Source organism: Oncorhynchus masou, chromosome 5 (assembly GCF_036934945.1).
Source record: "Oncorhynchus masou masou isolate Uvic2021 chromosome 5, UVic_Omas_1.1, whole genome shotgun sequence".
Lineage (NCBI taxonomy): Eukaryota > Metazoa > Chordata > Actinopteri > Salmoniformes > Salmonidae > Oncorhynchus > Oncorhynchus masou.
Genome location: NC_088216.1, coordinates 61588612 through 61660700, shown reverse-complemented (window position 1 = coordinate 61660700; position 72089 = coordinate 61588612). Strand labels below are relative to the sequence as shown.

At 45.4% G+C, this 72089-nt stretch overlaps 1 protein-coding gene across 1 annotated transcript; it reads right to left on the bottom strand.

Moving 5' to 3' along the window:
- Positions 1-18235: 18235 nt before the first annotated feature.
- Positions 18236-44149, bottom strand: LOC135540048 (kelch domain-containing protein 8A-like). The gene is made up of 8 exons (XM_064966361.1): positions 43863-44149; positions 33309-33722; positions 32918-33128; positions 32593-32757; positions 32110-32328; positions 21303-21404; positions 21048-21196; positions 18236-19061 (listed from the first exon to the last, which is right to left on the bottom strand). Exons 2-8 carry the CDS (start codon positions 33471-33473, stop codon positions 19008-19010), a joined length of 1065 nt encoding a protein of 354 aa, XP_064822433.1. The 5' UTR covers positions 33474-33722; positions 43863-44149; the 3' UTR covers positions 18236-19007.
- Positions 44150-72089: the final 27940 nt, after the last annotated feature.

Here is a 72089-nt window from a genome sequence, read left to right as displayed (position 1 = left end):
TCACCTCCACCCTACCTGACACCCTAGACCCACTCCAATTTGCTTACCGCCCCAATAGGTCCACAGACGACGCAATCGCAACCACATTGCACACTGCCCTAACCCATCTGGACAAGAGGAATACCTATGTGAGAATGCTGTTCATCGACTACAGCTCAGCATTTAACACCATAGTATCCTCCAAACTCGTCATCAAGCTCGAGACCCTGGGTCTTGACAACCGCCCTGTGCAACTGGGTACTGGACTTCCTGACGGGCCGCCCCCAGGTGGTGACGGTAGGTAACAACATCTCCACCCCACTGATCCTCAACACTGGGGCCCCACAAGGGTGCGTTCTGAGCCCTCTCCTGTACTCCCTGTTCACCCACGACTGCGTGGCCATGCACGCCTCCAACTCAATCATCAAGTTTGTGGACGACACTACAGTGGTAGGCTTGATTACCAACAACGACCGGACGGCCTACAGGGAGGAGGTGAGGGCCCTTGGAGTGTGGTGTCAGGAAAATAACCTCACACTCAACGTCAACAAAACTAAGGAGATGATTGTGGACTTCAGGAAACAGCAGAGGGAGCACCCCCCTATCCACAACGACGGGACAGTAGTGGAGAGGGTAGTTTTTGTTGTTGAAATAATGTGGAAACAATGTTGATTCAACCAGTGTGTGCCCAGTGGGGTGTCTCTCATACAGAAATTAAACTTCAACGTGTGGGTCAATCAATGGTGTGGGTGTATCCGGGGTGAATGTGTGTCTGTAGACTTCATTCAGTCAAGTAGATTTCCATTTGGAATGTATTCAGACATATGGGGGCATGATAGACCTACTTGACACACATTTGAGTCCTTGCAGGATTTCAGAGAATATGGAAACTCACAGGGTTTCATTTGAAAGGATTCCGCTTTGGATTTAGAGCATGACATTTCTTTCATACTACAATTATGGTCACATTCTCCCACTTCTGAGCTTTCATCAGACACCTTTCTTGAAATTCTGAGTGTTAAAGGAATTGGGAGGTTGGGTGTAGGGTAAAGTAGAGTAGATCTGACTGTATTGGCAAATATAGGCCATTATAGGCCACTGAAATATACATGAAACATCATGTTAACAAATGAGACATTTGTCTCTGTCTGGAGTTCCAGCATGTGAAGTCGTGGGCCGCTAATATAAGATAATTACTGTTCTATTAATTACTATCTCGTGATTCAATTTCTATGGGTCTCCTGTAATTGCATCGCTGTTGCTCCCTGGCCTATCAGTCACAGGCCCGGTGGATTGAGGACATATCTTGACACCACAGGGTCATGGTTAGAGAGTGTAAGCTCTCCGAACAGACACAGAGAGTATGGAAAGATCTGGCCCGGGTCAGTCTGTTAACCAGTCAATACAACTACTGGAGGTATGCAGGAGTTTTTCCTTTCTTGAAAGCCTCCATTACTCAAAAACCTGCGCCATCCCTCTGTCTGCCCGGTTACACTGGTGTATGAATGTTTGTTTTAGTACAGCTAAAAATAATGACATTTGCTGCCGGAGGACAGAAATAGGTAACCAAAGTGGGTGGTGAGACTGTAGAGATGGTGTTGGCACTGCTGGGGGGTTCTGGTTGGACAGTAGGGGCACTCAGAGGGTTAATGATTCTCTTCCCTCTTTTGTCTCCTCCATATTCTCCAACAGGAAGTGAGGTGGCAAAGGGACAAAAAACAGCATTCACCCTGGCAAAGCTTCAGGAAAGCGCTTCTCCGTAGCAACCGGGGGGCAGTCTGTGCCAGTTCTGTCCCTGTGTTTCTTTGAGCCCAGAAGAATGTCAGGGGAGTTTTGGAACCTTCCCTTGGGCCTTGGTGAATAGCTGTCTGCTGACCTGCCCCCCCTTCCCTTCACTACCTCCTTTAAAAGTTGAGAGGCCCAAATAAGCAACTTCAACCATCAGGTTTGTGGATCTTTTTTGTCTCACACTGCACAATCTGGCTGAACATACTTGCTTGTGCTCTTTCAAAGTTAAGATGTACTTTCAATTTTTTTGAACCTTTATTTAACTAGGCAAGCCAGTTAGGAACAAATTATTATTTTCAATGACAGCCTAGGAACAGTGGGTTAACTGCCTTGTTCAGGGGCAGAATGACAGATTTTTACCTTGTCAGCTCGGGGATTCGATCTTGCAACTTTCGGAGGCCCCATAGAAATTGAATCACTAGATAGTAACCTTTCGGTTGCTAGTCCAACACTCTAACCGCCCAACGCTCTAACCGTCTAACACTCTAACCACTAGGCTACCTGCCGCTTCACTGTAGCTTTGTTAAAAGGAATCACTTACAGTTTTTTCCAACTGCTTACACACAAGATCTTTTTATGTCACACGTTTTTTTAAACCTCTCACTCAAAGTGCTAAACTACACACCAAATATCCAAAACCATAAGCTATTTCTCAGCCTTTGACTCAGTTGTCTATTGCATAAAACACTTTTTTCAAAACACTACACACAATTCTCTACCTAAAACACAAACATCTAACAGGAAGTGACTTGCTTTCCTTTTCCAAACACAACCAATCAAAATGCTACACTTATTCACCAGGTCACACACACACTCCTCACATGTGCAAACACTAATAGCTTAACTGATCACTAACCAATCACTGCTTTACTGTAGTATAGGCCTATAAATAGGTCAAAGGTCAGATTACCTGTTTTGAACAACTGGATGCCAACAATGGACAGAGAGCAAGAGAAGTAGGAGGGAGAGTAAAATACGTATGGCTGCATAGTATTGGATAAACATTTGTAACTCTAAGCCATCCATTTACTGCACTGCATTGAATGAATGAGGTTGGTTTTCATGCTGTACTACATGTTTTTGTACATTGTTTACAGTTCCTATGCTGAACACATACTGTGTTTGATTTCTGTCCAAAGTGGAAAGGCAAAGACATCATGGAGGACGAGGACGCTTGTTTACAGATGTACAAGAGACTGCAATTCTAAATATGGTTTTGGCCAACATTGCAATTAGGAATCGGGAGATAAGAGAGCATATCTTGAATAATGACACCATATTTAACAACATCAATGCTGTAAGCCTGTCCATCCTCCAACGGCACCGAGTGACGATGAAACAACTTTACAAGGTGCCATTTGAGAGAAACTCTGACAGAGTCAAGAATATGCGACATGACTTTGTAGAGGTATGTATGCAACACTACTTCCAGTACTTCAGACATACCATATTTAATCATCTGTATATCCTTTTGTCTGTTGCAGAGAGTATTGGAGCTGGATGCCCATGTAATTCGCCATGAATTTATTTATGTGGATGAGGTTGGCTTCAACCTCACCAAAACCAGGCACCGTGGAAGAAATGTAATAGGACCATTACCGATGGCCATTACCGATGTTCCTGGACAGCGTGGTGGTAATATAACCATATGTGCTGCCATCACTCAAAACGGGGTCCTCGATCACAATGCCACACTGGGTCTGTACAACACCGGCCATATGCTCACTTTTCTGGATGCAATTTACACAATGCTTGTCCCTGATCCAGATTAGGAGCCTGCCAGATTTGTGGTTTTATGGAACAATGTTAGTTTTCACCAGGCTTTTCTGGTCCAAAACTGGTTTGCCACCCATCCACAATTTGTAGTTTTGTACCTACCCCCATATTCACCTTTTCTAAATCCCAAAGAGGAATTAGTCTCAGCCTGGCGCTGGAAAGTGTATGATCGCCAACCCTGTGCCCGCATGCCGCTTCTCCAGGCAATGGAGGACGCATGCGGGGACATAGAGGTTGCCTCTGTCCAAGGTTGGATACGCCAGGCTAGGAGATACTTCCCTCGATGATTGGCAAGAGAAAACGTATCTTGTGATGTGGACGAAGTATTGTGGACAGACCCAGGCCGGAGCAGAGATGAAGCGTAGCTTCCCACTGGTGACTGCCCCCCCCCCCCCTATATTCTAAAGAATATACTTTTCGTTTACATATGTTTATGGTTTTGTTGTATGCTACTGTAATATTATTTAATATTATTTAATATGTAATAAATATTTTCTGTTTCTACATTGCATTGTTGTTTACAGTGTACTTGTTACCCCTCTCAACAGATTACTTTCACTGTAGAACATTGTATTGAAATGTAGAGACAAGCCTATGAAAGACCAAAGAGCTTTAGATTTAGAACAACAGTGTTTACATGGTATATCCAAAAATGTGCTATTATGAAAGCAGTGTTTGCCATTTGATGCAAATGCTTCACTCTGACATGTGTTTATGGCATTTTGAATGCAGTGTTACATTTTGAATGAGATGTGGAGCATTTTGCATTTTGTGTGTGCAGTTTTGGGAATTGTGTGTAGAGTTTTGAAAAAAAGGAGAGTTTTGAAAACTTGTGTAAGCAGTTGGAAAAAACTGTAATACGATAGATTTATTTTATTTTCCTGGTAAAAATGTACAGTCATTCAAATCTGAACACGACTTAACTAGCTAGCATAAAACATCACAATTTCAAGCAACCCAGGCCACTTCATCACCAACCATATACAGAGCACAGTACCGTAACTGATGGATCTACAGTACAAATCAGTCAGCCAGTCAGTTAGTCAAGATGGAAACTTGGAAAGTGGTTATGTTTATAATGTACTTTTGAGTTAGGTCAGCGATAAACATTTACAGTGGACAACATCACTCATTCACACCCAACTCACTGACAAGAAATTATGCAGTTTGTCAACCTGCATCATGTTAGAGATTAACAAGGAACCTCACCCATTAACCACCACACACCTCTCTGTGTGTGTGTGTGTGTGTGTGAGTGAATAACTTAATTTATGCATCTCATAACCATTCATCTTCTTACCATCAAGGAAGCAGAACCATAGATGACCGTTAGGGGGTTGGTCCTAGGGGGTGGAGGGGTGTGATCCTTAACCTTAGTGGATGAGGACACACTCTGCCCTCACTCAAGCATGAATGTCCTCTTCTGTATAACCTCAGGGAATATATAGAACACGTTTTGTTGCATAAGTATAGGATGAGTATTGACTGGCCCGTATTTCTGTATCTGACCCATGTTTCAGGGTGTTGTGATTAAATAGTTATGCATATTCAGTATATAAACTCAGCAAAAAAGAAACGTCCCTTTTTCAGGACCCTGTCTTTCAAAGATGATTAGTAAAAATCCAAATAACTTCACAGATCTTCATTGTAAAGGGTTTAAACACTGTTTCCCATGCTTGTTCAATGACCCATAAACAATTAATGAACATGCACCTGTGGAACGGTTGTTAAGACACTAACAGCTATCAGACGGTAGGCAATTAAGGTCACAGTTATGAAAACTTAGGACACTAAAGAGACCTTTCTACTCACTCTGAAAAACACCTTGTGCCTATGGGCACAAACCCACCGTCGCTGGACCAGACAGGACTGGCAAAAAGTGCTCTTCACTGACGAGTCACGGTTTTGTCTCACCAGGGGTGATGGTCGGATTCGCTTTTATCGTCGAAGGAATGAGCGTTACACCGAGGCCTGTACTCTGGAGCGGGATCAATTTGGAGGTGGAGGGTCACAGCATCATAGGACTGAGCTTGTTGTCATTGCAGGCAATCTCAACACTGCACGTTACAGGGAAGACATCCTACTCCCTCATGTGGTACCCTTACTGCAGGCTCATCCTGACATGACCCTCTAGCATGACAATGACACCAGCCATTCTGCTCGTTTTGTGCGTGATTTCCTGCAAGACAGGAATGTTAGTTTTCTGCCATGGCCAGCGAAGAGCCCGGATCTCAATCCCATTGAGCAAGTCTGGGACCTGTTGGATCGGAGGTTGAGGGTTAGGTTCATTCCCCCCAGAAATGTCCGGGAACTTGCAGGTGCCTTGGTGGAAGAGTGGGGTAACATCTCACAGCAAGAACTGGCAAATCTGGTGCAGTCCATGAGGAGGAGATGCACTGCAGTACTTAATGCAGTTGGTGGCCACACCAGATACTGACGGTTCATTTTGATTTTGACCCCCCCCCCCCTTTGTTCAGTTATTCAATTGTTGTTCGTCACATGCCTGTGGAACTTCTTCCTTTTGTCTCAGTTGTTGAATCTTGTTATGTTCATACAAATATTTACACATGTTAAGTTTGCTGAAAATAAATGCAGTTGACAGTGAGAGGACGTTTCTTTTTTTTTGCTGAGTTTATGATAGTATGTTTGTGAAGGGGATTGTTTGTCTCTGAGGTCTATAGACAGTAGTCTGTACTTTACCCAGATGCTTAGATCACACCGACAGCATCATTGCATGTTGGTACACCAGAATTACATTCATTTCCAATGAAACGCTGGGTTTGCCGTGCAGCATTGCGTTGCAGAGGCAGTTGTAGTGAGTTCGGTGAGGTGCATATGTTGGATTTATCGAATGTATGCAGTCAAACTGTGTGCGTAGACGGCTTGACAGTAACGGTAGCAAAAGCTGATTGTTGAACTTTTGCTGCATACATATCCAGATGATGCTGCGACTATTGTGTGCAATGACGCTGTCGGTGTGTTGGAAGTGAGACAAAAACACACAGCTCCCTCTGTCTCAAAATTCTATCAGGAAATGCCCCAGAGATGGGTTTATAATTTCACTTTTAAAATAATGATGCAACATGTCTATTTGACATTCTGGTCAATTCTGATCTTTTCAAAGAGCCAGGAGCAAACTGACTACTAAAAATGTTCAATCACTCCCGGAGGACAATGGGAATTCAATACAAGTGCAATGTACTGTAGACAGCACTACTAAATACAGTATTACTAAAGACCAATGCATTTCAGTCAGAAATCCTTTGTCAGGCAGAAGACAAAGTTAAGATGAAAGTTTAAAGACCCAGGAACAGACGAGACCAACATATTCAGATATCCACAGACAGCACAGAAAGTAAACATTTCACGGAAATGTCTACACCTGTTGTATTCGGCGCATGTGACAAATAAAATTTGATTGAATGAAAAACAACAAACAGTTGAAACAAAGTCATTCTTTTCACTTCACTGAAGATCTGGGATGGGCACCAACACAATCCCGGTCCTGGTCTATATGCCGCCCGAGGTGAGACAAAAACAATGCTTCCCTCCTCCTATTCCTGCAAAGTAGAATAGCAGCCAAGGCTATACAGTGTCGGCCGCAATCCATTTTTATGAATGCCTATCCATGTGGTTTGTAAAACAGTCAGTTGCATTGGCTTTAGACTTAAGACTAATCATGTTGGCTATTCAAACTCTGAATATCAGCTGCCTACCATATGCAGTGTGTCCTAAAGTAAATTGAAATATATTTGGCAATATTATATAATTTCTCCTGTCTTTACAGAAAAAAATGAAATCATTAAAATACTTCCCCAGAGAGCATGACTTAGCCCCACAGGATCATTACCAATACTTCCTCAGAGAGCATGACTTAACCCCAGAGGATCATTAAAATACTTCCCCAGAGAGCATGACTTAGCCCCAGAGGATCATTAAAATACTTCCCCAGGGAGCATGACTTAGCCCCAGAGGATCATTAAAATACTCCCCCAGGGAGCATGACTTAGCCCCAGAGGATCATTACAATACTCCCCCAGGGATCATGACTTAGCCCCAGAGGATCATTAAAATACTTCACCAGGGAGCATGAATTAACCCCAGGGGATCATTAAAATACTCCCCCATGGAGCATGACTTAGTCCCAGAGGATCATTAAAATACTTCCCCAGGGAGCATGACTTAGCCCCAGAGGATCATTAAAATACTTCCTCAGGGTGCATGACTTAACCCCAGAGGATCATTAAAATACTTCCTCAGGGAGCATGACTTAGCCCCAGAGGATCATTAAAATACTTCCCCAGAGAGCATGACTTAGCCCCAGAGGATCATTAAAATACTTCCCCAGAGAGCATGACTTAGCCCCAGAGGATCATTAAAATACTTCCCCAGAGAGCATGACTTAGCCCCAGAGGATCATTAAAATACTTCCCCAGAGAGCATGACTTAGCCCCAGAGGATCATTAAAATACTTCCCCAGAGAGCATGTCTTAGCCCCAGAGGATCATTAGCTTCTTAAAAAAATGCATGTACTTCTGTAAATGAATGTATTAATCACAGTCATATATCATTCTCTTTCTCAGAGTGGAAACGTTGTTTGCAGAGCGCATTTTGGTTTATTTTATAGCATTATTTTGGCCCTATTGGTTTTGTGTCTGGTTTGATTCTCTGTCCTGTTAATGTCAACAGTGTGCATGCCTGAGCAAGCCTGCCTGAGCAAGCATAAAGTAGGCTACCTGGCCTGCTGTGCACAAATGTTAGAAAGAGCCCATTTTGGGTTGTCTGATATCTGACCACCACTAATAATAAGCTGAGCTTGTCAGTCATTGTTTTCTTCACCTCACACAGTAAGTCAACAATTTCCTCTCTCTTTTTTTTTACATCCACTGTGAATGATAAGCTAATAGTTCCTCACAGTATTTGAAAAATCTTTCCAACACATTCCCCCTCAATAATCACCAAGCCTCAGTGTGAAAGAGCAAAATGTCATATACCCAGTTAAAACATCATAAAATGCTTGAACACTATTCCCTTGTGTAAACACAGCTCTGTCCTGAGCTCACTGGTGTGGAAACTCTGAGGGTCCAGAATAGTTGATACAATGTTGCTACAATGATACAAGGTTGCTAGCCAGTTGATTGATTTGATACAATGTTGCACTTCACTAGCAATAGCTCAAGTCAAGACCAATAGAAAGGGAGGCAGACAGGCGGAGTAGACAGATGAATGTGATTGACAGAACCTGAATTTTCATCAGGATATTTTATCCTTTCTTTTTATTTGTCAGTTTTATGTATTTTTACTTAGTTTGACAATGGAAGTTTTCGGCCTACTGCTGAATTGGCCAATTTCGCCAATAGGCTATCTCTGAGTCCCGTGCCCTCATTTCCAATAGCTCATGGTTTAGACCTATCAATGTGTCCATAAGGCAGAGGCAGGTTCTCTCGCATTAGTTGAATTTGAACTTTTAGATTTTTTATCATTTTCATTCAGATTTGTTTTATTAATCACGTAACAGCGACTTTGAGAAAGAAAAACCTTATGTTTGAAATGAAACTTCCACAAAAATGCAAATATTACTGATACACAGATGTCACACAGATGTCACACAGATGGTAGAAATGGTAGAATAAATTCTTAGCTTCCCCAAACATGGAACTCACGTGTCACGCCACCTACTGTATGTCAGCTATACCCAAGTTTATCAGGCATCACTTTGTCTGGAGACACTTCTTGTTTCTAGCTGATAGGAGTGGAACCCGGTGATGTCGTGCCCACTGGAGACACTTCTTGTTTCTAGCTGATAGGAGTGGAACCCGGTGATGTCGTGCCCACTGGAGACACTTCTTGTTTCTAGCTGATAGGAGTGGAACATGATGTCGTTGCTTCTTGTTTCTAGCTGATAGGAGTGGAACCCGGTGACTTTGCCCACTGGAGACACTTCTTGTTTCTAGCTGATAGGAGTGGAACCCGGTGAACTCCTGGTGACACTTCTTGCTTCAGCTGATAGGAGTGGAACCTGGTGGGTTCTGGTGAACTGGAGACACTTCTTGTTTCTAGCTGATAGGAGTGGCTGATGTGGAGACACTTCTGAGGGTCCTTTGATACACCTATGTGCCCACTGCACTTCTTGTATCTAGCTGATAGGAGTGGAACCTGGTGGGGTCGTGCCACTGGAGACATTCTTGTTTCTAGCTGATAGGAGTGGAATCTGGTGATGTCGTGCCCACTGGAGACACTTCTTGTTTCTAGCTGATAGGAGTGGAACCCGGTGATGTCGTGCCCACTGGAGACACTTCTTGTTTCTAGCTGAACCGGTGATGTCGTGCCCACTGGAGACACTTCTTGTTTCTAGCATAGGAGTGGAACCCGGTGATGTCGTGCCCACTGGAGACACTTCTTGTTTCTAGCTGATAGGAGTGGAACCTGGTGATGTCGTGCCCACTGGAGACACTTCTTGTTTCTAGCTGATGTGGAACCCGGTTGGTCGTGCCCACTGGAGACACTTCTTGTTTCTAGGTGACGTGCCCCAAGAGTGTTTCTAGCTGATGATGGAACCTGGTGGGGTCGTGCCCACTGGAGACACTTCTTGTTTCTAGCTGATAGTTTCTAGTGGAACCTGGTGATGTCGTGCCCACTGGAGACACTTCTTGTTTCTAGCTGATAGTGGAAGTGGAACTGGAGACACTTTTTGGTGATGTGGAACCTGGTGCCCACTGGAGACACTTCTTGTTTCTAGCTGATAGGAGTGGAACCCGGTGATGTCGTGCCCACTGGAGACACTTCTTGTTTCTAGCTGATAGGAGTGGAACCCGGTGATGTCGTGCCCACTGGAGACACTTCTTGTTTCTAGCTGATAGGAGTGGAACCTGGTGATGTCGTGCCCACTGGAGACACTTCTTGTTTCTAGCTGATAGGAGTGGAACCTGGTGTGGTCGTGCCCACTGGAGACACTTCTTGTTTCTAGCTGATAGGAGTGGAACCTGGTGACGTTCTTGTTTCTAGCTGATAGGAGTGGAACCTGGTGATGTCGTGCCCACTGGAGACACTTCTTGTTTCTAGCTGATAGGAGTGGAACCTGGTGATGTCGTGCCCACTGGAGACACTTCTTGTTTCTAGCTGATAGGAGTGGAACCTGGTGATGTCGTGCCCACTGGAGACACTTCTTGTTTCTAGCTGATAGGAGTGGAACCTGGTGATGTCGTGCCCACTGGAGACACTGATAGGAGTGGAACCTTGTTTGCCCACTGGAGACACTTCTTGTTTCTAGCTGATAGGAGTGGAACCTGGTGATGTCGTGCCCACTGGAGACACTTGTTTCTAGCTTAGGAGTGGAACCCGGTGATGTCGTGCCCACTGGAGACACTTCTTGTTTCTAGCTGATAGGAGTGGAACCCGGTGATGTCGTGCCCACTGGAGACACTTCTTGTTTCTAGCTGATAGGAGTGGAACCCGGTGATGTCGTGCCCACTGGAGACACTTCTTGTTTCTAGCTGATAGCTGATAGGCCCAGTGGAACCCGGTGAATGTCGTGCCCACTGGAGACACTTCTTGTTTCTAGCTGATAGGAGTGGAACCTGGTGATGTCGTGCCCACTGGAGACACTTCTTGTTTCTAGCTGATAGGAGTGGAACCTGGTGGGGTCGTGCCCACTGGAGACACTTCTTGTTTCTAGCTGATAGGAGTGGAACCTGGTGATGTCGTGCCCACTGGAGACACTTCTTGTTTCTAGCTGATAGGAGTGGAACCTGGTGGGGTCGTGCCCACTGGAGACACTTCTTGTTTCTAGCTGATAGGAGTGGAACCCGGTGATGTCGTGCCCACTGGAGACACTTCTTGTTTCTAGCTGATAGGAGTGGAACCTGGTGATGTCGTGCCCACTGGAGACACTTCTTGTTTCTAGCTGATAGGAGTGGAACCTGGTGATGTCGTGCCCACTGGAGACACTTCTTGTTTCTAGCTGATAGGAGTGGAACCTGGTGTTTGCCCACTAGCTGATAGGAGTGGAACCTGGTGGGTCGTGCCCACTGGAGACACTTCTTGTTTCTAGCTGATAGGAGTGGAACCTGGTGATGTCGTGCCCACTGGAGACACTTCTTGTTTCTAGCTGATAGGAGTGGAACCCGGTGATGTCGTGCCCACTGGAGACACTTCTTGTTTCTAGCTGATAGGAGTGGAACCTGGTGATGTCGTGCCCACTGGAGACACTTCTTGTTTCTAGCTGATAGGAGTGGAACCCGGTGTGGTCGTGCCCACTGGAGACACTTCTTGTTTCTAGCTGATAGGAGTGGAACCTGGTGATGTCGTGCCCACTGGAGACACTTCTTGTTTCTAGCTGATAGGAGTGGAACCTGGTGGGGTCGTGCCCACTGGAGACATTCTTGTTTCTAGCTGATAGGAGTGGAACCTGGTGATGTCGTGCCCACTGGAGACACTTCTTGTTTCTAGCTGATAGGAGTGGAACCTGGTGGGGTTGTGCCCACTGGAGACACTTCTTGTTTCTAGATGATAGGAGTGGAACCTGGTGTGGTCGTGCCCACTGGAGACACTTCTTGTTTCTAGCTGATAGGAGTGGAACCTGGTGGGGTCGTGCCCACTGGAGACACTTCTTGTTTCTAGCTGATAGGAGTGGAACCCGGTGATGTCGTGCCCACTGGAGACACTTCTTGCTTCTAGCTGATAGGAGTGGAACCTGGTGATGTCGTGCCCACTGGAGACATTCTTGTTTCTAGCTGATAGGAGTGGAACCTGGTGATGTCGTGCCCACTGGAGACACTTCTTGTTTCTAGCTGATAGGAGTGGAACCTGGTGGGGTTGTGCCCACTGGAGACACTTCTTGTTTCTAGCTGATAGGAGTGGAACCCGGTGTGGTCGTGCCCACTGGAGACACTTCTTGTTTCTAGCTGATAGGAGTGGAACCTGGTGGGGTCGTGCCCACTGGAGACACTTCTTGTTTCTAGCTGATAGGAGTGGAACCTGGTGATGTCGTGCCCACTGGAGACACTTCTTGTTTCTAGCTGATAGGAGTGGAACCTGGTGGGGTTGTGCCTACTGGAGACACTTCTTGTTTCTAGCTGATAGGAGTGGAACCCGGTGATGTCGTGCCCACTGGAGACACTTCTTGTTTCTAGCTGATAGGAGTGGAACCCGGTGATGTCGTGCCCACTGGAGACACTTCTTGTTTCTAGCTGATAGGAGTGGAACCCGGTGATGTCGTGCCCACTGGAGACACTACTTGTTTCTAGCTGATAGGAGTGGAACCCGGTGATGTCGTGCCCACTGGAGACACTTCTTGTTTCTAGCTGATAGGAGTGGAACCCGGTGTGGTCGTCTGCCGCAATAGTCCATCCGTGACAAAGATCTATGAGTTGTGCGTTCCGAAATGCCGTTCTGCACACCACTGTTGTACTGCGCCGTTATTTGTCTGTTAGGTTGCACAATTCTTGCCATTCACCTTCGACCTCTCTCATCAATGAGCTGTTTTCACTCACAGGATTCCCACTGACTGGATGCATTTTGGTTGTTGCACCATTCTGGGGAAACCCGAGAGACTGTTGTGCGTGAAAAGCCCAGGAGGGCAGCGGTTTCTGAGATAGTCGCTTAGGTCACCCGTTTTGCCCATTCTAACGTTCAATCGAACAGTAACTGAATGCTTCGATGCCTGTCTGCTTGATTTACAGTATATAACAAGCCACGGCCACTTGACTCACTGTCTGTAGGAACGATCCATTTTCGTGAACGGGTGGTACCTAATAAACTGGCCAGTCAGTGTATGTTAGATGACTTTGATGGAGTGTTGGTTGAGCGCAGCAATGCTCTGGGTTGTGGTCTACTCCTGCCTAGTGGGCGGGCCGGCCCTGGGCACCATTGTTAGTAACGTTACATTGAATTCCTCATGGCAGGATGGCTGTGATGCTCTGACCATTTTGTTACTTCCTGCCTTGGTCACATGCTCTCAACCAATCATATTCTGACACAGACGAGCTGAAGGTGAAGCCATGACTTCCTTCCTTCCCCACTTTTCTCCCCATATCCTCAGTAGCCACATTGTCTTTCGACAGGTGGAATCACTCCTATGAGATACTAGTCCTTTGACTGAGAATTTGACAATCTGACATAAGACAATGTCATAGCCATTTAGGGGCCTAGGGCTGACTGAATATGACTGTGATCCATTGAAAGGATACAACAGTTATGGATCCTACCCATATCATGGCCTGTTGGCAGCAGTCACGAATGAACAGTTAAACATGCGACTAGTCTGAACTGAAGCTGTCCCACTGTCCATCATAATGTCTCCTTCTCTCTCTCTGCTGCAGGGCAGGGCCATAGAGGCAGGCCATTTACCCCGAGTTAATAATGTGGAAAAAGCACAGGGGAGAATACAGTGGTCACAGAAAACAGTCAAGCCTGGGACACGCAAACTCTCTCCTCTGAAAGCAAACAATCCATTAGGCAGTGGTGACTCAGTGTGTGTGTGTGTAGGGACAAAGAGGGGTCAGGGGGTGAATTTAAACCCAAAATGGACACCAGCAGTCATCACAAACAGGAAGTCTAAGTTACAGCATTAGAATTAAAAGGATGGAGGTTTCCATTCACAACAAATCTCCTCTGTGGTGGATGAACAGGAGGAATACTATTTTGAGGAATGTTAATGTTGGTTTCTCAAATGATTGCCTCGCCTGGTTGACCAGCTACTTCTCTGATAGAGTTCAGTGTGTCAAATCGGAGGGTCTGCTGTCCGGACCTCTGGCAGTCTCTATGGGGGTGCCACAGGGTTCAATTCCTGGACCGACTCTCTTCTCTGTATACATCAATGAGGTCGCTCTTGCTGCTGGTGAGTCTCTGATCAAACTCTACGCAGACGACACTATTCTGTATACTTCTGGCCCTTCTTTGGACACTGTGATAACAACCCTCCAGGCAAGCCTCAATGCCATACAACTCTCCTTCCGTGGCCTCCAATTGCTCTTAAATACAAGTAAAACTAAATGCATGCTCTTCAACCGATCGCTACCTGCACCTGCCCGCCTGTCCAACATCACTACTCTGGACGGCTCTGACTTAGAATACGTGGACAACTACAAATACTTAGGTGTCTGGTTAGACTGTAAACTCTCCTTCCAGACCCATATCAAACTTCTCCAATCCAAAGTTAAATCTAGAATTGGCTTCCTATTTCGCAACAAAGCATCCTTCACTCATGCTGCCAAACATACCCTTGTAAAACTGACCATCCTACCAATCCTCAACTTCGGCGATGTCATTTACAAAATAGCCTCCAATACCCTACTCAACAAATTGGATGCAGTCTATCACAGTGCAATCCGTTTTGTCACCAAAGCCCCATATACTACCCAACATTGCGACCTGTACGCTCTCGTTGGCTGGCCCTCGCTTCATACTCGTCGCCAAACCCACTGGCTCCATGTCATCTACAAGACCCTGCTAGGTAAAGTCCCCCCTTATCTTAGCTCGCTGGTCACCATAGCATCTCCCACCTGTAGCACACGCTCCAGTAGGTATATCTCTCTAGTCACCCCCAAAACCAATTCTTTCTTTGGCCGCCTCTCCTTCCAGTTCTCTGCTGCCAATGACTGGAACGAACTACAAAAATCTCTGAAACTGGAAACACTTATCTCCCTCACTAGCTTTAAGCACCAACTGTCAGAGCAGCTCACAGATTACTGCACCTGTACATAGCCCACCTATAATTTAGCCCAAACAACTACCTCTTTCCCTACTGTATTTATTTTGCTCCTTTGCACCCCATTATTTTTATTTCTACTTTGCACATTCTTCCACTGCAAATCCACCATTCCAGTGTTTTACTTGCTATATTGTATTTACTTTGCCACCATGGCCTTTTTTTGCCTTTACCTCCCTTATCTCACCTCATTTGCTCACATCGTATATAGACTTGTTTATACTGTATTATTGGCTGTATGTTTGTTTTACTCCATGTGTAACTCTGTGTTGTTGTATGTGTCGAACTGCTTTGCTTTATCTTGGCCAGGTCACAATTGTAAATGAGAACTTGTTCTCAACTTGCCTACCTGGTTAAATAAAGGTTAAATAAAAAAATAAAAAATGTAATTGATGCTTATAACATGTTTATTTCAACTGTTCACAATACATCCTAAAACTCAATTTCACTCCAACATTCTACAATGGTTCATTCCAACATTCTAGAACTCCTGCTTTTGAATCGATGTTGTGTCAAACAGGGCTTGTAAATCAGTGGCTTAAAAATGTAAGAGTAATGCTTATGTTTCACCTATTTTTACCAGGTTAGCATTTTTCATCATGAATCTTGTTCAGGAGGCAGCTCTGCAGAAAGTTTACTAGCTGGCACAGCCACAAAGTCAGAAAATCTGATTTTAAACCTAACCATAACCTTAACCATAGCCTTAAATTAAGAAAAAAAAAGCACATTTTAGTTTTTTTGAATTTTTACAATATAGCCAATTTTGACGTTCCAGCTGGCCTATCTAGCTGGAATTGCTCAGGACAAGACTCATCCCAGTAAATGTCAACCTGCCTATTTTTCTCACCTTGGTGAGGAATTAGTATTTTCTAAAGACAAGTGTTTCAGGGCGCAGTTATAAATTCACTGGGTCATTGAGTTTGAGGGAGAAGGTACAAAACTGAGCGTGTGTTTGCATAGTTAGTGTGAACTTGGATCATTTGTTTTATCATGCTTTGACCTATTGCCAGGGGCCCCAGGCAAAGGCCAGCCTGAGCCCAGACCCCCCCCCCCTTAATGTGCCATGAACACAATCATGAGGTTTTCATCTGATTGTCAAACAAATCACTTCAAAAGTAGGCTACCTTCTCACATTCATCCACAATAATTCCAGTATCCAAAAATCCGAGTGAGCAAAACAGCACCCCCTGTCTTACTATGTGTAGCCCATGTATTGGATGCTGTCTGGCCAAATGACATGCCATACTCTTTATGACCTGACCGCATCAGATACGTGGGCTGCACATACAGCTCATGTTCTATCAGCAGCAGCTGTCTTTTTACTAATGAAATGCATTAACTTAGGTCATTATTCTGTTAAAATGAAAATGACATTTTTATTTTCTTGGCCCGCTCTGAAAACACCTCATTGTTGCGTGTTAATTTCAATGAAAGTCCCATTTGCAATCATATCATGTGAAACAATGCACGAGAACTCTGTCGGGGGAAGGGGGGGCAGCAGTTGGTGGGCCTTGAGACGGAGCATGGCAGGGCCTCAAGCGGAGAAAAAACAAACATTGCTAGTATAGTTTCACGAGACCCCTTGATGATGTGAGGCCTGAGGCAATTGCCTCTTCTGCCTAATGGTAAATCCGCCACTGTCTATTGATACTGTCAAACCACAACGACTGTTGAACAAAAGGATACGTACACCATAAATGGTGGCTATGTATTTGGTGCCAACACTGTGAGGATTGTAAGCCTGTTTAGTATGTTTTAAATCTCCCACAATTGATAGTTTATATGTTGTTTAATTGCCATCTAGTGGTGAATAGTGAGATTGCAAGGCCATTTTCAAAACCAACCAGATGCAGAGAATTGATAACAATTAAACAAAAATGATATAGATATAAGCACACTAGATACAGGTAGGAACTGGATGCACTCTATGGATTGGTTTTTTAAACTTCTGTTTTATTTTCTAAACAAGTTAGAAGAATATCTCATTGAACCCATACTGACTGTAGAAGTATCCATCTACTAGTTTGTGCTTATTAAATCACATCCTGAGAATGAAGCTATTCATGAATGATATTTCACATCAATCAATTGCCAATACACAGTGCACTAATGACAAACCCTAACATATGAACCAACGATTATTATTGCAGCTATGAGTATAACATATTTTCTAATATTGGGATGTTAAAGAGCTCTTTCTCCCAAACAAAACTTAAATAAGATTGAATAACACAACTGAATATACACCATTTGATATATACACTATATACTCATTGACTAATATATGAAAGTATGATATCACACCAATAGAATTCATATTGCCATAGCCAATACAAAGGCTACACTATCAAATGTGTGGAACAGTCAACTTTGGATAATTGCACTCCGTTTCCGTACAGTGTAGTTTTTCAGATACATGATTTGAATCGGCTCAGGATATCTGCATAATGCTCCAGTTAAGTGGAGCTGGAAACAGTGCTTGTATTCATGCCAGTCCAAGCAACTGCATACTGTACGTCAGGAGTTGACTGTACTTTAGGCCCTAGAAATGGGTGGACACTGACATGAGGTCATTTGCATCTACAGTATGAACAGCAAACTGTTGACAAACTGCACACATTTCCTATACAACATATATATATATACATACCTCTTAAGTAACAAAACAAACTGTTTTACCTTACTTTAGCCTTTACTTACTGTTAAGATATCATCTATATTTCCTGTCGAAAACATTTAATGCAAGGCAATCAGTAAGTCTACAACAATATATGTAAAAGTTAAAAATATTGAAGACCTTTCTAAGCTTTCTAAGATAATTCTATAGCAGGGTTCTCCAACCCTGTTCCTGGAGAGCTACCGTCCTGTAGGTTCACACCAACCCTGTTCCTGGAGAGCTACCGTCCTGTAGGTTCACACCAACCCTGTTCCTGGAGAGCTACCGTCCTGTAGGTTGTGAACCTATAGGATGGTAGATCTCCAGGATCAGGGTTGGAGTGAACCTATAGGATGGTAGATCTCCAGGAACAGGGTTGGAGAGCCTTGCCCTAAAGGGATATCACACACACAGTGCAGAGGAATCTTCTCATTACTAAAACTCGTATATATAACTTATTTACAGAGAAAGCCAGCTCCTCGTCTGTGTAGAGTATATTTGGATGCTGTGAGTCAGTATGATTATTATTGGGATCTAATCTGTGTTTGTATGAGTGTATATAGACAACCCAGCAGAGAGCAATGTTCTGTGTTTGTTTGAGTGTATATAGACAACCCAGCAGAGAGCAATGTTCTGTGTTTGTTTGAGTGTATATAGACAACCCAGCAGAGAGCAATGTTCTGTGTTTGTTTGAGTGTATATAGACAACCCAGCAGAGAGCAATGTTCTGTGTTTGTTTGAGTGTATATAGACAACCCAGCAGAGAGCAATGTTCTGTGTTTGTTTGAGTGTATATAGACAACCCAGCAGAGAGCAATGTTCTGTGTTTGTTTGAGTGTATATAGACAACCCAGCAGAGAGCAATGTTCTGTGTTTGTTTGAGTGTATATAGACAACCCAGCAGAGAGCAATGTTCTGTGTTTGTGGCATGACTTCCCCTTCCTTACTATTCTGCTATAGATCTTTGGAAAATATTGCACTTGTCCAAGACCAACAGCCGTTCTGAAAGCACTGGAGCCGCTGATCTTGAATAGAATGTTCCAGGAATCTTCTTGCTGTCATCCTGCTGTCAATCATCATGTAAGGGGCATGTCCTTGAGCCTACAGACACTCCTCCTCTTTTACGTACAGGATCTCATGGGCTGAACTAGGGACCTTATAGACAGACAGAGACAGACAGTCAAAAAAACAAGTATGTGTAACGGTGACTAACCCCATTCCGTACAAATCTGCGGAGGAAAAAACGGACCCCTCCGACGCTGTACGTTAAATTGTGACATGTCATGACGTGAAGCACAGCACGCACAATGCAACTCATTCTGTGTCGTACAGCCTCTCTCCACCAGGGGTAGCACTTCTCTTGCAGATTAAAAACAAGAAAAGGGACAGGGACAAGGTAAGGGCGGATATCTAGTCATTTTTTGCTTCATCACTTGCAAGCCATCATGACTCTCAAAAGCCACGGTTTACTTCTGAAGATAACTTTAGCGGCGCCCTAAAAAACAGATTACAATTCGACACAAACCTTCAAATAGTTATGTAATGACACGTTATATAAACTCTTTATTGTGTTTTATTTACATTTTAGAGGCGATAAATTGGACAGATCGGGTGAAATAAGCCGTTTCCCCACACTACACATCTGTCCTTTTCACTATCACTGAAGAGGTTTTGCTTCCCCACACTACACATCTGTCCTTTTCACTATCACTGAAGAGGTTTTGCTTCCCCACACTACACATCTGTCCTTTTCACTATCACTGAAGAGGTTTCGCTTCCCCACACTACACATCTGTCCTTTTCACTATCACTGAAGAGGTTTTGCTTCCCCACACTACACATCTGTCCTTTTCACTATCACTGAAGAGGTTTCGCTTCCCCACACTACACATCTGTCCTTTTCACTATCACTGAAGAGGTTTCGCTTCCCCACACTACACATCTGTCCTTTTCACTATCACTGAAGAGGTTTTGCTTCCCCACACTACACATCTGTCCTTTTCACTATCACTGAAGAGGTTTCGCTTCCCCACACTACACATCTGTCCTTTTCACTATCACTGAAGAGGTTTTGCTTCCCACACTACACATCTGTCCTTTTCACTATCACTGAAGAGGTTTCGCTTCCCACACTACACATCTGTCCTTTTCACTATCACTGAAGAGGTTTCGCTTCCCCCACACTACACATCTGTCCTTTTCACTATCACTGAAGAGGTTTTGCTTCCCCACACTACACATCTGTCCTTTTCACTATCACTGAAGAGGTTTCGCTTCCCCACACTACACATCTGTCCTTTTCACTATCACTGAAGAGGTTTCGCTTCCCCACACTACACATCTGTCCTTTTCACTATCACTGAAGAGGTTTCGCTTCCCCACACTACACATCTGTCCTTTTCACTATCACTGAAGAGGTTTCGCTTCCCCACACTACACATCTGTCCTTTTCACTATCACTGAAGAGGTTTCGCTTCCCCACACTACACATCTGTCCTTTTCACTATCACTGAAGAGGTTTCGCTTCCCCACACTACACATCTGTCCTTTTCACTATCACTGAAGAGGTTTCGCTTCCCCACACTACACATCTGTCCTTTTCACTATCACTGAAGAGGTTTCGCTTCCCCACACTACACATCTGTCCTTTTCACTATCACTGAAGAGGTTTCGCTTCCCCACACTACACATCTGTCCTTTTCACTATCACTGAAGAGGTTTCGCTTCCCCACACTACACATCTGTCCTTTTCACTATCACTGAAGAGGTTTTGCTTCCCCACACTACACATCTGTCCTTTTCACTATCACTGAAGAGGTTTTGCTTCCCCACACTACACATCTGTCCTTTTCACTATCACTGAAGAGGTTTCGCTTCCCCACCCGCCATTTTTAAAAAGACCCGACGGAGCTCATTGCCATATGGGATCATGCGGAGATGGGCATCATGAAGGTCTCGTCATTGATTTTGTTGGAAAGGGGAGAAATTTTGCTTTACAATGGTATTGATATTACAGTTGAGCTGGAAGTATTACATTTTTTGGGCGCTAAAATAAGGTCAATTGTACAGACCAGCGCGATGTACAAAAGTGAGTTAGTTAATGTTACGTGTGTGACAACATGCAGAGCAATATTCCAGCACCTGGTTAACTCCTCCAACCACCAGCAGGCGGTCCCTGATGACGATGGAGGAGGCGGAGCATCGTGGCATTGCCATAGGAACCAGTCTCTCCCACTTCCTCTTCTGAGGGTGGAAGGCTTCCACCGTGTCGAGAACTGAGGGTTGGTGACCTGGGGACCACACCCGGCGATCACACGTTGTCAAGACCAACTATGTGTCAACAAAAACACACATATACAGGCACATATACACGCACATTCACACTCCCTCCCTCACCAAGTCCTCCTGCTACAACCATCCTGCCCCTGAGGAAAGCTGAGGCGAAGTCAGCCCTCTTAGTCTTCATGGCCACCGTGTCCTCTGACTTCAGCCATGACCCTGGGGGGACAGGAGAGGATGATGTTAACACTTTTTAGTGGAGGCATTGAAGTGTTGTAAAGTCCACGTTGACCACTGCATGAAACATGTTTCTTTGTCCTGCCAATTCTGCAAGCTACAATTTGGTGTTCTTGAATGCCGGTGGCATCACAACTCAGTAATACTGTGCACACCATGAATACAAATGCACTCGCACTCACACCTAGGCACAATGCACGCACACACACCAAACTATCAGGTCAGGGCCCAAGATATTGGAAATAAGAAGAAAGAGACAATTTCACTATGAAACCAACAAGTCGGTACATTTTAATCGCTTCAAAAAGGAGAAAAACAAGATTATTCCCTCCTGCAGTCTGGCAGGAGGTGACCTCTGGAGTAAAATTGCATATTATTTACACTTCTACTTAGGCAAACACTTGTGTGGCTAAAGACGGTGAAACTATTTCAGGGAAACAGCAAACAGGGAGGATAAACAGTGCGTTTTTCAAGTCCTCATTTTAAGCTTTTATGTTGTGCCTCATCTGTCTGTAGGACGTTAAGTATTTCTGGCATCACAATCAGCTCCACAGCTCCACAGAGAGAGACAGAGGGAGAGAGAGAAACTGAACCAGCAGATAAAAGCACTGTGTTAACAAAAAGTTTTGATGCCAGCCCAGACTTGAACTTGAAAGGGAATAAGGCAGAGCACAGCTGGCGACAGGCACACTTCTCTGCCAAGGCCTCTGTTGTTGATGTGGTGGCTGGCTGGCACTCTCAGGGGCTTCCTCTAAATAACTTGTTTTAAACATATCACATTCAGCAGTAAGGAAGTTCCCTTCAGATTCAGAGTGAGGGGAACACACTAACACACTAGCAGGAAGACAGATCAGAGAGTTTAGTTGCTCTACTACAGATAGCTAAACTAGCAGGGACTGGAGATATTATAGTAAGTGGTGCAGTTAATGTACAGCACCAGTCAAACGTTTGGACACACCTACTAATTCAAGGGTTTTTCTTTATTTGTTACTATTTCTGTCACGCCTTGGTCATTGTATTTGTGTTTTCGTTATATATTTGGTTAGACCAGGGTGTGACTTGGGTAATTATGTATTGTTTTTTCGTATTGGGGTTTGTAGTGTTTGGGATTGTAGTTGATTAGGGGTGTGTGTGTGTTAATTAGGTTGGCTGCCTGAGGCGGTTCTCAATCAGAGTCAGGTGCTTCTCGTTGTCGCTGATTGGGAACCGTATTTAGGTAGCCTGATTTCGCTTTGCATTTCGTGGGTGATTGTTCCTGTCTCTGTGTAGGTTGCACCAGTCAGGCTGTATTAGGTTTCGTTCTGTTTGTTGTTTTTGTATTTATAGTTATTCGTGTATAGTTCGTTCGTTTTGTCTTCATCTAAATAAACATGAGTAACATACACGCTGCATTTCGGTCCGACTCTCCTTCAACAACAAAAGAACGCCGTTACAGAATCACCCACCAAACACGGACCGAGCAGCGTGTCAACAGGCAGGAGCAGCGCAAAGAAGAGCCGCGCAAAGAGGAGCCTCGTTTTAAGGATTTCTGGACATGGGAGGAAATCCTGGACGGAAGAGGACCCTGGGCTAAACCAGAAGAGTGTAGCCGCCCTAAAGCGCAGCAGGCGAAGAGTAAACAGGAGCAGCGTGTCTACAGGCAGGAGCAGCGCAAACAGGAGCTACACGAGAAACAACAGAAGCAGCTTCAGTGGGAGAGGCTACACCATTTGGAGAATTGGACATGGGAGGAGGAACTGGACGGAGAAGGACCCTGGGCTCAGCCTGGTGATTATCGCCTCCCCAAGGAAGAATTAGAAGCGGCTAAAGCGGAGAGGCGCAAATATGAGGAGGCAGCACGGCAATGTGGATGGAAGCCCGAAAAGCAGCCCCAAATTTTTTTTGGGGGGGGGCTATCAGGGGGAGTGGCTGAGTCAGGAGACAGACCTGAGTCAACTCTCCCTGTTTATTGTGAAGAGCCAAGGAGGAGGTCAGAACCAGTGTTGGAGGTGAGCGAAGCAGAGACTGTGAAGGAGTTAATGGGAAAATTGGAGGAGAGTTTAATGAGGGAGTTGCTAGTTTGGTGCTTTAGATATAATATTCGGCCGACGGAGCGTGTCGGGGATTTGATGGCACCTGGGTCAGCACTCCATACTAGTCCTGAGGTGCGTGTTAGTCGGCTGGTGGAAAGTGTGCCAGCCTCACGCACTAGGCCTCCTGTGTACCTACCTAGCCTTGCACGTCCTGTTCCAGTCCTGCTCTCAGGCTCTCCAGTACACCTTCACGGTCCAGTCCATCCTGTGCCACCTTCACACACCAGTCCTCCGGTAATAGCTCCTCACACCAGGCTTCCTGTGCCTGTCCTTTATCTAGAACCACCTCCACACCCCAGCCCTCCAGTAGCAGCTCCCCGCACTAGGCTTCCTGTGCGTGTCCTCGGCCCAATACCACCAGTGCCAGCACCACGCATCAGGCCTACAGTGCGCCTCGCCTGTTCAGCACAGCCAGCGCTTTCTCCCTCTCCTGCGCTGTCAGAGTCTCCCGTCTGTTCAGCGGTTTTAGAGCCTTCCTCCTCTACAGCGCTGCCGGAGCCTCCTGTTTGTATAGAGCAGCCTGAGCTGCCAGTCTACATTGAGCAGCCAGAGCTGTCAGTTTGTATAGAGCAGCCTGAGCTGTCAGTCTACATTGAGCAGCCAGAGCTGTCAGTTTGCATAGAGCAGCCTGAGCTGCCAGTCTACCTTGAGCAGCCAGAGCTGTCAGTTTGCATAGATCAGCCTGAGCTGCTAGTCTGTATGGAGCAGCTAGTCTGCATGGGGCAGCCAGAGCTGCCAGTCTGCAAAGAGCTGCCAGTCTGCATGGAGTTGCCAGTCTGCATAGAGCTGCCAGTCTCCATGAAGCCGCCAGAGCTGTCAGTCAGTATGGAGCAGCCAGAGCCTCCAGTCAGCATGGAGCAGCCAGAGCCGTCAGTCAGCATGAAGCAGCCAGATCTGCCAGTCAACCAGACTCTTCCAGATCTGCCTGTCAGCCAGACTCTTCCAGATCTGCCAGTCGACCAGACTCTTCCAGATCTGCCAGTCGACCAGACTCTTCCAGTCAGCCAGACTCTTCCAGATCTGCCAGTCAGCCAGACTCTTCCAGTCAGCCAGACTCTTCCAGTCAGCCAGACTCTTCCAGTCAGCCAGACTCTTCCAGATCTGCCAGTCGACCAGACTCTTCCAGATCTGCCAGTCGACCAGACTCTTCCAGATCTGCCAGTCGACCAGACTCTTCCAGATCTGCCAGTCGACCAGACTCTTCCAGATCTGCCAGTCGGCCAGACTCTTCCAGATCTGCCAGTCAGCCAGACTCTTCCAGATCTGCCAGACTCTTCCAGATCTGCCAGTCAACCAGACTCTTCCAGATCTGCCAGTCAACCAGACCCTTCCAGATCTGCCAGTCAACCAGACCCTTCCAGATCTGCCAGTCAGCCAGACTCTTCCAGATCTGCCAGACTCTTCCAGATCTGCCAGTCAACCAGACTCTTCCAGATCTGCCAGTCAACCAGACCCTTCCAGATCTGCCAGTCAACCAGACCCTTCCAGATCTGCCAGTCAGCCAGACTCTTCCAGATCTGCCAGTCAGCCAGACTCTTCCAGATCTGCCAGTCAGCCAGACTCTTCCAGATCTGCCAGTCAGCCAGACTCTTCCAGATCTGCCAGTCAGCCAGACTCTTCCAGATCTGCCAGTCAACCAGACCCTTCCAGATCTGCCAGTCAACCAGACCCTTCCAGATCTGCCAGTCAACCAGACTCTTCCAGATGTGCCAGTCAACCAGACCCTTCCAGATCTGCCAGTCAACCAGACTCTTCCAGATCTGCTAGTCAGCCAGGATCCGCCAGTCAGCCAGGATCCGCCAGTCAGCCAGGATCTGCCAGATCTGCCTGTCAGCCAGGATCCTCCAGTCAGCCAGGATCTGCCAGATCTGCCTGTCAGCCAGGATCCGCCAGTCAGCCAGGATCTGCCAGATCCGCCAGTCGGCCAGGATCCGCCAGTCGGCCAGGATCCGCCAGTCGGCCAGGATCCGCCAGTCGGCCTGGATCTGCCGGATTCAACTTCCTGGCTGGGCTTCATCTCAGTACTGGGTTTTTTCTCAGTACTGGGCTGCCTCTCAGTCCTGAGCTGCCCCTCTGTCCCGAGCTGCCCCTCTGTCCCGAGCTGCCCCTCTGTCCCGAGCTGTCCCTCAGTCCCGAGCTGTCCCTCAGTCCCGAGCTGTCCCTCAGTCCCGAGCTGTCCCTCAGTCCCGAGCTGCCTCAGTCCCGAGCTGCCCCTCAGTCACGAGCTGCTCTTCTATTATGTAGGGTTCTGGGTGAGGACTATTCGGCCATGGTCGGTGGTTAGGGTGGATTATCCATGGACGCGAAGGGGAGGAACAATGACAATTATGAAGTGGGGTCCACGTCCGGAGCCGGAACCGCCACCATGGACAGACGCCCACCCGGACCCTCCCTATGGTTTTGAGGTGCGTTCGGGAGTCCGCACCTTAGGGGGGGGTTCTGTCACGCCTTGGTCATTGTATTTGTGTTTTCGTTATATATTTGGTTAGACCAGGGTGTGACATGGGTTATTATGTATTGTTTTTTCGTATTGGGGTTTGTAGTGTTTGGGATTGTAGTTGATTAGGGGTGTGTGTGTGTGTGTGTTAATTAGGTTGGCTGCCTGAGGCGGTTCTCAATCAGAGTCAGGTGCTTCTCGTTGTCGCTGATTGGGAACCGTATTTAGGTAGCCTGATTTCGCTTTGCATTTCGTGGGTGATTGTTCCTGTCTCTGTGTAGGTTGCACCAGTCAGGCTGTATTAGGTTTCGTTCTGTTTGTTGTTTTTGTATTTATAGCTATTCGTGTATAGTTCGTTCGTTTTGTCTTCATCTAAATAAACATGAGTAACATACACGCTGCATTTCGGTCCGACTCTCCTTCAACAACAAAAGAACGCCGTTACAATTTCCTACATTGTAGAATAATAGTGAATACATCAAAACTATGAAATAACACATATGGAATCATGTAGTAACCAAAAAAGTGTTAAACAAGATTCTTCAAGGTCGCCAGCCTTTGCCTTGATGACAAATTTGCACACTCATTCTCTCAACCAGCTTCATGAGGTAGTCACCTAGAATGCATTTCAATAACAGGTTTTTCTTGTTAAAAGTTAAATAGTGGAATTTCTTCCCTTCTTAATGCTTTTGAGCCAGTCAGTTGTGTTGTGACAAGGTAGGGTTGGTACACAGAACATAGCCCTATTTGGTAAAAGACCAAGTCCATATTATGGCAAGAACAGCTCAAATAAGCAAAGAGAAACAACAGTCCATCATTACTTTAAGACACGAAGGTCCGTCAATCTGGAAAATGCCATGAACTTTGAAAGTTTCTTCAAGTGCAGTTGCAAAAACCATCAAGCGCTATGATGAAACTGGCTCATGAGGACCACCACAGGAAAGGAAGACCCAGAGTTACCTCTGCTGCAAAGGATAAGTTCATTAGAGTTTACTGCATTTCAGATTGCAGCCCAAATAAATGCTTCACAGAGTTCAAGTAACAGACACACCTCAACATCAACTGTTCAGAGGAGACTGCATGAATCAGGCCTTCATGGTCGAATTGCTGTAAAGAAACCACTACTTAAGGACACCAATAATAAGAAGAGACTTGCTTGGGCCAAGAAACACAAGCAATGGACATTAGACCGGTGGGAATCTGTCCTTTGGTCTGATGCTTCCAAATTGGAGATTTTTGATTACAACCGCCGTGTCTTTGTGAGACGTGGTGTGGGTGAACGGATGATCTCCGCATGTGTGGTTCCCACCGTAAAGCTTGGAGGAGGAGGTGTTATGGTGTGGAGGTGCTTTACTGTTGACACTGTCTGCGATTTATTTAGAATTCAAGGCACACTTAACCAGTATGGCCACCACAGCATTCTGGAACAATATACCATCCCATCTGGTATGCCCTTAGTGGGACTATTATTTGTTTTTCAACAGGACAATGACCCAATACCTCCAGGCAGTGTAAGGGCTATTTGACCAAGAAGGAGAGTGATGGAGTGCTGCATCAGATGACCTGGCCTCCATAATCACCCGACCTCAACCCAATTGAAATGTTTGTGATGAGATGGACCACAGGGTGAAGGAAAATCAGCTAAAAGGTGCTCAGTATATGTGGGAAAAGCATTCCAGGTGAAGCTGGTTGAGAGAATGCCAAAAGTGTGAAAAGCTGTCATCAAGGCAAAGTGTGGCTACTTTGAAGAATCTCAAATTTAAAATATATTTTGAATTGTTTAACCCTTTTTTTGCCCCCTTTGTTACCCCACCTTCCACAGTATTCACAGGGTTCAAGGAGAATATCTCCCCAGGGTGAGTGACAAGATGGGACACTGTCCACAAGGGGGCGTTGCTGATTCCTGTCTGTAGCTCACTAGTCCCTATGAGGTGTCTAGTGATACAGGTTATTGGCTCTGTAGGCGTTTAGTTGTTGGTAGCTGAGTCGCGGGAACGAGGAGGGTTGGACACGACCATGCTATTATCCCTCACACAGTCTCTGGTGCTCATATGAGCCCCCAAATGAGCAATCTGTTAAAATAGAAAGGGTCACTGTTTCAGAGCTGTCTGTCCCTTTCCCAGCTAGGTTATAAGGTGCTTTGTCGCCAATACCTATGACTGGTCGGTAGGGTAACCTCCACGATAATGTTTTTTTTCTGGGTCTATTTTTAATGCACACGGTCCAGCGCCTAAACCGCCTAAACCAATGAGGGTATGTCACTGGTCACCGGACCCAGAATGGGACGATCGGTAGGCAAACCTTGGCACATAAACACTCTGTTCTTTCAACAGAGTTCCACAGTTTTCACCATTGTTAAAAGTGTTTCCTCCTGTATGTGAGTTAGATGAAAAGTCTTCCTTCTCCAAGTTCAGTCACACGGTCGTCAAGAGTGGTGCGAATGGAAGAAGAACCAATCTCTCCCAGCCATTTCAGATGACACTACACAGGATTCTCACTGTCAGCTCCATCCAATGGCTGGCATGCGCAGTGTCGCCCTGGATCATGTGAACAGTGATGTCAGGGTACAGGCTACAATTGGTTGTGCGTCCCCCACACTTCTGCAGCGTCGTCATGTCGACTGTTCCCGAGGCCTCGGTGCCCGTTTTGAGTGAGGAAATATCCTCCATCTCCAGAAGCAGGCAATCTGAGTGGTTCCTGTGTCGAAGATCTGGGACTGCTGGTTCAGCCGGTACTCCTGGTTACGAAAAGGGGACTTTGTGTCTCATTCCAGAGAATGTGCCCTCAACAAGCATCTCCAGAATCTACAAACAGAATGAGCTGCCGGCTATTACAGCGATTGACTGGTGGGAGCTACTGTCCCATATTCAGTCTCTAGGCTTCATAAGAAAGTAGAAAAGGAGCTGTCTGACTCTGCGCATTCTGTTTCTGGGTCTCGAGCTAAACTCACGGACGGCGTACGGGTTCCGGCTCTGCTTAGACAAATTTTGTCTGGGTCACAGGGCGTTTTCACCAGTGCCTATGCCTGCTGGGGATGATGGCTTCTGTGATGGAAGTTGTTCCCTTGAGGCTTTTGTTGATAAGGCCCGTCCAGCGCTGAGTGCTATCCACTCACTTGGCCGCATCTCACAGCCTAAGCCGGTCGCTTCAGGTGTCCCTGTCAGGGTGTTGTGCGCTGTACGAAGACAACTCGAGTAGGGGGGTATGGTCACTGGTGCAGAGTGCACCGCATGTCAGTTATCCGGAGTATCTGGCGCCGGCGAGAACCAGTAATATGTCAGTGGTGGCGTGCATCAACAGATGGAGAGAGACTCCTAAACTCTCCCGCTGGGGAGCGGTGCAAACATACGGTGTCCTCAACTCGGGTGCCGACCGTTTATCCAGGTGTGACCCTCTCTCTCAGTAGTGGAGACTCTCCAAGGTATGGAACATTTATGTCACGGCCGACATAGATCTTTACATATTGAAAGAAAACCCGCAGTGTCGTCTGTTTGTTCTTGATGAGGGCACGAGTGCCCCGTTGGGAACCGACGCTCTGGCACACCAGTGGGCCCAGACCCTCCTTTATTTGTTTCCTTAGTGGGTCCCCCGGAAGGGTTTACCATTGATTGTTGTGGCTCTCCATTGGCCCAGGCAGCCTTGGTTCACGGAGACATTCGCCTTTTAGGTGGGGACCCATGGAAACTCCTGTTGCGCAGGGACCTATTGTCCCTGTTTGTCAAACGAGACTTGAGATTTGGTTCCTATGGGCCTAATCTGATGGCTCGAGGTTTACCTCTGAATGTTATTCCTACCGTTCAGTCTGCAAGGGCGCCCTCCACGAGAGGACTGTATGCGTATCAGTGACAAGCGTTTGAGCTCTGGTGCCAAGATAAAAGACTTTTCACTGCTCTGTGAGGGGCATACTTATGTTCTTACAGGGGGCATCTTACAAGCATTCTCCACTTTAAAAGTGTACATGTCCGCTGTATCGGCGTGTCATGTGGGAATTGATGGAACCTCACTGGGGGCTCACCCCCTGGTGGTGCGGTTCCTGAAAGGTGTACGTCGTCTCGGTTTTGTGTGTAGATTGATGGGGGGGGAAAATCTAATGAATCCATTTTAAAATAAGGCTGTAACGTGTAATGTGGAAAATGTGGCTGTAATGTGGAAAAAGTCTAGGGGTCTGAAGAGCAATGCCCTGTGTTCGGTGCGAGCTTTACGCAGGTACATTGAACAGACCCAGGATATCCGGTTATGTGATCAAGGTTTTGTCTGTTTTGCTAATCCAGCTCGCGGCAGGGCGCTCTCTAAACAGCGCCTCTCCCACTGGATTATGGATATCTTTTGTGAGGTTTTATCTCTTGGATGTCACTTCTCCCAGTGTAGCTGTTCTTACGGCTGGGACAGGGGAAAGTCACTAGGCAGCTCGCTATGTGCTCAACACCCAGACTGATGCATCTGGCGGGGTCAGTTCTGGGTGGTCAGTTCAGTTCGGCCATGTGCTCAACACCCAGACGGATGCATCTGGCGGGGTCAGTTCTGGGTGGTCAGTTCAGTTCGGCCATGTGCTCAACACCCAGACTGATGCATCTGGCGGGGTCAGTTCTGGGTGGTCAGTTCAGTTCGGCCATGTGCTCAACACCCAGACTGATGCATCTGGCGGGGTCAGTTCTGGGTGGTCAGTTCAGTTCGGCCATGTGCCGTTTAATTGAATTTCCTTTGGGGTCAGCTTGGTACGTGATTATATTTCCCCATAGTACAGCGATTCCCAAACTTAGACCTGGGCACCCCAGGGGATGCTGATTGTTTTTACTATTTTGCACACTGGTTTTCAGTCAACATTCTCTAAGGACATTAAAGAATGGATAAGTATAGCCATGATTGCGATACAGGGTATAATATCCCAGATTCCCTGTGTGTGAGTTGTAGACTCTGTGGGGAAAGAAAGAAAATAAAGCAATCTGTTTCTGAATCCTGTGATTGAAACATCTCCCTCCGACCTATAGCTGGTCTCCCATCTCATCTCCACTTAGATTAGATTGGGAGGGGTGTGAATGGGTCTTATTGTTGTTTACCGTGTGTGTGTGTGTGTGTGTGTGTGTGTGTGTGTGTGTATGTGTGTGCCTGAGGAGGGTAGAGTAAATGAATGTATAATATATCTGGAGTAAAACACAGACAGACAGACAGGCCGCACTGACATTCTCACTGAGGTGTTAGATTAGTATTCAGACTTCTACTGCTCCTTTCATTTGGCTTTGTTTGGGAAAATTCAAAAATACAAATGCGTGACAAAATACCCTACTGTCTGAAATTACTTATCGATTTTTTTCTCCCTGGTCTCTTCTCAATTTGATATTTTGTTATTCAGAGATTTCTTTCTGTGAGATGAAAAATAAGTCATTTTTTCCAGGAATATGAGATGTGTGTGTGCAGCATGCAGCCAGCGGGGACAAGCTTCTTACATTTAGAGAATTCATTTTCTTTGGGGAGAAATTCAATAGGATGACTGTCTGACAGACACCTTTAAAATTAATAGGAGACACTATCAGACACTATTAATAGGAGACACTATCACTACCCCACACACACACACACACACACACACACACACACACACACACACACACACACACACACACACACACACACACACACACACACACACACACACACACACACACACACACACACACACACACACACACACACACACACACACACACACACACACACACACACACACACACACACACACACACACACACACACACACACACACACACACACACACACACACACACACACACACACACACGGTGGCCTGGTGGTTAGAGCGTTGGACTAGTAACCGGAAGGTTGCAAGTTCAAACCCCCGAGCTGACAAGGTACAAATCTGTCATTCTGCCCCTGAACAGGCAGTTAACCCACTGTTCCTAGGCCATCATTGAAAATAAGAATTTGTTCTTAACTGACTTGCCTAAATAAAGGTTAAAAAAAAAACAAAGAAACACAGACACACTGTTTGTGTATGTCTTTGTACGTGAATTCTACATGTAGAGAGTGGTCTTTCTCCTAACTCTCTCTCAGATTTGCAGTGTGGCTTTTACAATATAATAGGACTTTATTGTCTTCCTGGAGAAGGGAATCAGTGCACTTACATGTATGTTTGTGTGTGTGTGTTCTTGGTGGTCTATACCCTGGTTAGTATCAAAGATGTTGACGTTCTTGGTGAATTTGGAGCTCTGGTGGCCTCCTCCCTTCCTCAGCCCCCCCAGCAGACACAGCCTCCCCGAACTGTCCCAGAACATGCCCCCGTACGAACGTTTACAAGGCATGTTGGGTAGTGTAGTCCAGGAGCGTGTCTCTGAGTCGTATACCTCGAAGACTTTCAACGTGCGTTTACACTGACGCCCACCTAGGGAGAACACACACACTTAGTATACTCTGCTGATGATGTGGATGTCCATTAAGGCAGTCCACCGCACCTCTCTGATTCAGAGGGGTTGGGTTAAATGCGGAAGACACATTTCGGTTGAATGCATTCAATTGTGCAACTGACTAGGTATCCCCTTTCCTCCTTCCCATTACACATGCAAACATGCACACACACACACACACACACGCACACACGCACATGCACACGCACATGCACACGCACATGCACACACCCTTTCCTTACCTGCCACGTAGATCTTGTTGCCCAGCAGGTGTGCGGTAGCGTCATACCGCGGTGTGGGCATAGGGGGCAGTAGTGCCCACACATCCTTCCTCATGTCATACTGCTGCAGTATACTACGGGGGAGCAGGTCTGCACCCATACCCCCTACAGCCAACGCACGTCCATCTACAGAGAGGTGAGAGAGAGAAAGAGACAAAGACAGCGAGAGGGGGGTAGAGAGAGAGGAGGGAGGGGAGGAGGTCAAAACTGAGCCAAAAACATGTTTCTGGTCATGTATAGAATGTGCAACTAACTATGAACAGTGAGTAACCCCCACCCTACACACCTTTCACAATGATGGCCACCCCCATCAGTGCTTCTCTGAGGGCGCTCCTCTTCCTCCACCTCCCTTCCTCTGTGTTGTACACCTCTACCACCTTCAGAGGGCGCTGGTCATCCCCTACACCGCCCACCACCAGGATCTGCTTGCCCAGCACCGCCACGGCCGTACCTGCCCGAGGGGTGGGCATGGGGGGAAGGCTCAGCCACCGGTCCCCCTGATAACAACAAACAATGAAGTGTAATTATATGGTTGTTTAGTCCTGTTATATTTGAACTGTGTGTATTCTTTGTTTAATCCTGTGTGTGTGTGTGTGTGTGTGTGTGTGTGTGTGTGTGTGTGTGTGTGTGTGTGTGTGTGTGTGTGTGTGTGTGTGTGTGTGTGTGCACCAACCTACCTCTGGAGAGTAGAGTTCTAAGGCTGGGGAGGGCCTCCCTGCAGCATCACAGCCCCCCAGCATGTACATCTGCCCCCCCACCTCCGCCAGGGAGTGGTAGACACGCCCGCTGGGCAGCCGTGCCAGGCTCTGCCAGTGAAACTCATGGGCCGAGGGCACAGACATCTCTATCTCAGCCCAGGGAAGGGAAGGGTTGCTGGGGGAGAGGTGAGGGTGATGTGGGTCCAGGGAACCAGAGGGAGATGGACAGGGTTAGCACCCCGGGGTATACAGCCGTGTCTTGGGGAAGAGCTACGAAAGTGGTGTTGTCAGGAGAGCCAGTGACCCAGGTGGAAATATACGGGGTAAAGCAAGGTCCGCAAAGCCCAGGCAGAGGCTCTTCCACTGGAGTTTACTACTGGCTCAGACTGGGTCCTGCAGGAAATGAGAGAGAAGGATGGTTAGTATGGAACAGGAAGGACATAAAGAGGCCTCATATAATTTCCCAATGACTCATTATATGGTCATTGAGCAGATGCTTCTAATCAAAGCAACCTTCAGCCAGTGGCGACCCGTCATTCACTTGTTTTCTGGCTTGCCTGTTTTGCATGTTATTTTGGCATTAATACGAGTCACATATCAGTTTGCAAACAATGTAAAAAAAAATATATATATATAATTGAGTTAATAAAGCCGCATACAAACATGGTCTCTTTGTTGTTTTCTTGAGTAAGGCAGCTCCAAAATGCAGGTGTTTCAGACTAGTTCAGTGCTTTCTATGGTGGTGGGGCAAGCCAGCAGAAAATATGGAGCGTTGCTCCGTGATAGGCTCAGTGTTCTGTCACTCATGGGGACACTACGTCACCGCCAACTCTAAGGGTAGAGCTATAAAGTTCTAGCCCCTTGGGTGCTGCCATAGTTACATTAGAAGTGCCCATCCATGAAGGCTCAAGGTCATTGGCCAAATCACGTTATATGTACAGTAGCTTTGATTGGACTGATCATGTCAACATCATACTTTCAGTCATCATCACGAATCAAGTCGACAATCTACAGGCAAATCCTTTCTAATCCTTGTCATATGAAGAGAAATTATAGATAAAACGTATCGGTGCTCATCGGCGATTGGACATAAACATTAAACAAGTTGGAAATCGCAAATTCAACAATGCGTGGTTTGGAAGGAATCAGTGACAGTGGCTTACTGCAAGCATTGCATAGCAATCACTAGCCTGCTATTCAGTGGAGTGGCTGTGATCACAAATCTGGGATTAAGGGGCTCTTTTCCAAGTTTAAAATGATAAACATTCAACATTACCCATCCTGTCAATGAAGCATGATTTGTGCCGCGCTCAAAACAACTGTTACCTCTGAACTGCGAAAACTTGACAGTGAGTTCAAGACAACTGGGAAGTCGAGAATAAACAAGCTCCGACTGGGAAAATACGTTTTGAATGGTCATCCAAATCCAAATCTAAATCCGGCCTCTTTCTAGAGCTACGACCTGAAGATCAATGACGTCATCATGATTCACCTTGTTTTTTTCCAGAGTTCCCAATTGTTTTGAAAGCACCATAAATCCAAAGAATGCCAGACTCTAATGACAAAATTTGCCCACAAAGGACCCCTGCGCCACCTTCCTGTTCAAGTGAGCACAGCAAAACAAGTTTAGTCCAAAAATGTATTGAATGCTGCTGCATAAATGTAGCTAAGAAAGTAATACTACGTGTATGTTGTGTAGTAACATGTTAGTAGCCCATGTGCCTCACCCTAATAATTTGGTCTATTTACCCCTCTTAATTTCACCTAATTTTCTGACTTGGTGGTGCACATGTAGCCTACAACCTGTTTTAGAGAAATGGAATCATTGAATATTGTAAGAGCTTTCATTGTCTGCTTATATGTCCCCTTTATTTATCCTATGGTTCTGACTTGGTGTACAGGGAGAACACTGTAAGAACAGCCCATGTTCTGAATTCTGTCGCTGTACATTTCAAAAGTGCTAAACAAATAGTTATATTGACTACGTCCGTCCTAGCTTGCTCACTAATGTCTTAATCGAATTTACGGATTGCCTTGTATCCTCTTGTCGTCCCCTTATGCCATAGTTTGTACATCTCAGTTGTCATTAGAAACCACATTTGTTTAAGCAAGTCAGCCATAACAGCTATGTTTTTTTAAAGGTAGTAAAAGAGGCTGAATGAATTGTTTCGCTGCCAGACAAGGCTGATGTTGGGACAGCTTTATGTAGGTCCTAACAGTTTGTGGGCACCGTTTGCCAACGTTATAGTGCAATTAATGTATTGTTTAGTGTTGTGGCTTTGCTGGTATGCATCCCACTTGTTATTTTTTTGGCCCCACCAACATTTCCATGCTAAAATTGCCACTGCCTACAGCAATTTACTTTTGAACAGATTGGATGTTCACTTAAACATAATTGGTCACTCAAACATAATTGGCTTACTTCAGTACAAATTTGTGTGGGTTTGGCACATTCAACAAAGGAAGTTTAGTTCATCTCTCCATCCATTTTCACTGTTTGACCACAATGCACTATATTCCCTAAAGAGTTCACACTACTGTCAAAGTGTGTATATGCAGTAGACAGATTCTTTGTCTCTCTGTCTCTCCCTTATCCCTCCTTCTGTCTTTGTCTGCACTCTCTCTCTTTTCTCTCTCTCTCTCTCTCTTTCTCTCTCTCTCTCGCTCTCTCTCTCTCTCTCTCTTTCTCTCTCTCTCTCTCTCTCTCTCTCTCTCTCTCTCTCTCTCTCTCTCTCTCTCTCTCTCTCTCTCTCTCTCGCTCTCTCTCGTCAGGCTGTCATACCTTTCTTCCAATCGCAAACAGACAAATAAAAGGAAGAGAGAGATTGAAGAGAGAGACACTTCTTTAGAATATATTTTATTCTCTTTGGAACATTTGAGTGCAGGGATGGGTTACCATAGAAACAGTGACATGTGTTGTTGTGAGGGTACAGAGTTCCACCCAGTCAGTATATTGTTTGGTTTGGTTTTAATAATGGATTAAAGAAAAGCATAACAGCAAATAAAAGCTGCGGTGTTGTTCTCCACTCTGACCCCGGCAGGCAGAGTCTTGTTAGCGAGGTAGGATTGCTTTCTCCTGTTGTGCCTTGCAGAGCATGTTAATTGCAATCTGTAACCGATTTTGCTTCACCACATCTTTCTTTAATTAACTGCTTGAACATTTTGAGATCAACAGAAGTTCCACCAGCACCCACGTAAGTCGTTCACAATCAGCATGCATCTCTTTCCAAACTTTTAATTAGTTAGTCTCCCACGGCTCGTTCCCTTTATATCCACAAATTGTCCCCTCGTACAGCAGTTCCAACAACAGTGTTCATGCTGGGTTGGGTTTAAATAAACGGACACCCAGGAGAGCCAATCAATGCTAGGGCCATAAAACTGCTGCTCTAACGTCGTCATCAAATCCAATTCAATGCAGCACAAACACAATCCAACACGGCTTCATTCCACTCATACAAGGCTGTCCACACTAAGGTGGATGACTCACTGACTTCCAACACAGTACAATAACGGTGCTGGCCCCATGAGACCCAGACAGAGACGAGATCCAGATATATACAAACCTACCCTAGAACTGTTCATGTAGTAGCTTTTAATACACTACTCCTGACTGCAGTTCTACACTGGTGTTTTACCAGCCTGGGGACTTGTTATACAGCAGTATACTGTTTATGCTATTCTTTGTTTAAAGAGTTACAGCACAGTACAGTGCAAGAAGGTAGTCTATCACAGTGTCACACCACCCTGCAGGCTACCGTTACTGCTTAGAACTATTTGAAGAGCAAGAGAAACATTCTCTCGACAGGGCCAAATATAGGAATTAGAAAATCTCATCCTCATGTTTCATCACTACAAAAGTTGTATCAAGGAATTTCCGTGTTCGTCTATTCCCTCTCATTCGGTTCTGCCTGCATTCATTAGTATCCGCAATGCTGTCCTGCTTCCTGATGATAGAAAATATGTTTTCAATGAAAACGATGACAAGAACAACCTAGACGTTTGGTTTAAATGTCTCCACTGTTAGCTTGAGGCAATAACTTTATTTCAATACTTGTTGTTGTACAGTATGTATGTTCACACACAGAAACACACTGACTTTCAGCTATATCTTCCCATTTATATCAGCAACTGACACACAAACAGCAAATCAATAACAATGAGAAATGCATCTCTTGGAGCTACTGTACTCAGTGAAGGGCAGTGGTCACCAACCCTGTTCCTGGACACCTACAGGGTGTGCAGACATTTGTTACAGCCCATCACTAACACACAGAAATTCAGCTAATCAAGGCCCTGCAGTTGATTAGTAGAATCAGGCGTGTTAGTGGTGCTAGATTAAAGGACCAAGGTTGGACCAGCTGATGTAAGGCTGTTGGCTGAGGCCAGGCCACTAAGTGATTATCCATATGACTAATTATATCTAACAGCTCATTGTCTCTCTCTCACTCAGGGGGTTTGACCTGATGAGCCTTGGGTCAATACACAATGGCAACGATGAGAGGAGGCCAAGTCAGCTCTCTCTCTGCTGTTTATACAGTAACTTACTGACAGCCAGCTACCTGTAAATTACTGTAAAAAATGTATGGTAACTTAATATACCCTTTTCTTACAGTTACTTACAGGTAACTGGCTGCTAGTGAACACAACAGGATATTTGTTTTTACAATGTAGAATCAGGCGCTGTCTGTCTCGCCCTCCTGGCATCGCACGTGTGTTTGTGTATGTGTGTGTGTCTGTGTGCTGTCTGTGTGTGAGTGAATGTGCTCTCTCGCTCACATGCTTTTCGGTAAACAGCTGCTGTAAAAGCAGACCAATCGTTTCCATAGCAACCCAGCAGCATGCATACAGGCAGCACAAGCGGATGCAAGGCGGAATGACCAAGAGGTGATGATGTCACAATGAGAGCTGAGAATATCAAAAGCTGAGATAGAATGACACCCTATCTGCCAAATAACAGACCACTGTAGACTAGAACATGTCTCTAGACTAGAACACGTCCCTATAAATGAATATAAGGCCTGACACCCATCCCAACAATAAGCTAATATTCCTTTATAATTATAAGATAGGTGCATTTGTCCTATTTCACACATATACAAGTGTGTATTATAAGCATGTGAATTGTATATTATTTGTGCATATCACATACCCCCTGAGCCACCCTCAGAGAGTGGGGTCAAGGCCAGGGATCAGCCATTATTGACAGCAACCCTGGAGCAATTAGGGTTATGTGCCTTGATCGAGGGCATTTCAAAAGAATGTTCACCTAGTCAGCTCAAGGATTTCAACCAGCAACCTTCAGTTACTGACCCAATGCTCTTAACCGCTAGGCTACCTGTTGCCCATGTTTAACGTTGGCCAAACAGATATAGTCTTCATATATGTAGGCATCAAGGCAAAGAATGGAAGACACTGGAGCTGCTACTGTATAGATCAATATGATGTAATCATCATGACGTATAAGTTACCAGACACGGTCTCAGGGAAGGCTAACCCTGGAGATCCCTTCAATCGCCATGAGTTCAAGTCCCCGCGATATGCAACTGTTTAGGGAAGTCCGGAACCAATACACGCAGTCAGTCAGGAAAGCTAAGGCCAGCTTCTTCAGGCAGAAGTTTGCATCCTGTAGCTCCAACTCCAAAAAGTTCTGGGACACTGTGAAGTCCATGGAGAACAAGAGCACCTCCTCCCAGCTGCCCACTGCACTGAGGCTAGGGAACACGGTCACCACCGACAAATCCATGATTATTGAAAACTTCAACAAGCATTTCTCAACGGCTGGCCATGCCTTCCGCCTGGCTACTCCAACCTCGACCAACAGCTCCGCCCCCCCGCAGCTCCTCGCCCAAGCCTCTCCAGGTTCTCCTTTACCCAAATCCAGATAGCAGATGTTCTGAAAGAGCTGCAAAACCTGGACCCGTATAAATCAGCTGGGCTTGACAATCTGGACCCTCTATTTCTGAAACTATCCGCCGCCATTGTCGCAACCCCTATTACCAGCCTGTTCAACCTCTCTTTCATATCGTCTGAGATCCCCAAGGATTGGAAAGCTGCCGCAGTCATCCCCCTCTTCAAAGGGGGAGACACCCTGGACCCAAACTGTTACAGACCTATATCCATTCTGCCTTGCCTATCTAAGGTCTTCGAAAGCCAAGTCAACAAACAAGTCACTGACCATCTCGAATCCCACCGTACCTTCTCCGCTATGCAATCTGGTTTCCGAGCCGGTCACGGGTGCACCTCAGCCACACTCAAGGTACTAAACGACATCATAACCGCCATCGATAAAAGACAGTACTGTGCAGCCGTCTTCATCGACCTTCCCAAGGCTTTTGACTCTGTCAATCACCATATTCTTATCGGCAGACTCAGTAGCCTCGGTTTTTCGGATGACTGCCTTGCCTGGTTCACCAATTACTTTGCAGACAGAGTTCAGTGTGTCAAATCGGAGGGCATGCTGTCCGGTCCTCTGGCAGTCTCTATGGGGGTGCCACAGGGTTCAATTCTCGGGCCGACTCTTTTCTCTGTATATATCAATGATGTTGCTCTTGCTGCGGGCGATTCCCTGATCCACCTCTACGCAGACGACACCATTCTATATACTTTCGGCCCGTCATTGGACACTGTGCTATCTAACCTCCAAACGAGCTTCAATGCCATACAACACTCCTTCCGTGGCCTCCAACTGCTCTTAAACGCTAGTAAAACCAAATGCATGCTTTTCAACCGATCGCTGCCTGCACCCGCATGCCCGACTAGCATCACCACACTGGATGGTTCCGACCTTGAATATGTGGACACCTATAAGTACCTAGGTGTCTGGCTAGACTGCAAACTCTCCTTCCAGACCCATATCAAACATCTCCAATCGAAAATCAAATCAAGAGTCGGCTTTCTATTCCATAACAAAGCCTCCTTCACTCACGCTGCCAAGCTTACCCTAGTAAAACTGACTATCCTACCGATCCTCGACTTCGGCAATGTCATCTACAAAATTGCTTCCAACACTCTTCTCAGCAAACTGGATGCAGTTTATCACAGTGCCATCCGTTTTGTCACTAAAGCACCTTATACTACCCACCACTGCGACTTGTATGCTCTAGTCGGCTGGCCCTCGCTACATATTCGTCGCAAGACCCACTGGCTCCAGGTCGTCTAGAAGGCCATGCTAGGTAAAGCTCCGTCTTATCTCAGTTCACTGGTCACGATGGCAACACCCATCCGTAGCACGCGCTCCAGCAGGTGTATCTCACTGATCATCCCTAAAGCCAACACCTCATTCGGCCGCCTTTCGTTCCAGTACTCTGCTGCCTGTGACTGGAACGAATTGCAAAAATCGCTGAAGTTGGAGACCTTTATCTCCCTCACCAACTTCAAACATCAGCTATCTGAGCAGCTAACCGATCGCTGCAGCTGTACATAATCTATTGGTAAATAGCCCACCCATTTTCACCTACCTCATCCCCACAGTTTTTATTTATTTACTTTTCTGCTCTTTTGCACACCAATATCTCTACCTGTACATGATCATTTATCAATCCAGTGTTAATCTGCAATATTGTAATTATTCGCCTACTTCCTCATGCCTTTTGCACACATTGTATATAGACTCCCCTTTTTTCTTCTACTGTGTTGTTGACTTGTTAATTGTTTACTCCATGTGTAACGCTGTGTTGTCTGTTCACACTGCTATGCTTTATCTTGGCCAGGTCGCAGTTGTAAATGAGAACTTGTTCTCAACTAGCCTACCTGGTTAAATAAAGGTGAAATAAAATAAAAAATAAAAAATAAAAGTTAGGTAAATCTGCTTTTAGTTTTTATGAGCATCAAATGTGGAGAAAAATCTAGAATTGGCTTACTATTTCGCAACAAAGCAACCTTCACTCATGCCGCCAAACATACCCTGACTATCCTACCAATCCCTGACTTTGGTGATGTCATTTACAAAATAGCCCCCAATACTCTACTCAGCAAACTGGATGTAGTCTATCACAGTGACATCCGTTTTATCACCAAAGCCCCATATACTTCCCACCACTGCGACCTGTATGCTCTCGTTGGCTGGCCCTCACTACATATCCGTCGCCAAACCCACTGGCTCTAGGTCATCTAGAAGTGTTTGCTTGGTAAAGCCCCGCCTTATCTCAGCTCAATGGTCACCATAGCAACACCCACCCGTAGGACGCGCTCCAGCAGGTACATTGCACTGGTCATCCCCAAAGCCAACACTTCCTTTGTCCTCCTTTCCTTCCAGTTCTACTGGCACATCATCATCTGCACATATATCACTCCAGTTTTAATACTAAATTGTAATTATTTCTTGCCTTTATGGCCTATTTATTGCCTACCTCCCTACTCTTCTACATTTCCACACACTGTACATAGATCTCTCTATTTATTATTTTATTTTGTGTTATTGACTGTACGTTTCTTTATGTGTAACTCTGTGTTGTTGTTTTTGTCGCACTGCTTTGCTTTATCTTGGCCAGATCGCAGTTGTAAATGAGAACTTGTTTTCAACTGACCTACCTGGTTAAATAAAGGTGAAATAATAATAAAAAATAAACACTGCAGGCGTACTGCACTGTACATTACTCCTGCAAACACACACAAACACACAGACACTCAGTCAGTACACTGGCTGCTGGGTGGGAGAACCATTAGAAATGCCAATGTGGCAGCCTGGAAAAGGCATGAGCGCAGAAAGAGAGAGGGCATAGAGTGAGAGTAAAGAGAGAGGGAAAGAAGGAAAGAGAGATGAGGGGAGTATTGAGTAGGAGTGGGATAAAAGAGGGAGTATTGCTAAGGTAGATAATGAGAGTGAGATGACTGATAGAGCAATAAAGGGATGGAAGAACAAGTAGAGGTATTGATGGTAGTTCTATTACAAAGGGGAGCCAGGGACACAGTACCCCCTATAGGATTTTATACTTAATTACTACTATTGTGTGTATGTGTGTGTGTGTGTGTGTGTGTGTGTGTGTGTGTGTGTGTGTGTGTGTGTGTGTGTGTGTGTGTGTGTGTGTGTGTGTGTGTGTGTGTGTGAGAGAGAGAATGAGAGGGGGAATAAGGGGAAAGAAAGAGAGCCTACAGAACCAGTCTAACTATTTCTCCCGTGTCAGCAGAACGTCACTCTCTGCTGTGCTGACTGGGCCAGCAAGATGGAGACAAAAAGAGAGAGGGGTGAGGGGGAAGGGGACTGCCAAGGCTCCAGCAGTGAGAGGATACAGACTGACAGGCCAAACTCCAGAGCTGTTAACTTTGGCAGAGTGGTCGTGGGCCTCAGTCTTCTGTTTGCACAAGCAATAAGGAGAGTTACCCAGAGCAGCTTTACAATTGCCTCAAAATTGTTTGTATTTATTTAGCAAGAACCACAAGTATCTCCATGCACAATGCACAGGTCCATTGATTTATAGGGCATTCATGACTGTAGGTAATTAATAGATGCTAAGAGGAGTGGAGGATGGAGAGAAGAAGTAAAGAGAGGAGAGGATTTCAGTCGCTATTCAACTCAGTGGGTGTCCCAGATCTCCCAGCCTTGCTACTGGCTGTATAGCGTGTGTTTGAGTCCGGGTTACACAGCCAGCCAGTCAGCATACAAATGACCTTTCAGACTGAAAATGGCATGAGTCATTATTAATTCTCCTTTTCAGCACTATTCTCCTTATGACTACCAAGAGTACAGTCATGACCAACAACACCAACCTCGTTACTACTACCACAATCATCATCATCATCATCTTACCACTTGTAAAAAATAACAAGTTAGAACTGGAAAAGAGATAATAGGTCTAGTACAATTAATAATAGGTTTATAAGCTACTGTATGTATCGTACACTTATCTGTGATTTATTGAGGTGCACTCACCAGCATGGTCACATAAACTAGCTGTAACATAGTACACAGAAATACCGGAAATTAAAATTAGTATATGTTACTTTTGGTATGGGTACATAAGACAGAAGGTTAATTAAGGAAAAAGATAAAGTGGGTAGGTTGGTCGGGATGGATGGATGATGATGGGCGGGCGTATAACGTCTAGCAACCCAATGGTTGCGTGTCCGAATCTCATCGCCGGCAACTATTTACCGGGCGGGCATATAACGCCAACATCTAGCAACCCAAACTTTGCAACTACTTAGCATGTTAGCTCTCCTAACCTTAACCTTAACCCTAACCTTAACCCCAATCTCTAACTCCTAGCCTAGCTAAGGTTAGCTAACGTTAGTGTTAGCCACGTAGCCACATACCTAACGTTAGCCACAACACATTGGAATTCGTAACATATCATAAGAAATGGATGATCGACATCCACAAATTAATACAAACCATACCAAACATAACATATCATACTAATTGGAGTGTCCCGGATTCACATTTACTATGTTAAGCCTACACCTGAGTCCAGGTTGCACACACACACACACACATACACTGGCCTCAGAAAAGTTGAACACAAAGCGGACACGGCGCTTGCAATGACAGGTCGGTCACATTAAGCGACAATATTTCAAATAATCCTTCTTACTTACTTTTCTATCCTCACGCTGTCCGATTTCTCCCAGATATTCTCTCCGTCTGAGTCTTTGCTGGGAAGGCTGAGAGATGGAGAGAGAAGCTTCAGTGCAATAATCCACCCGAGAAATAGACACTCCCTCCTTCCTCTCTTCTCGCTGGTTTAGCAGTGTGTTTTCGCAGTAAAACAGGCACTGGTAGTAGCGCACTCTGAAAATGTATGTTCAAATAAGCCCAACCACTTCCATCCTTCGTCATTATGTGGGTCACACTTGAAATAGGAATTTCTGCTTTCGCCGTAGCCTACTGGTTGTCATTCATACATGAATTGTGGAATAAGGAGGGTCGGCCGCTGTGCCATGCCGATAACCCACATCGCACTCTGACACACTTTTTTACACCTTTTAATTGTAGGCCTAACAGACATTTTTCATACAAAGAAAATCACTGAAATGTTTTTCCCTTCATAAATATTTTATAAGTGAGTACATACAGCGCGTGGGGATTTTAGCATGTACATATTGGTGGAGCAAACACAACATTTTTGGGGGGATGCATGCCAGCAAAGCCACTACACAACACTAAACAATACATGCACTATAACGGTGATAAACGGTGCCTACATAAAGCTTTTCCATCAGCAGAGCTTTCTTTTCAGCACCATGGAGTGAATCCTTGCCACTGCTACACCTGGCTATCAGCTGAGCCTCGACTTGCAGCGAAACAGTTCATTAATTTACTGCCTTTAAAAAAAAAACATAGCTGATATGGCGGACTTGCTTAATCAAATCTGATTTCTACTGACAGTTGATATGCACAAACTATGGCATAAAGGAACGACGAGCAGATAAAAGGCAATCCGTAATTTCGATTAAGACCTTCATGAGCGGGCTAGGATGGATGTGGCCAATATAACTATTTGTTCAGCACTTTTGAAATGGACACTGACATAATTCAGAACATGGGCAGTTCTTACACTATTCTCCATGTACACCAAGTCAGAACTGTAGGACAAATAAAGGGGGCAATATTCAATGATTACATTTCTTTAAAAACAAGCTATAGGCTACATGTGCACCACCAAGTCAGAACAGTAGCCTAAGTTATGAGGGGAAAAGGGACCAAATTATTAGGGTGAGGCACATGGGCTACTAACATCTTACTACACAACATACACTTAGTATTACTTTCTTAGCTAGAGTATACATATCTCCCTGGTATATTACATAATTTATGTAGCAGCATACAAGACATACAAGCATTAGGCCTATTTTTGGACTCACCTTGTTGTGCTGTGCTCACTTGAACAGGAAGGTGGCACGGCGGTCCTTCTTGTGGGCAAATTTTGTCATCAAACAACTGGGAACTCCGAAAAAAAACAAGGTTGAATCATGATGTTAGTGATCTTCAGGTCGGAGCTCTAGAAAGAAGCCTGACTTCCTGACTTAGAATTCCGAGTTGGATGACCAGCTTGCAGTAAGTCACTGATTCCTTCAAAACCACTCATTGTTGAATTTGCAATTTCCAATCTGTTGTTTAATGTTTATGTCCAATGGCCGATGAGCAATGATACATTTTATATATAATTTCTCTTCATGTGACAAGGATGAAAAGGATTTGCCAGTAGATTGTCGACTTGATTCATGATGATGACTGCTTGTCTAGCTTGATAGCTAAGATTTTGAAAGTATGACGTTGACATGATCAGTCCAATGAAAGCGATGGTAGATATAACGTGATTTGACGTAATTTAATCTGTGGCAATGAGCTTGAGCCCTCTTGGATGAGTACTTCTAATGTAAATTCATGGCATCACCCAAGGCGCTTGAATTTTCTAGCTCTCCCTGTAGAATTTGTTGTGACGTATTGTCCCCATGAGTGACAGAACACTGAGCCATTCACGGCGCAACTAGAGAACAGTACCAAACCCTACGCTCCGTATTTTCCGCTGGCTGCTCCATGACCACAGAAAGCACTGAGCTAGTCTGAAACACCTGCATTTTGGAGCTGCCTTACTCAAGAATGCAAAAAAGAGACCATATTTGTATGTGGCTTTATTAACTCAATGACATGTATTAATGCCAAAATAACATGCAAACAGGCAAAAAAAAACTGTCATATATACGGTACCAGTCAAAAGTTTGGACACACCTCCTCATTCAAGGGTTCTTCTATTTAAAAAAACTATTTTCTACATTGTAGAATAATAGTGAAGACATCAAGATATGTTTAAATATATATGTTTTTTGTTGTTGTAATTTGTATTTATTTATTGCTGAACAGGTGGGACTCATAACAGGTGGGGCTCTGACCAAACTGCCCTGAATGACAGGTCACCACTGTATATAGCTATGTTTGATGTTTATTCTCATAATAAACATTGAGAATTGAATGTTTCCCCCCTTAAAGGCAACTCAGGACATGCCAGTAGGTCCTACTGGAATGATCCATTTCAATCTCATAGCCAACTTTCCTTTTGTTTTTGTTTTTGTTTATCTGTTTAACTGTCAACTTTTTCTGACAATTTCTGTGCATCAGTTCAGTGCCATTGATTAACTCATTATTTGTGTCATAATGTCCTCTACATTCATCATGGAGAAGAAACGTTAGTTGGCTGGAGCGATGTGGATGCGTAACCAGACAACATTCTCTTGATCTGGAATGCCTCTCAACTTTACAGCAGACCTACATCATGAAGCTCAAAGCTTTCCTCATAATTACACTTCTGTTCATCTGTACTTAATTACTCAAATCAAGTAATTACAACATGTTGAGTCTCTCTCTCTCCTCTCTCTCTCTCTCTCTCTCTCTCTCTCTCTCTCTCTCTCTCTCTCTCTCTCCCTCCCTCCAGTTATGTATGATGGAACAGTGTGTCCTACATACTCACAGTTAAACAAGTGGACTCATTCTGTCTGCTCTGCTATCTGGAGGGCCGCATGGGACCTAACCTGCTAATGGTACTATTCCTCACTCTATCTTTATTCCTGCCTCCTCGCTTGCACTCGCGCACACACACACGCACACACACACGCAAACACACACACACACACACACACACACACACACACACACACACACACGCACGCACACACACACACACACACACACACACACACACACACACACACACACACACACACACACACACACACACACACACACACACACACACACACACACACACACACACACTGGTGGAGGCTCCTCAGAGGAGGAAGTCACTAAATAACTGATTAAATTGTACTGTTTTGCAATGAAGTTTACAGTAGCCTCAACAGCACCCTCTAGGGTAGCTCCATGGTGTAGCCGGAAGACAACTATTTTCCAAACATTGACTTCAATACTAAACCTAGGAGGTTCGTGGTTCTTCTGACCCTCTTCCATAGATTTACACAGTAATTTGATAACTTCCAGAGGACGTTGTCAAACCTATCAGAGCTCTTGCAGTATGAACTAACATCTCGTCCAATCCAATCAAAGGATTAGAAAATTATATCTAGTACTGAAAGCATAAGCTACAGCTAGCTAGCAAGCACTGCAGTGCATAAAGTGTCACCACACTTTATGCACTGCAGTGCTTGCTAGCTGACTCAAGTTGACTCAAAGAGAGAGAAAGAGTTTTGAACAAATATATTTCTTTAAAAAATAAGACGCAGAAGAGAGAGCTATATTTTGTATATTTTTTTGTCTTGGTTTACCTTTCACTTACTTAGCTAGCTAATGCAGCTCATTTAGTCTACTCAACAACCTGACTCAAACAGAGAGGAATGCTATGTATGTTAGCTAGCTGGCTAAGGCTATCCAACAACTATTCCAAGTTAAGGTAAGCTTTTGGTTTTATTAATGTATTGGCACCGGTGGAACTGCTAAACTTCTTGCTGTACACTGTACTGCGTGATTGTACACATATATTTGATTGTGTGTCTCATTAGTTCTAGTTGCTGCTTCGTTAACAAATGCTTTGTAAACAACAGGTGTAGACTAAAAGTGAGATGCTGATTTATGGGCCCTTCCTAACACAGCAAAGAGGAATATAAAAACAATAGAAAGATAATAACACAAGGAATATATGCACAATGAGTAATGATAACTTGGCTATATACACAAGGTGCCAATACAGAGTCAATGTGCAGGTGTACGAGGTAATGGAGATAGATTTGTACATATAGGTATGGGTAGACTAGGGAACAGGATAGATAATAAGCAGTAGCAGCAGCGTATGTCATGAGTCAAAAGAGTTAGTGCAAAGGGGGTCAATGCAGATTGTCCAGGTAGTTATTTGGTTAACTATTTAGCAGTTTTATGACTTGGCGTTAGAAGCTGTTCAGGGTCTTATGAGTTCCAGACTTGGTGCATTGGTCCTGGATGGCAGGGAGCTTGGCCCCAGTGATGTACTGGTCAATTCGCACTACCCTCTGTAGCGCCTTGTGGTCGGATGCCAAGCAGTGTCCATACAAAGTGGTGATGCAGCAGTCAAACTTTTTGAGGATCTGAGGGCCCATGCCAAAACCTTTCAGACTCCTGAGGGGGAAGAAACGTTGTCGCGCCTTCTTCACTTAATTCCTTAGTGATGTAGACACAGAAGAACTTAAAGCGCTTGACCCACTCCACTACAGAGCCGTTAATGAGGAAGGGGGGGTGCTCAGCATGCTCAGCTCACATTTTCTGGAGTCCACGATCATGCTCCTTTGTCTTGCTGAAGTTGAGGGAGAGGTTGCTGTGCTGGCACCACATTCCCAGGTTAATGACCTCCTCCCTATAGGCTGTCTCATTGTTGTTGGTGATCAGGCCTACCACCATTGTGTCATCAGAGAACTTATGGGGCAGACTGTAAGGAAGTCCAGGATCCAGTTGCAGAGGCAGGTGTTCAGTCCCAGGGTCCTGGGCTTATTGATGAGCTTCGAGGGCACTATGGTGTTGGACGTTGAGCTGTAGTCAATGAACAACATTCTCACATAGCTGTTCCTCTTATCCAGGTGGGAGAGGGCAGTGTGGAGTGCAATAGAGGGTGCGTCATCTGTGGATCTGTTGGAGCGGTATACAAATTGGAGTGGGTCCAGAGTGTCTGGAATGAGGTGTAGATATGAGCCATGACCCGCCTTTCAAAGCATTCCCTGACTACAGATGTGAGTGCTGTGGGGCAATAGTAATTTAGACAGGTTACCTTGGCGCACAGGGAATATGGTGGTCTGCTTGAAACATGGAAGTATTACAAACAGGGTCAGGGAAAGGTTAATCAGTGCATGCTTTGAGTACCTGTCCTGGTAATCCTTCTGGCCCCTGCGGCCTTGTGAATGTTAACCTAATTTAAGGTGTTACTCACATTGGCTACGGAAAGCGAGATCACACAGTCGTCTGGAACAGCTGATGCTCTCATGCATGGTTCAGTGTTGATTGCCTCGAAGCAAGCGTAGAAGGCATTTAGCTCGTCTGGTAGGCTCGCGTCACTGGGCAGCTAGCAGCTGGGTTTCCCTTTGTAATCTGTTATAGCTTTCAAGCCCTGCCACATCCAACAAGCATCAGAGCTGGCGTAGTACTATTTGATCTTAGTCCTGTACTGACACTTTGCATGCTTGATGGCTCTTCTGAGTTCGTAGCAGGATTTCTTAGAAGCTTCCGGATTAGTGTACCGCTCCTTGAAACAGGCAGCTCTAGCCTTTATGTCAGTGCGGATGTTGCCTGTAATCCAGTGCATTCAGAAAGTATTCAGACCCCTTGACTTTTTCCATATTTTGTTACATTACAGCCTTATTCTAAAATGTATTAAATAGTTTTCTCCCTCATAAATCTACACACATAACCCTATAATAACAAAGCAAAAACAGGTTTTTAGAAAAATGGAAATAAATGGAAATATTACATTTACATAAGTATTCAGACCCTTTGTTGAAGCACGTTTGGCAGTGATTACTGCCTCAAGTCTTCTTGGGTATGATGCTTGGCACACTTGTATTTGGGGAGTTTCTCCCATTCTTCAATGCAGATTATTTCAAGCTCTGTCCGGTTGGATGGGGAACGCTGGTACACAGCTATTTTCAGGTCTTTCCAGAGATGTTTGATTGGGTTCAAGTCCGGGCTCTGACTGGGACACTCATGGACATTCAAAGACTGGTGCCGAAGCAACTCCTGCGTTGTCTTGGCTGTGTGCTTAAGGTCGTTGTCCTATTGGAAGGTGAGCGTTCGCCCCAGTCTGAGGTATTGAGTGCGATGGAGCAGGTTTTCATCAAGGATCTCTCTGTACTTTGCTCCATTCAATTTTCCTTGATCATGACTAGTCTCCCAGTCCCTGCCGCTGAAAAACATCCCCAAAGCATGATGCTGCCACCACCATGCTTCACCGTAGGGATGGTGCCAGGTTTCCTCCAGATGTGACTCTTGGTATTCAGGCCAAATAGTTCAATCTTGGTTTCATCAGACAAGATAGTCTTGTTTCTCATGGTCTGAGAGTCCTTACCTGCCTTTTGGCAAACTCCAAGTGGGCTGTCATGTGTCTTTTACTGAGTAGCGGCTTCCGTCTGGCCACTCTACCAAAGGCTTGATTGGTGGAGTGCTGCAGAGATGGTTGTCCTTCTGGAAGGTTCTCCCATCTCCACAGAGGAACTCTGTAGCTCAGTCAGAGTGACCATCAGGTTCTTGGTCACCTCCCGGACCAAGGTCCTTCTCCCCCCGATTGCTCAGTTGGCCCGGTTGACCAGCTCTAGGAAGAGTGTTGGTGGTAGCAAACTTCTTCCATTTAAGAATGATGGAGGCCACTGTGTTTTTGGGGATCTTCAATGCTGCAGTACCCTTCCATAGATCTGTGCCTCGACACAATCCTGTCTTTTGTCACTACGGACAAATCCTTTGACCCCATTGCTTGGTTTTAGCTCTGACATGCATTGTCAAGTGTCCAATCAATGGAATTGACTACAGGTGGACTCCAATCAAGTTGTACTGTAGAAACATCTCAAGGATAAAAAAAAGGAAACAGGTTGCACCTGAGCACAATTTTGAGTCTCAAAGCAAAGGGTCTGAAAACTTATGTAAATAAGGTATTGCTGTTTTTTTTTTTTTTTATACATTTGCACAAATTTCTAAAAACCTGTTTTCACTTTGTCATTATGGGGTGTTGTGTGTAGATTGAAGAGGGAAAACAATAATTTAATATATTTTAGAACAAGGCTGAAGCTGTATGTGGCTGGTATGTAAGTAAACTGTGATCAGATCAACTAACAACCTTACAATGGGTATAGGGCAAATTCGAGTATCATGTTGTTGCTTAAACCTATCGATGTTGTATACATTAAGCTGGGCTAATGGAATATGAATGACAGTCATCCAATATGCTATGATAGAATAGACAACGCAGGAGTTGCTTCGGCACCAGTCTTTGAATGTCTATGAGTGTCCCAGCCAGAGCCCGGACTTGAACCCCATCAAACATCTCTGGAAAGACCTGAAAATACCTCTCTGGAAATACCTGAAAATAGCTGTGTACCGGCGTTCCCATCCAACCGGACAGAGCTTGAAATGATCTGCATTGAAGAATGGCAAATATGCTGTGATAGAATACTGTAAGGCCATGCTCAGACAAAAAAATGTCATCCCAAATCTTGAACGGCACCTATCGCCACACACACACACAAACACACACACACACACACACACACACACACACACACACACACACACACACACACACACACACACACACACACACACACACACACACACACACACACACACACACACACACACACACACACACACACACACACAAGCTGACCACGACTCCATTTTGATGATCCCTGCCTACAGACAGAAACAGACAGAAACTGAAACAAGAAGCTCCCACGCTGAGGTCTGTCCAACGCTGGTCCGACCAAGCTGATTCCACACTCCAAGACTGCTTCCATCACGTGGACTGGGACATGTTTCGTATTGCGTCAGGCAACAACATTGACGAATACGCTGATTCGGTGTGCGAGTTCATTAGAACGTGCGTTGAAGATGTCGTTCCCAAAGCAACGATTAAAACATTCCCAAACCAGAAACCGTGAATTGATGGCAGCATTCGCGTGAAACTGAAAGCGCGAACCACTGCTTTTAATCAGGGCAAGGTGACTGGTAATATGACTGAATACAAACAGTGCAGCTATTCCCTCCGTAAGGCTATCAAACAAGCTAAGCGTCAGTATAGAGACAAAGTAAAATCTCAATTCAACGGCTCAGACACAAGAGGTATGTGGCAGGGTCTACAGTCAATCACGGACTATAAGAATAAATCCAGCTCAGTCACGGACCAGGATGTCTTGCTCACAGGCAGACTAAATAACTTTTTTGCCCGCTTTGAGGACAATACAGTGCCACTGACACAGCCTGCAACAGAAACATGCGGTCTCTCCTTCACTGCAGCCGAGGTGAGTAAAACATTTTAATGTTTTAACCCTCGCAAGGCTGCAGGCCCAGACGGCATCCCCAGCCGCGCCCTCAGAGCATGCGCAGACCAGCTGGCTGGTGTGTTTACGGACATATTCAATCAATCCCTATACCAGTCTGCTGTTCCAACATGCTTCAAGAGGGCCACCATTGTTCCTGTTCCCAAGAAAGCTAAGGTAACTGAGCTAAACGACTACAGCCCCGTAGCACTCACTTCCGTCATCATGAAGTGCTTTGAGAGACTAGTCAAGGACCATATCACCTCCACCCTACCTGACACCCTAGACCCACTCCAATTTGCTACACCGCCCAAATAGGTCCACAGACGACAACCACACTGCACACTGCCCTAACCCATCTGGACAAGAGGAATACCTATGTGAGAATGCTGTTCATCGACTACAGCTCGGCATTTAACACCATAGTACCCTCCAAGCTCGTCATCAAGCTCGAGACCATGGGTCTCGACCCCGCCCTGTGCAACTGGATACTGGACTTCCTGACGGGCCGCCCCCAGGTGGTGAGGGTAGGCAACAACATCTCCACCCCGCTGATCCTCAACACTGGGGCCCCACAAGGGTGCGTTCTGAGCCCTCTCCTGTACTCCCTGTTCACCCACGACTGCGCGGCAATGCACGCCTCCAACTCAATCATCAAGTTTGCGGACGACACAACAGTGGTAGGCTTGATTACCAACAATGATGAGACGGCCTACAGGAAGGAGGTGAGGGCCCTCGGAGTGTGGTGTCAGGACAATAACCTCACACTCAACGTCAACAAAACTAAGGAGATGATTGTGGACTTCAAGAAACAGCAGAGGGAACACCCTCCTATCCACATCGATGGAACAGTAGTGGAGAGGGTAGTAAGTTTTAAGTTTCTCGGCATACAGATCACAGACAAACTGAATTGGTCCACTCACACAGACAGCATTGTGAAGAAGGCGCAGCAGCGCCTCTTCAACCTCAGGAGGCTGAAGAAATTCGGCTTGTCACCAAAAGCACTCAAAAACTTCTACAGATGCACAATCGAGAGCATCCTGGCGGGCTGTATCACCGCCTGGTACGGCAACTGCTCCGCCCACAACCGTAAGGCTCTCCAGAGGGTAGTGAGGTCTGCACAACATATCACCGGGGGCAAACTACCTGCCCTCCAGGACACCTACACCACCCGATGTTACAGGAAGGCCACAAAGATCATCAAGGACAACACCCACCCAAGCCACTGCCTGTTCACCCCGCTATCATCCAGAAGGCGAGGTCAGTACAGGTGCATCAAAGCTGGGACCGAGAGACTGAAAAACAGCTTCTATCTCAAGGCCATCAGACTGTTAAACAGCAACCACTAACATTGAGTGGCTGCTGCCAACACACTGACTCAACTCCAGCCACTTTAATAATGGGAATTGATGGGAAATTATGTACAATATATCACTAGCCACTTTAAACAATGCTACCTAATATAATGTTTACATACCCTACATTATTAATCTCATATGTATACGTATATACTGTACTCTATCATCTACTGCATCCTTATGTAATACATGTATCACTAGCCACTTTAACTATGCCACTTTGTTTACATTCTGTACTCGATACCATCTACTGTATCTTGCCTTTGCTGCTCTGCACCATCACTTATTTATATCTTTATGTACATATTCTTTATCCCCTTACACTGTGTATAAGAAATTAGTTTTGGAATTGTTAGTTAGATTACTTGTTGGTTATTACTGCATTGTCGGAACTGGAAGCACAAGCATTTCGCTACACTCGCATTAACATCTGCTAACCATGTGTATGTGACAAATAAAATTTGATTTGATGTGATGATTTGACACACACACACACACACACACACACACACACACACACACACACACACACACACACACACACACACACACACACACACACACACACACACACACACACACACACACACACACACACACACACACACACACACACACACACACACGCGTATCACCCACCGTGATGGGAGAGAGAGGCCCGATCCAGAAATAGCCCAAAGGTACATTTTAGATTCTGGAGGGGAAAATACCATATAGCTATCAAATTGTTTCAGATCAATATGAAGTGCTTAGGAGGTGGTTGTGTCTGGTTGGGACCTCTGACACTTAGTGTTGTGGATCAATGGTGGGAGGCAACATCATTGGGTAGTCAAAACAACACTCTCTTTCATCCATCGGCCAGAACTGAGGCCTGGAGAGTAGAACTCCTGTGGAGTGAATAACTACAGTATCGCCCACACACACATCTCTCAGTAAGAGGGATGATTCACCCAATTACACTTGATGCAAGCACACTTGACTTTATCATGCTAACAGGACCCCATTCAATCCCATTGCTGTCTAGGCATCAATGCTGATGGTAGTCTTGCATGACTCAATGAGGGTTAATTTACTGGCCAAGAATCAAATGTCATGATATGGTTATTTTTATAGCAACTCCCTCTGTGTGTTTCTAAACTGAGACCCATCTGTGTGTTTTTTTCGAGCTTAACTGAGGAGAGGGAAAGTAGAGCATTACTCTCAGCCCCACACACACACACACACACACACACACACACACACACACACACACACACACACACACACACACACACACACACACACACACACACACACACACACACACACACACACACACACACACACACACAAACACACACACACACACACACACACACACTGTAGAGTAGAGAACCAAAGAACACATTACCCATGCACAGAACAGAGTGTGCCCCAGGCAAGTCTCTCTGTCTGGGGGCGTCTCGCTAACTGTCTGCCCTGTTCCGCTTTGATCATGGAGCCAAACAAAGTGGAATCAGAAAGGCTTGGCAATCTCAAGCCTGTGATGAGATGCAGTGTAGTGACGTCTTGGGTGGTACTAGGCTTTTGTATGGTAATTTGTTCATTAAGGAGGGGGAGTTGTTTTTCAAAGGAGTGTTTTGAAGGTTCATGGAGATCTGAATGGGGGTAGAAGATTATAGTAGCTGCAGAATGCCGGGTCCAAGACAATGAAGGTGGAGATGAAAGCAAGTGAAAACATGTCAGATAAGGCCTTTAAATGCCTTTAGCCCAGCAGTAAGTAACTGTAATCTGCATGGGGATTCTAGTCTGTGGACCAAGTGAGGATTTTCTACCCTGTATCTGTTGGCTGCCATTCTGCTCATTCACAGGCAGCCAGAGGTGGTTCAGTCCCAGGGGAGAGGGCATTCAGATGTTGATGGCAGACAGACAGACAGATAGACAGATGGCAGCTCCCTGGATAGGTGACAGGAGACAGCCAGCTAGGAGGGAGAGAATGGAGAAGTGACAGGTAGGGGAAATATGGGAGCAGCAGTGCATCATGGGACAGTTCAGGGAGTATCCAACAAGCATTTATTTACTTCAACTTATTCAAATGTACTGTTTACACAAACATCTACACACACTTGTGCACACACATACGCATGCACGCACACGTACACACACACAAACAGATATGCAACCCACAGAGTTGACAAATTAGTGTAGCGAGGGTTGGCCTCCCACGGTAACGCGTCACACAAACACACGACACATGTGCGTGCTGATAAAAACACTCCAGGGGACCAACACATGCATTGTTTAAAATAACCCAAGCATTGGGGCGAGTTGTTGCAGTGAGAGATTGCTGTACACAAATAGGCCATATTGCTAAAACTGGGACACACGTAGTAGTCTCAGAATAAAATCCCTCAGTGTGTCTCTGTAGGCAGGATGTGAGTGGCTGTGTGCTCGTTATCTGAACAAACAGAACAGCGAGCTGAAGAATAGAGAACACACAGCGTTTCACAGAAAAGGGATGAAAGCCAGAAGGAAAAACCAAACATTCCCAATGAGGAACAGAACACATAGCAGTAACATAAGAGAAGAAGAATTATTCAGAGCGTTTTATACATTGTATGTCTAGCAAGCAAAAACAAAGATATAGTAGATATTGTGTTCTGAAAAATGTAATATGAAACAAAATCAAGATCAGTGGTACATTTTACAGATTTAAACCCGTAGAGTGTGTTTTAGTGTCTCTAAAATAATAAACAGTACCAACATAATCTCTTTTCAATCCCCTTAGTGTGTCAGCTTTTGTAGGCCTACATTGTCCTTGTTTTGGTAAGTGATGGGAGTGTGTAGGTTTCTGTAAGACAAAGGGATCAACCCTATCTCTGACTATTTCTCCGGCTTGGATTAGAGACTGTGGCTGTGATGACTGGGATCCAACTCTGTGGTACAGTGATAAGCCTGCCGTTTTATTTGACATCCCTTATCTCAAACCAAAAACCATTAAAACCCTTGTCAGTGATCTGAGCCTCCGTCCGCCCAGAACTGCAGTGACTGCCCAGTTTTTCTCAGTAGTTTTGAGGGAGAATGGATCTCAGGAAGAGATAAACGTGTAAGACTAAGAAGTGACTGGATACGCAGAGTCTTTGATACGAGCCGCTCAAAGAGCCTCACAACTCAATAGGATGCGTCTAGACGTCTGGGAGCTGCACACTGATATATTACTCCCATGCCAGATGGAGTCAGTGGACAAGTGTTCTTATCACTATACCTGGGTCGTTCCACGAAATGAGTGACTTTTATGCTCTTTTGATATTTTAAGTAGAGATTGTGCACAAATATTGCATTTTAAAAGCCTGGTATATTAAATGAAGGGCCCTTTAATATATGTCATTGATAAAGACTTAAGTGGCAACATTCAGCATTTGGAAATGTCCCTCTGTGTATCCTCTGTGACTTCTGTGAAGATTTTAAACCACTTAACCCCAGAACACCCCACGTTTTCACCATCATTGTAACTCCCTTGTTATTTTGAAACATTGGCAAAGTCATTTCTGAAGATTATGATTTATTTCATGTGATTAGTGAGCTTGCATTCATTTGCCTCTCTCTGTTGTATTAAACAAGCTTCCATTCCCCCTGTCACATGGGGATTTGTGGACGATTTTTTTGATGAAATCGTCAACCCTGTTGCGGTCAACCCTGTTACTGTCAACCCTGTTACTGTCAACCCTGTTACTTTATTTCGCACTTAATAGGCACTTACTATAGTCCTTTTTGAAATGTAACCTCTTGAGATGGGATTTTATTTATTTTTATGCTCTTTATGACAGGCTGTTACAATTAGGTGAAATAAGAAATGTTTATTAAAGAAATTAGGTTAAACTGCTCAAAAGGCATCTAATTGGTGAAATGACCCACCTGTGTACAGCATTGTCTGGCCGCATATTTCATCAATTCGAATTCACCTCTGTAATCTATTGGTTTGTGTTGGATGATTTGTTCACATATGAGTTGTATTGATCGGTAAGGTGATTATGCCACGTTGAAAGGTCAGTCTTTCCACAGTAAAAAGATAGATCTGCAGTATGTAGCTCAGCCAGGAGATGTCACTGCTCCACTAGTAACAGGTCTGATATTGAGGCCCTTTCTCCAATCTGGGCCTTGAGATCTGTTTCTCATTCTTCCTCTCTTTTCAGACATTGATTCAGATCTGGGACTCCAAGTGAGCAGAATCTTGGCTTTGACAGACAGATAAATAAACAGAGAGGTGTGTGTGTCCATATCCTTCAGCAGTAGAACAATCAGAGGTGTCATGCTCATAGGGGGCACAAAGGCACACACCTCAGATTATTATATGTACATTTTTGTGTCAAATACATTTTTTATCTTCATTTTTATGCCCATGTTTTTTCATAATTATTAATAAAAAGATCTGTCAACAGTATTTTGTGAAGGGGGCACACTGACTGGACCAGGCAAAGAGTACCCCCCCCCTCTTATTCTCCCGAGTAAATGGTTCCTTCCAAGGTGCACCACGGAGAAGAGATATGCTATGCAGGATGATAGATACTCTAGTGCAGGGGTACTCAATACTTACCCTACGAGGTCCCGTAACCTGTAAGCTTTCCCTTCTACCTGATAATTAATTCCACCCACCTGGTGTCCCAGGAGTAAATCAGTCCCTTATTAGAGTGGAACAAGAGTGGCTTCGAGGTCCAGAGTTGAGTTTGAGGGCTCTAGTGCATGCAGACAATATTGTCAGAGGAGGAGGAGATAGAGTGCAGAATGAGTGACACACACAGTGTTTGATTTGATTTTAGCTCCCGGTGATGGGCAGGACTCACAGGAGGTATGTTTGTAAATTAATTTGATCAAGCTATGTAGGTTATTGATTCAGTCTTGATTAGTAAATAAAACAAACATGTTTTGTTTTTCTCTGTAATACCAGCCACCTAGCAATTTGATGAAGTTGGCTTTAGCTATAGCCAGGTATATAGGTTACAATTTCACAACCTCATAAATAGCTACTAAGCCATTTCAGGCTATCAATAAAGTTAGAGTAGCTTGTCTAACTATATTAGCTGGCATGGCTGCTGGCAAAGTTGCTAGACTTTAGAAAAGCAAAGAATTACGAAATATACTGAGTAAGACTTACATTCCTTTGACTCTTTTGCCCAGATTTTAACAGAGATGCAGAGAAGCATTGGCCTATTTACACCAGTCAGGTGGATACAGACAGCTCAAGAGGTATGCTTAGACATGCAGAAAGACACTTGGTTTATATTTTGTATTTGCATTTATTAGGATCCCCATTAGCTGATACTCTTCCTGGGGTCCAGCAACATTAACATACTTACAGTACATATAATTATAAATGTACATATTACATTTCATAACACTTTTCACAACACATTAAGTGTGTTCCTTCAGGCCACTACTCTAATACCACATATCTATAATACAAAATCCATGTCCGTGTGTGTAGAGTGTGCGTAATTGTATCTGCTATTCAAATCTGATGCTACTGCTTGCATCAGTTACCTGATGTGGCATAGAGTTCCATGTAGCCATGGCTCTATGTAGTACTGTGAGCCTCCCATAGTCTGTTCTTAATTTGAGGATTGTTAAGAGACCATTGGTGGCATGTCTTGAGGGGTATGCATAGGTGTCTGAGCTGTGTGCTAGTAGTTTAAAACAGACAGCGCAGTGCATTCAGCTTGTCAACACTTCTTATAGTGATGAAGTCCATCTCCCCTCCACTTTGAGCCATGTGAGATTTACATGCATATTATTAATGTTAGCTCTCTGTGTACATTTAAGGGACAGCTGTGCTGCCCTGTTCTGAGACAAGTTTTGTGTCACCTGACCACACAAATGAACAGTAGTCCAGGTGCTACAAAACTATGGCCTGTAGGACCTGCCTTGTTGAAAGTGTTGTTAAGGATGCAGATCAGTGCTTTATTATGGACAGACTTCTCCCCAACTTAGCTACTGTTGTATCAACATGTTTTGACCATGACAGTTACCAATCCAGGGTTACTCCAAACAATTTAGTCACCTCAACTTAATCAATCTCCACATGATTTATTTGGCGATTTAGTTGAGGTTCAGGATTTAGTGAATGATTTGTCCCAAATACAATGCTTTTAGTTTTTAAAATATTTAGGAGTAACTTATTCCTTGCCACCCATTCTGAAACTAACTGCAGCTCTTAATTGTTGCAGTCATTTCAGTTGCTGTAGTAGCTGGTATGTATACTGTTGAGTCATCCGCATACATAGACACATAGGCTTTTCTCAAAGCCAGTGGCATGTCATTAGTAAAGATTGAAAAAAAATAAGGGGCCTATACAGCTGCCCAGGGGAATTCCGGGTAGCCATTTGGTTAGCTGTTCAGGAATCTTATGGCTTGGGGGTAGAAGCTGTTAAGATGCCTTTTGGACCTAGACTTGGTGCTTGCCGTGCGGTAGCAGAAAGAACAGTCTATGACTAGGGTGGCTGGAGTCCTTGGCAATTTTTAGGACCTTCCTCTGACACCGTCTGGTATAGAGGTCCTGGATGGCAGGAAGCTTTGCCCCAGTGATGTGCTGGGCCGTATGCACTACCCTCTGTAGTGCCATGTGGTCAGAGGCCGAGCAGTTGCCATACCAGGCTGTGATGCAACCAGCCAGGATGATCTCGATGGTGCAACTGTATAACTTTTTGAGGATCCGAGGACCCATGACAAATCTTTTCAGTCTCCTGAGGGGGAATAGGCGTTGTCGTGCCCTCTTCACGAATGTCTTGGTGTGTTTGGACCATGACAGTTCATTGGTGATGTGGACACCAAAGAACTTGAAGCTCTCAATCTGCTCCACTACAGTCCTGTCGATTAGAATGGGGGCGTGCTCGGCCCTCCTTTTCCTGCAGTCCACGATCATCTCCTTTGTCTTGATCATGTTGAGGGAGAGGTTGTTGTTCTTGCACCACACTGCCAGGTCTCTGACCTCCTCCCTATAGGCTGCCTCATCGTTGTCTGTGATCAGGCCTACCTGTTGTGTCATCGGCAAACTTAATGATGGTGTTGGAGTCGTGCTTGGCCATGCAGTCGTGGGTGACCAGGGAGTACAGGAGGGGACTGATCACGCACCCCTGAGGGGCACCCATTGTAGAGGATCAGCTTGACTACCCTTAATAACCTGGGGGTGGCCCTTCAGGATGTCCAGGATCCAGTTGCAGAGGGAGGTGTTTAGTTGCAGAATCCTTAGCTTACTGATGAGCTTTGAAGGCGCTATGGTGTTGAACGCTGAGCTGTAGTCAATGAATAGTATTCTCCCGTACACTACCGGTAAAAGGTTTTAGAACACCTACCCATTCAAGGGTTTTTCTTTATTTTTACTAATTTCTACATTGTAGAATAATAGTGAAGACATCAAAACTAAGAAATAACACATATGGAATCATGAAGTAACCAAAAAAGTGTTAAACAAATTAAAGTATATTTTATATTTGAGATTCTTCAAATAGCCATCCTTTGCCTTGATGACAGCTGTGCACATGTTTGGCATTCTCTCAACCAGCTTCACCTGGAATGTTTTTCCAACAGTCTTGAAGGAGTTCCCACATATGCTGAGCTCTTGTTGGCTGATTTTCCTTCACTCTGCAGCCAGACTCATCCCAAACCATCTACCAACGCCCATGGGATAATGTACATTTGCTGAAGCATTATGACAACTCAGCGACACAATGGTAGGGATTAACTGAGATGGGCTTGGGTCATTGATAAGTAGTTGTCTCAACACAGCCTTATAATGATGTGAACGCATCCAGGAACCCAAAGGATTTGAGTGGATCCCATCCTCTTTATAATATGACCTTTGTTTCCAGAAGGTATTAACATTTTCAATGAATGTTACACCCAAAGAACTACAATAGTCAGGTAGCCAGTTATGAAGTGCTAAAAGTCTGCTGAAATGTTCAATGCCTGGAATTAGGGAGTGCACAGGGCCAGATATTATGGGGCCTTTGTTGGTGTCAAGCAGAGACCCAATCAGTTCTTTAAAATGGAATGTGGCACATTATATTATTTGTGTATTAATTATGATGCCACGATATGTGCCTGTATTAATGTGTGTTATGATCCCATGTACAGTGTTGTAATTTGGATGTAATATCCTAGGCATGTTAGTGCAGTATATTGAGATGTGCGATTTACAAGAGTCAGAATGACACCCTCATTTAAATGACAATTGAAAAGTTAAAATGGGTAAGCTTAGATAACCCATGCATCAAAATGTTCATATTTTTAAAAAATAGAATAAGGCACAGTGATTATGGCTCTAGATTACAGGGAAAAGCTGTTTCAGGTGTTTTCTCAGTTCTCCAACCACCCCCCCCCCTCCATCCTCACATGCTTCGTGCCCCCTCTAAACTAGTAGGTGCATGATCCCCTGGAGAACAATTGTCTGATCAGGACTGCTAAAATGATGTAATTTTGTTTTTCATGGAGATATTCTACTCTGTTATCCCAGAGAGGCAATCCTCTCTCTCTTCCTCTCTGGTCTCCTATTTATTCTATATCTTTCCTGATGTAAAAGTGGAGAGAAAACAATGAAGTAAATCAGCCTTATGTATTATAAATAGAGGTTGCTAAATTCAATCCAAATCAATGATTAGCACTTGGCTATTCCTACAGGAACATAGTGTCTATATTCTGAAACAAGCAGTCAACAATTCACAATCGTTTCACGCCAGAGAGGCAATATTACTTTGCACGCTACACAATTGTTTTTCTCTCTTTCAGCGTGTCAGAAATTACAGAGGCGCAGGCAGCGAGCGAAGCAATTTCCTCCTCATTAAAAACCTGCAGGAATAAAGTGTCTGCGTAACATACTAACACACACACACACACACACACACACACACACACACACACACACACACACACACACACACACACACACACACACACACACACACACACACACACACACACACACACACACACACAGATGCAGATTGATGCTGGAGTGCTTTACTCACACTAACACAACCTGACGGAGTAATCAGTCATACACATTGCTTACCACTCTCTCTCCCTCTTTCCAATCTATTCTATCTTGCTCTCTATCTTCATCTCCTTTGTCCTCCTCATTCTCTTCCCTCTCTTATGGACAGATCGACAATTACTGGACGGCGGGGGGTTCCATTTCAAGGTGTCGTAAAATAATGAACCCCCTCCACAACATAAAAAATATTTTCACATGACCCTACCCTTGTGCTGTGAAATAAATTGAACACCCTCCTCCTCTGCGGATGCCTCATCAGGACCCGCAGAAGGCGAGTAGGAAGTTGCCATTACCGTCAATACTACTCGCCAACGTGCAATCATTGGACAATAAATTACACGAGGTACGATCACGAATATCCTACCAACGGGACAACAAAACTGTAATATCTTATGTTTCACGGCACCGTGGCTGAATGACGACATGTATATTCAGCTAGCTGGATATACGCTGCACCGGCAGGATAGAATAGCACACTCGGGTAAGATGAGGGAGGGGGGGGGGGCGCGGTCTGTGCATATTTGTAAACAACAGCTGGTGCACAAAATTTAAGGAAGTCTCTAGATTTTGCTCGCCTGAAGTAGAGTATATTGTGATAAATTGCAGGCCACACTACTTGCCTAGAGAGTTCTTATACTTTTCGTGGCTGTTTATTTACCACCACAGACAGATGCTGGCACTAAGACCGCACTCAGTCAGCTGTATAAGGAAATAAGCAAACAGGAAACCGCTCACCCAGAGGCGGCGCTCCTAGTGGCCGGAGACTTTAATGCAGGGAAACTTAAATCAGTTCTACCAATAAATTTAATATCCATAACTTTTATGTTTATTTATTTGAATTGCGCGGCCTCTAGTTTCACCAGAAGTTATTCCGCTAGCAGGATGCCTAGCCTTAAGTCAGCTGTACAAGGAAATAAGCAAACAGTAAACCGCTCACCCAGAGGCGGTGCTCCCAGTGGCCGGGGACTTTAATGCAGGAAAGATTAAATCAGTTTTACCTCATTTTTATCAACATGTTAAACGTGCAACCAGAGGGTAAAAAATTCTAGATAACCTGTACTCCACACACAGAGATGCATACAAAGCTCTCCCTCGCCTTCCATTTGGTAAATCCAACCACAACTCTATCCTCCTGATTCCCGCTTACAAGCAAAAATTAAAGCAAGAAGCACCAGTGACTCGGTCTATAAAAAAGTGGTCAGGTGAAGCAGATGCTAAACTACAGGACTGTTTTGCTATCACAGACTGGAATATGTTCCGGGATTCTTCCGATGGCATTGAGGAATACACCATATCAGCAAAGCTGCCTGCCATCCAGGACCTCTACACCAGGCGGTGTCAGAAGAAGACCCTAATAATTGTCCAAGACCCCAGCCACCCCAGTCATAGACTGTTCTCTCTACTACCGCATGGCGAACGGTACGGGAGTGCCAAGTCTAGGACAAAAATGCTTCTCAACAGTTTTTACCCCCAAGCCAAAAGACTCCTGAACAGATAACCAAATGGTTACCCGGACTATTTGCATTGTGTGCCCCCACCCCAACCCCTCTTTTACGCTGCTGCTACTCTCTGTTTATCATATACGCATAGTCACTTTAACCATACCTACATGTACATACTACCTCAATAAGCCTGACTAACCGGTGTCTGTATATAGCCTTGCTTCTCTTATTTTCAAATGTCTTTTTACTGTTGCTTTATTTCTTTACTTACACCCCCCCCCCCCCACACACACACACACACACACCGTAAGGTAAGGTGTATCTGTTGTATTCGGTGGACGTGACAAATAAACTTTGATTTGTTATAATTAACTCAAATAATGTTTACGATCACAAATAACAATAACTGTAGAGACCTTGTGTTTATAAAGTTGGATATCTACTTTGCTTTTGTAGCACAGTCAATGGCACGCAGGGCTACAGGACAGAAGGTTGGGCCGACCACCAGACAGGAGCTCCCTCTCCGTGTCTGTTTCATTACATAAAGATCAGAGCCGGTTGAAGAAAATTATCAGCTAGGGGGAAATCAGATTTTCAACATTTTGGTGCCATATTTGGAATTCTATAAAATATATGCAACAGATTTTCCACCAAAATTTTTCTGTGCCAATGCATCACACAACCAATAAACAAAACATACTGACATGGTTTACGTTTTCAACACCACAATAAATAGACTATGTAAATCTTGACAAACAGAAAACACATCCCTCCCTGCCTTGTAAACACATCCCTCCCTACCTTGTAGGCACATCCCTCCCTACCTTGTAGCCACATCCCTCCCTACCTTGTAGGCACATCCCTCACTACCTTGTAGCCACATCCCTCCCTACCTTGTAGGCACATCCCTCCCTACCTTGTAGCCACATCCCTCCCTACCTTGTAGGCACATCCCTCCCTACCTTGTAGCCACATCCCTCCCTACCTTGTAGGCACATCCCTCCCTACCTTGTAAACACATCCCTCCCTACCTTGTAAACACATCCCTCCCTACCTTGTAAACACATCCCTCCCTACCTTGTAAACACATCCCTCCCTACCTTGTAGGCACATCCCTCCCTACCTTGTAGGCACATCCCTCCCTACCTTGTAAACACATCCCTCCCTACCTTGTAAACACATCCCTCCCTACCTTGTAGGCCCTAGGCACACCTTGTAGGCACATCCCTCCCTACCTTGTAGGCACATCCCTCCCTACCTTTGCACATCCCTCCCTACCTTGTAGGCACATCCCTCCCTACCTTGTAGGCACAAAGGCACACATCCCTCCCTACCTTGTAGGCACATCCCTCCCTACCTTGTAAACACATCCCTCCCTACCTTGGCACATCCCTCCCTACCTTGTAGGCACATCCCTCCCTACCTTGTAGGCACATCCCTCCCCTACCTTGTAGGCACATCCCTCCCTACCTTGTGCACATCCCTCCCTAAAGGCACATCCCTCCCTACCTTGTAGGCACATCCCTCCCTACCTTGTTGGCACATCCCTCCCTACCTTGTAGGCACATCCCTCCCTACCTTGTAGGCACATCCCTCCCTACCTTGTAAACACATCCCTCCCTACCTTGTAGGCACATCCCTCCCTACCTTGTAGGCACATCCCTCCCTACCTTGTAGGCACATCCCTCCCTACCTTGTAGGCACATCCCTCCCTACCTTGTAGGCACATCCCTCCCTACCTTGTTGGCACATCCCTCCCTACCTTGTAGGCACATCCCTCCCTACCTTGTAGGCACATCCCTCCCTACCTTGTAGGCACATCCCTCCCTACCTTGTAGGCACATCCCTCCCTACCTCCCTACCTTGTGCACATCCCTCCTACCTTGTAGGCACATCCCTCCCTATCTTGTGGCACATCCCTCCCTACCTTGTAGGCACATCCCTCCCTACCTTGTAGACACATCCCTCCCTACCTTGTAGGCACATCCCTCCCTACCTTGTAGGCACATCCCTCCCTACCTTGTAGGCTTGTCCAATATTGAATCTTTGAAAATCATTTTGGTGTTTTGTAACAGATGTCTCTTTCCATTCATCAAATTTACTCTGCACAGTTTGGATTGATTGACTGATTTTATACATATATACACAAATCATTTTGAAAGTTCCTGGGATTGCACAATGAAGTCGGGGACTTATTTCCATTGTGGACCAAACATTTGTTGCAGCATATGCTGCAGTAATATAAGGACTGAATGCATATCTAATTTACACATCTCCATCTGGCTTTCGGGTGTCACCTTATTATAATTAACAGCTACATCTACACTCAAATTAAATTATTTTTCACAGCAATCTAGAGTAGGCTAGATTGTTGTACTCACTTAAAAACAAGAATGCAATTATTTGTTGTATTGTGGTGTTGTAGGCTAGTCTAGGTAGGATCATTGTGGTGTTGTAGGCTACACTGGGTAGGATCATTGTGGTGTTGTAGGCTACACTAGGGAGGATCATTGTGGTGTTGTAGGCTACACTGGGTACGATCATTGTGGTGTTGTAGGCTACACTGGGTACGATCATTGTGGTGTTGTAGGCTACACTGGGTAGGATCATTGTGGTGTTGTAGGCTACACTAGGTAGGATCATTGTGGTGTTGTAGGCTAGTCTAGGTAGGATCGTTGTGTTGTTGTAGGCTAGTATAGGTAGGATCATTGTGGTGTCGTAGGCTAGACTAGGTACGATCATTGTGGTGTTGTAGGTTACACTCGGTAGGATCATTGTGGTGTTGTAGGCTAGTCTAGGTAGGATCGTTGTGTTGTTGTAGGCTAGTCTAGGTAGGATCATTGTGGTGTTGTAGGCTAGACTAGGTACGATCATTGTGGTGTTGTAGGCTACACTCGGTAGGATCATTGTGGTGTTGTAGGCTAGTCAAGGTAGGATCATTATATTGTGGTTTTGTAGGCTAGACTAGGTACGATCATTGTATTGTGGTGTTGTAGGCTAGACTAGGTACAATCATTGTATTGTGGTGTTGTAGGCTACACTAGGTAGGATCATTGTGGTGTTGTAGGCTAGTCTAGGTAGGATCGTTGTGTTGTTGTAGGCTAGTCTAGGTAGGATCATTGTGGTGTTGTAGGCTAGACTAGGTACGATCATTGTGGTGTTGTAGGCTACACTCGGTAGGATCATTGTGGTGTTGTAGGCTAGACTAGGTACGATCATTGTATTGTGGTGTTGTAGGCTAGACTAGGTACGATCATTGTATTGTGGTGTTGTAGGCTAGTCTAGGTAGCAGAGGTGGGACCAAGTCATTGTTTTACAAGTCACAAGTAAGTCTCAAGTCTTAGCACGCAAGTCCCAAGTCAAGTCCCGAGTCAAGTCCCGAGTCAAGACAGGCAAGTCTGAGACAAGTCTCACATCAAGACCGTCAAGTATCAAGTCAAGTTAACTTTGAATTTCGAGTCTTAAACAACTCATAATGTGCTCTTCACCAAATTTAATACCATTTCATATTTTTAACAAGAGTAATAGTTAGTATATTACATTTACGCAAATCATGAATGCCTTTAAAAATATCTATAAATGTATTTACATTTACATTTAAGTCATTTAGCAGACGCTCTTATCCAGAGCGACTTACAAATTGGTGAATTCACCTTCTGACATCCAGTGGAACAGCCACTTTACAATAGTGCATCTAAATCATTTAAGGGGGGGTGAGAAGGATTACTTTATCCTATCCTAGGTATTCCTTGAAGAGGTGGGGTTTCAGGTGTCTCCGGAAGGTGGTGATTGACTCCGCTGTCCTGGCGTCGTGAGGGAGTTTGTTCCACCATTGGGGGGCCAGAGCAGCGAACAGTTTTGACTGGGCTGAGCGGGAACTGTACTTCCTCAGTGGTAGGGAGGCGAGCAGGCCAGAGGTGGATGAACGCAGTGCCCTTGTTTGGGTGTAGGGCCTGATCAGAGCCTGGAGGTACTGCGGTGCCGTTCCCCTCACAGCTCCGTAGGCAAGCACCATGGTCTTGTAGCGGATGCGAGCTTCAACTGGAAGCCAGTGGAGAGAGCGGAGGAGCGGGGTGACGTGAGAGAACTTGGGAAGGTTGAACACCAGACGGGCTGCGGCGTTCTGGATGAGTTGTAGGGGTTTAATGGCACAGGCAGGGAGCCCAGCCAACAGCGAGTTGCAGTAATCCAGACGGGAGATGACAAGTGCCTGGATTAGGACCTGCGCCGCTTCCTGTGTGAGGCAGGGTCGTACTCTGCGGATGTTGTAGAGCATGAACCTACAGGAACGGGCCACCGCCTTGATGTTAGTTGAGAACGACAGGGTGTTGTCCAGGATCACGCCAAGGTTCTTAGCGCTCTGGGAGGAGGACACAATGGAGTTGTCAACCGTGATGGCGAGATCATGGAACGGGCAGTCCTTCCCCGGGAGGAAGAGCAGCTCCGTCTTGCCGAGGTTCAGCTTGAGATGGTGATCCGTCATCCACACTGATATGTCTGCCAGACATGCAGAGATGCGATTCGCCACCTGGTCATCAGAAGGGGAAAGGAGAAGATTAATTGTGTGTCGTCTGCATAGCAATGATAGGAGAGACCATGTGAGGTTATGACAGAGCCAAGTGACTTGGTGTATAGCGAGAATAGGAGAGGGCCTAGAACAGAGCCCTGGGGGACACCAGTGGTGAGAGCGCGTGGCGAGGAGACAGATTCTCGCCACGCCACCTGGTAGGAGCGACCGGTCAGGTAGGACGCAATCCAAGCGTGGGCCGCGCCGGAGATGCCCAACTCGGAGAGGGTGGAGAGGAGGATCTGATGGTTCACAGTATCGAAGGCAGCCGATAGGTCTAGAAGTATGAGAGCAGAGGAGAGAGAGTTAGCTTTAGCAGTGCGGAGCGCCTCCGTGATACAGAGAAGAGCAGTCTCAGTTGAATGACTAGTCTTGAAACCTGACTGATTTGGATCAAGAAGGTCATTCTGAGAGAGATAGCGGGAGAGCTGGCCAGGGACGGCACGTTCAAGAGTTTTGGAGAGAAAAGAAAGAAGGGATACTGGTCTGTAGTTGTTGACATCGGAGGGATCGAGTGTAGGTTTTTTCAGAAGGGTGCAACTCTCGCTCTCTTGAAGACGGAAGGGACGTAGCCAGCGGTCAGGGATGAGTTGATGAGCGAGGTGAGGTAAGGGAGAAGGTCTCCGGAAATGGTCTGGAGAAGAGAGGAGGGGATAGGGTCAAGCAGGCAGGTTGTTGGGCGGCCGGCCGTCACAAGAAGCGAGATTTCATCTGGAGAGAGAGGGGAGAAAGAGGTCAGAGCACAGGGTAGGGCAGTGTGAGCAGAACCAGCGGTGTCGTTTGACTTAGCAAACGAGGATCGGATGTCGTCGATCTTCTTTTCAAAATGGTTGACGAAGTCATCTGCAGAGAGGGAGGAGGGGGGGAGGGGGGGAGGAGGATTCAGGAGGGAGGAGTAGGTGGCAAAGAGCTTCCTAGGGTTAGAGGCAGATGCTTGGAATTTAGAGTGGTAGAAAGTGGCTTTAGCAGCAGAGACAGAGAAGGAAAATGTAGAGAGGAGGGAGTGAAAGGTTGCCAGGTCCGCAGGGAGGCGAGTTTTCCTCCATTTCCGCTCGGCTGCCCGGAGCACTGTTCTGTGAGCTCGCAATGAGTCGTCGAGCCACGGAGCGGGAGGGGAGGACCGAGCCGGCCTGGAGGATAGGGGACATAGTGAGTCAAAGGATGCAGAAAGGGAAGAGAGGAGGGTTGAGGAGGCAGAATCAGGAGATAGGTTGGAGAAGGTATGAGCAGAGGGAAGAGATGATAGGATGGAAGAGGAGAGAGTAGCGGGGAGAGAGAGCGAAGGTTGGGACGGCGCGATACCATCCGAGTAGGGGCAGTGTGGGAAGTGTTGGATGAGAGCGAGAGGGAAAAGGATACAAGGTAGTGGTCGGAGACTTGGAGGGGAGTTGCAATGAGGTTAGTGGAAGAACAGCATCTAGTAAAGATGAGGTCGAGCGTATTGCCTGCCTTGTGAGTAGGGGGGAAGGTGAGAGGGTGAGGTCAAAAGAGGAGAGGAGTGGAAAGAAGGAGGCAGAGAGGAATGAGTCAAAGGTAGACGTGGGGAGGTTAAAGTCGCCCAGGACTGTGAGAGGTGAGCCGTCCTCAGGAAAGGAGCTTATCAAGGCATCAAGCTCATTGATGAACTCTCCGAGGGAACCTGGAGGGCGATAAATGATAAGGATGTTAAGCTTGAAAGGACTGGTAACTGTGACAGCATGGAATTCAAAGGAGGCGATAGACAGATGGGTAAGGGGAGAAAGAGAGAATGACCACTTGGGAGAGATGAGGATCCCGGTGCCACCACCCCGCTGACCAGAAGCTCTCGGGGTGTGCGAGAACACGTGGGCGGACGAAGAGAGAGCAGTAGGAGTAGCAGTGTTATCTGTGGTGATCCATGTTTCCGTCAGTGCCAAGAAGTCGAGGGACTGGAGGGAGGCATAGGCTGAGATGAACTCTGCCTTGTTGGCCGCAGATCGGCAGTTCCAGAGGCTACCGGAGACATGGAACTCCACGTGGGTCGTGCGCACAGGGACCACCAGATTAGGGTGGCCGCGGCCACGCGGTGTGGAGCGTTTGTATGGTCTGTGCAGAGAGGAGAGAACAGGGATAGATAGACACATAGTTGACAGGCTACAGAAGAGGCTACGCTAATGCAAAGGAGATTGGAATGACAAGTGGACTACACGTCTCGAATGTTCAGAAAGTTAAGCTTACGTAGCAAGAATCTTATTGACTAAAATGATTGAAATGATACAGTACTGCTGGAGTAGGCTAGCTGGCAGTGGCTGCGTTGTTGACTTTGTAGGCTAGCAGGCAGTGGCTGCGTTGTTGACACTACACTAATCAAGTCGTTCCGTCGAGTATAATAGTTTCTACAGTGCTGCTATTCGGGGGCTAGCCGGCTAGCTAGCAGTGTTGATTACGTTACGTTACGTTAAAAGAACGACAATAGCTGGCTAGCTAACCTAGAAAATCGCTCTAGACTACACAATTGTCTTAGATACAAAGACGGCTATGTAGCTAGCTAGCTACGATCAAACAAATCAAACCGTTGTACTGTAATGAAGTGAAATGAAAATGTGATACTACCTGTGGAGCGAAGCGGAATGTTGACCGGGTTGTTGAAGTTCTTATTCGGTAGACGTTGGCTAGCTGTTGGCTAGCTAGCTAGCAGTATCTCCTACGTTAAGGACGACAAATAGCTGGCTAGCTAACCTCGGTAAATTAAGATAATCACTCTAAGTCTACACACTCTAAACTACACAATTATCTTGGATACGAAGACAGCAAAGACAACTATGTAGCTAGCTAACACTACACTAATCGAGTCGTTCAGTTGAGTGTAATAGTTTCTACAGTGCTGGTAGACGGTGGACGATTAGCTAGCTGCTGGGCAGATAGCAGTGTAGACTACGTTAGGACGACGAAATACGATAATTACGAAATTATCTTTGATACAAAGACGGCTATGTAGCTAGCTAAGAAGGAATTGCTAAGATTAGACAAATCAAACCGTTGTACTATAATGAAATGTAATGAAAATGTAATGAAAAGTTATACTACCTGCGGACCGAAGTGTAGATGCGACCGCTCGCTCCAACCCGGAACCGGAAGTGATTACTTTCCAAATAAACTTTATATTTCCATGGAATACATGGGTAGCCATGAGAAAGACCCCCCACTCCCCAATAGTGATCGACTATCGAGGATGTAGGCTTGTACACAATCGCCCAACCTTGTTTTAAGAACATCAGGCAGGATTTAGGCTACCAACTGCCTAGCCAGTTGTAGCTCAATCTTGGGTGCAATGATCACATTCCCGCACTGACTGACTGTGTGGAGGCTCATTTATTTAACGTTACGCTAGCCTACATGATACACTAGTAAAGTAATAAAACATATAGCTGTCGGCTATATTAGCCATGACTTACTGTTCTTTGTGCAGCTTCAAATGTC

What these genes read in the sequence shown, in the direction of transcription:
- LOC135540048 (XM_064966361.1), bottom strand. Translation starts at nt 33,473, where the DNA reads ATGTCTGTGCCCTCGGCCCATGAGTTTCACTGGCAGAGCCTGGCACGG. An exon ending in GGTGGCCATCATTGTGAAAG is followed by an intron (nt 32,758 to 32,917) that starts GTGTGTAGGGTG and finishes ACCTCTCTGTAG; the next exon opens with ATGGACGTGCGTTGGCTGTA. An exon ending in TGGTTGGAGGAGTTAACCAG is followed by an intron (nt 19,062 to 21,047) that starts GTGCTGGAATAT and finishes TCTGTCTATAAG; the next exon opens with GTCCCTAGTTCAGCCCATGA.